Source organism: Maylandia zebra, linkage group LG15 (genome assembly GCF_041146795.1).
Source record: "Maylandia zebra isolate NMK-2024a linkage group LG15, Mzebra_GT3a, whole genome shotgun sequence".
NCBI lineage: Eukaryota > Metazoa > Chordata > Actinopteri > Cichliformes > Cichlidae > Maylandia > Maylandia zebra.
The window spans coordinates 24191288-24263376 of NC_135181.1; the positions used below are offsets into that span (position 1 = coordinate 24191288).

A 72089-nucleotide genomic window follows, 5' to 3' on the forward strand; every position below is an offset into this window, starting at 1 on the left:
TATGATAATTAAAAGAGCAGATCAATCAAAACAGGAGAAGTAGCTGACAGTTACTTTTTTTAAATGGAGATAAATGAATCCGTGCTGTGAGTAAGATCACTGAGGGGCCCCAGCTGCCCCCACCCCCCCACTGCACCTGCCAGCTTCATAATCTAATTACGCATCCATAAAACAAGCAGGATGCTAAAGCATTAATGATTACTGGATTAATCACTTAGTAGACTGACACTAAAAAAGTAATCGCTTTTGTGGAATTCATTCACTAAACCAAAATCTTTGTATTTGACTTTCAGCGTGCTAAAAATGGAATTTCATTACTTTTCAACATTTTCTGACCTTGAACAAACTCTTATTTAAAAAAGCTCGTTAACGTCCTTTAGAGAACCACAAACCTCCCTGTACTCTAAAAACGACAGAAAATAAAGGATTAAACCACATTCGTGACATAACTGTGGAGTGATTATAAATCAGGAGCTTAGACAGAGATGGTTCTCTGTGATGACATCGCAGGAGTTTAAAGAAAGAAAAGGGAAACTTCTTCTAAAAGAACACAAACCTCATGGAAATCCTCTCTAAAAACAAAACAAAAGAAAACATGAAATACATACAACACAGTGTGGAAGAATTTGTTGTATTTTACATTTCTACTTTTTTTGTCAAAGATATTTTTAATTTACATTAAAAAATGTTCATTAATATTCAGCAGGATCTCACATTTCAAACATTACTTTATGGTAATAGGTGACATTTTTTACACAGTAAAACCCAACACATTGTTCTGAAAAAGGCATCTGACTGGGGCCTGTCGTCGCCGATGAGAGATTTCCCCCTGAAAACCTCGACTGTGGTTTTATTTAAATGACTGTAATTATCCCACATTTCACAACAAAATGAAGCAAAATTTGTGAAGCACTTTTTTTTTTTACAGCATTAATCATCTGACGACCGCTCAGATTCATCTGTGTCCTTTCAAAACGCTGTGCATAATAAATCAAACTCACTTCTTACGTTTTATATTTTACCTTCACAGACTTACATTTATTTAATGCAGGATTTCATCTGTTTTCAAAGTCTGGTATTTTTTTATTCCAAGCATGAATGTGAGAAAACAATGAACATTTAGTTTTAACTACACAGATAATAAATCATGTGGATTATTACAGATAAATTGCTGTTTTAAAAGCCAAAAGAAATATTATAGGATCGTTGTTTAAAACATTATTTAGCAGAATAAAGAAGTGAACACCCAATTAATTAGTTACGTGTAACAAACACCTTACAGTTTAATTAACTCACCATAAAAATCACTTAACAGCAGCAAAGATACAATAGATCTCTGCACAGCACTGCAGGGATTTCAATGTTAGAGTGCCACACGGGGACCCTTTTATTGGTAATAAACTGATCTGCATCACTGGTAATATATACATCATTTAAGTCCCTGTAGGAATTTCATTTAAAGGAATAAACCTACATTAGCTGGAATCTAAATAATAGAGCAGAGAACATGAGTACTGTGACACTAGATGACCTCTCAGTGCATTTAAATGCTTTATATTGATGCATTCAAAGTCCCCGTGGGAATATTATCATATAACATTTTCAAAAGGCCTTTTTGGGTGAAGATTACATCAATAAACAATAAAATAGATCCACTGTACATACAAAGAGCACCGGAGGCCTGTTGTATAATAATTATATCACACTTCCCATCTTATGCTAAAGAGTTAAAGAAACGCTGCTTTTAAAATTTGCTATGTCACTGAGATAGCATAGAATCACTAAACAAGTAAATAATGGTCCCTATTATTTGGAAATGACCCCATCAGTATAATTACTTGTAACACTCACTATAAAAGGAATTCAGTTTAAAGACTAAAAACACTTTTGAGCCATAATGAATTAAAAATAAACTCATTGTAAATCTTACATTAGAGAACATGAGTATGGCGATGTTAGAGGCTGACCTTTCTGGGAATTTGCATGAAATGTTTTCACCTTAAACATATCACAAATATCCTTGGACACATTAAAAGTCCCTCTGGGAATATACTTATACAAAGCCTCTTAGGAAATATTAAAGCCAAGAAACACCAAATTGGACACATTATGAGAAACCTCAGTACCAGAGGCTCGTAATTTTACTACAACATCACGGGGTATGTAGACTCATAGGGCGTAAACTATTACTATTAATTTAATTTTGTATTTAAAAGAAAAGGTTTTCATATAAAGTAATTAAAGTAGACTCACCAAGAGTCTGCACATACTGCAATGATTATATATCTAACAACAAGTAATTGGAGGATTTTAAAATATCTAACAGACATACACGTATCACATGCTTAAACACATCATAAGCAGCCACAGACACAATTAAAGTCCATGCGGGAGTAATGAAAGTGTCTCTGAAGAGACCATAAAGTCAATGCCCACAAAATCAGGCGGGATACACTATGAGTAGAATAAGTAGAGCTCAGAGGCCCGAATGCTTTGGTGAAATCCCAGGAAATACATGTTAGGTCATGTAAAATTAAGTAAATAGCGAGACAAAAAAGTCAGACACCTGCAATGATATAAACATTTTAAAATATTAGCATGTAATATTTTAAAGCCTTTTATTTTTTCTCTTTTTTCACTTGAAGATCATTAAAGTGGCTCAGAGTCACTAAAACTACAACACTGCAGTGATTATATCGGACAGGAAAGGAGCCTGGACCATAAGAATCTGATTGTACCAAGTTGACCTTAAACGCATCATAAAAGGTCTCAGACATATTCAGAGCTTCAGCGATGAGAAAAACAACCAAAGATTAAAAACCAAAAAACCAAAACTGTTTTAGGAAATAATAAAGTGAGTAAAACCTAAAACAGATTAATTATATGTGACCAGCCAAAGCACTCAAGGTCTGTATGTGACAAGTTTTAACTATTATTAAGATGGTGTGATAGTTTCCCCCCCCCCTAAAGTCATTAAAGGGGCATTAGATCACTAAGTGCCTGCAATTGTATCAATGCATAAATACATTAACACATAACTTTACTGTAGTGATGTCATATTAGAGCACTATAACTCATCAATAATAGTTATAGCGATAACGTCTCTCGTTATAAAACGTTACAGGGGCTGGAAACATCTGTAGAAACCATCAGGCCACTGCAGAGCTCCAACTCCTCAAAGTAGAACCTTGTTTCAGGTGGTTCCGGTGCTTCTGCACCCGCCGGGTTACCTCACTTACCGCCAGCAGTAGTTCTGAGCCCGGAGGAAGCTCCGGATCCCGGCCTCGGTCCTGGCCCGGCTGTTTCCCGATCCCTCCTGCAACGGGGAAGCCTCGATCTGTGAAAACTCCAAAGAGGACGTGGCGTGACGTAGTGCTGCAGGTCAGCAGGTGATTGGCTCCTCGGACTGTTTACAGGATGGCCGAAGGTGCACGTTTAAAGGTGGATTGTTTTCGGTCAGTGAGAACATTAAAGAGGTTTAAGATCAGGAGAAAAGTCTGGATATCCTCGCAGCTCTGACGAGAAAAAGTAGAATTAAAATGAAGGTCAGAGCTTCAGCTTCAGTCTCACTTCTACTGGAAAAAGAATTGAAAATCATCCAAAGCATTAATCTGGATATATATATATATATATATATATATATATATTTATATATATATTTATATATATATATTTATATATATATATATATATATATATATATTTTTTTTTTTTTTTTTTTTGGGTCATTTCTTCTTCTTCGGCTCACACGCATGTAGCTCCATTTCATGTTCGTGTTTTTCCTAATTACAAAAAGCGGCAAAAGCTTCTCTGTAGTCTCATTTCTCTCATTGATATTTCTAATCTTAAATATTTAATCTTAAACTCTTTGAAACTTTCATTGGGATGTATTATGCCATAAAAAAGGGTAAACAAGTAAACCTGCAAATTGAGCAAATAAAACAATAATTGGATAAATTATTTACATGCAAAGACTATTTGATTAAAGACAGTGAAACAAAGATTTTTACAACATAAACACTTGACAATAAATACAGTCTGAATAATTATGATTTTGGTTGATTTAATAGCTTCTTAATATTCGTTTATAGGAGAAGTTACACATAAAAAAAATAATCCAGAAACAAAAGTTTAGCTCGGTTTATTTTTGTGAACTTTTGTAACGCGCAGAGTGAGCAAAGGGAGCAGATTAGCTCGTGCGCAAAATTCATGTAGAGAGCGGGAAATACACGGGATTAAAATACGCGCAGATTAAACTCGCAGTCAGATTAAAGCTGTGGTTTGAACACGAAGCCGTAACCACGCGTGGAAGTGTCACAGACTCTCAGATCCACTCGCGCGTAACTGGAAGATGAAACTGAGATAATAGACCTGCGCACTGTTGCTCGCGCGCAATAACAGAAGAAAACCGCGAAAGAACTGCAGGTGTCACACGTTGAGGGGTGGGGTGTGGGGTGTGGGGGATGGGGCACATTTATGGTCACTTTAAATGAAAAAACATCAAATTCAGTTCCAATAAAGAGCGATCTGAAGGAAAGCCGCTGTGAGAACTCTGACAGGTGGCCGCTCTTTTTCTTCTTCTTCTCCGGGTAAATATGTGCCGTGGTAAATCAGGTGATGATTTTGATGTTTGGAGGAATTTGGGCTTTGACTCTATCCAGCCTCGGAAACAGAATCCGCAGCAGCAGCAGGTCTGAACCATTTTCTCTGCTTACCTCTAATGTCAATTACCATTGTTGGCTGCTGTGTCCGCGTCGCTCCGCCCCTCCATGTGGGTCCAGCGGGATAAGGGCAACTGGTCTCCTCCTGCTGCCGATCAGCTGGACTTTTTCCCAGCGACACAGAAGAAGCAAGAAGCCGGTGGGAGGGAGGGGGACGCAGGCAGAGAGCCGCCAGAGAGAACCGAGCACATCCAGCCGCACACAGCAGGAGGGCACGGGGTGGCCGCACCATGTCCTTGAGCCCAAAGCACTCCACTCCCTTCTCAGTCACAGACATCTTGAGCCCGATGGAGGACAGCTACCGCAGGTTCGGAGTGATGGACCCCGCAGCGGGGAGCCTCGGATCCCCGCTGGGAGCCTACCGGCAGCCGCAGGTCTCGCAGCCCGGTATGCAGCATCAGCAGCAGGCGCACCATCAGCAGCAGCCGCCTCACCTCCACCACCATCACCATCATCACCACCACCACCACCTGTCCTCGTCCTCTTCTTCATCCTCCTCCTCCTCCTCTTCATCAGGCTCGGCCAGCGCAGCAGCAGCAGCCGCTCTGGCTCCCGGCGGGCCCTACCACGTGCCCCACGGGGTACCGCAGTTCTCCGGAGCCGTCGGAGGGTTCTGCAACGGCGGCATCGGGAACGTCGGAGACCTGCCGTCCTACCAGGAGACGGTGAGAGGCGGAGGGGCGGCAGCGGCGGCGTGGTACAGCAACCCGGAGCCCCGATACCCGACAAGTAAGAGCGTCCCCGGCCCGGAGAGACGAGCCTGAGTTAGACTGAAGCGATTGTTAGAGTTAAGTCACTTTATTATGATTATTAGACATGTTACAATAATCCGGCTTCCTCTTCCAAACGATATGAAGGATTTAAAAAGATTTATGTTTTATGAAACGTTTGTTTGTTGCTCCTAAACAAATTGAATCCGGATTAACTGCATTTTAATGTCTTTAAATTAACGTCAACATGTTTGATCTTTTAAAGTTAACTCACTGATTTATCCCATTAGACTCTCGCACCTGTCGGTCTGGTTTAAAAGATTAAAATCTTACAATATGATTCATTATTGAAGAAGAAAAACAACAACAAACTTTTCCTATTTTTACAGAAGACTTTGGGGTAATTTAACATTTTAAATTTTTTCTACCGTTTTCACTTTTCCTCTCTAAACTAGTTTAGTTAATTATTATTATTCTTTGTTTTTAAAGCCAAACTCTGATTGTGATTTCTCAAAGTTTCCAGATTCATGGGCCCCTCCGCGGGGATGAATATGCCCGGGATGGTGGGCAGTCTGGCCGGGATGGACTCCACCGCCAAGTCTATGGTGACGCTGCACGCGGCACCGCGCAGGAAGCGACGCGTGCTCTTCTCGCAGGCGCAGGTGTACGAGCTGGAGCGACGCTTTAAGCAGCAGAAGTACCTGTCTGCCCCGGAGAGAGAGCACCTGGCCGGACTCATCCACCTCACCCCGAACCAGGTGAAGATCTGGTTTCAGAACCACCGCTATAAGCTGAAGCGGCAGGCCAAGGACAAGGCCGCGCAACAGCTCCAGCAGGAAGGCGGTGGAGGAGGCGGTGGCGGCGGCTTGTGCGGAGCAACACGCAGGGCTTCGTCTGTGTCCCCGGTCCTCTCCAAGAACTCTAAGGGCTGCCGGACCGACTCGAGTGGGTCGAACCACAGCGGGAACAGGCAGAGCAGCGTGGGGGATGCCATGGCGGAGAGCGCGCAGCAGCCGCAGGTGAACCAGCTGTCCTCCACTGAGGAGCTGGAGGATTTGTCCCCCAGCCCGCCGCTGGGACTGCACGGGCAGATCAACATGACGCAGACGGACGCGGCGCTTATTGAGTACACCAACAGCATGATCGGCTCCAACTTACTGTACGGCAGAACTTGGTAGTGATGCCGAGAGGAGGGCATCATTCCGAGTGGAGTTTTCTGCAGGACACGCGCCAATCTTTTTGTTTTCCTTCCGTGCGTAAAGGTTCGGCTCCTTCTGCACACGCAGTGACTCAAAGGCGGCTTTGAGCAATAAAAAGTGCACAACTCAAACTGTAAATTCGAGCCTCGGGCTCGCGCTGACTCTTGATGATGGCGCGTTTTCTTTTCCCGTTTCTAAACGAAACATTTAAGTCTTTTCTCTCTCTTCTTTTTGTATTTGCCAGACGTGACTGAGACTGAACACAGAGAAACTTTAATTTAAGGAGCTTCAGGATGAGGCACAGCTTCCGGCGCCTCTCACGTTTTTTTTTTTTCATTTCCAGAACAAATTAAATTATTGCAGGTTCAACAAAGTGGAGCAATAGAAGCAGCTCATAAAGACAAAAACCGAACTGAGGCAAGTCATCAGAGATCCTTTGTTAAAGCTGATTTTCGTTTGTTTACAGTATTGAATAAATCATATTTTCATTTTGGACCTTTTTATTTTTCTAACGCATTTCCATCAATACAGCTCTAATTACCAACAGGACAGCATTTACTTGGACATGGAACGGATTTCTATCAAATGTCCACCTTTAAATATCCCAAAATATTCACCAAAAATCTACCATAGGTCAGTTATGTTTTTTTTTTTTTTTAAATAAGTGACTTCAATATTCAAACTAAATTTAAATGGGTTTATTTATTATTTTTAACTCGTGAAAAAAGGGATTTCTGCTCAGACAAATATACCAACATCACTGAGAAGAATTTATTTTCACTTTTGAAATACATGAGCCAAGTTGGAGAGGTTCCTCTCAAAAATAATCACAGCGGGACACTTTGTCCTTCACTCACTTGTATTTTACAAGTTTAAGAGGCTTCATCATAAAAATCAGAGATTACATAACACACTTTTTTCCCCCAAAGAATTACAATAAAGGAAAAAAAATCCTTGTACAAGACAATAATATGAAATGTGGACAAAAAAAAAAAAAAGCTAGATGTTGACATTGTTCCCCTAAAAACAGTTCCCCATTCCATAAAATCCCAACATCATTAAGAGTTTAGTTCCAGTTGTATCTTCTGGATGGAGGAGGGAGAGGGTAACCTCTGCCGGAGCTGTAGCCCTGAAATAGAGACAGAGGTTTAAAATAAGATTACAGCTTTACAACAATAAATATGCATCAAGTCAAAGGAATAACTTTAACAAGCACAACACTATTAAAACAGTATTAAAAGATTTAAGTAAGTAAAATGTATTCACAGAACACTTTTCACTGGTAAATATCCCAAAGTGCTTCACAATAAAAGTATAGCATATAATAGAACAACATAAAAACTGGTTAATACAAAGATTTTCTCTGTAAAAATTTAATTGTTTTTTGTTTGTATTAAAACAGTCTACATGGTGGATGGTCAGATTTTTTTTTAAGTTATATTGATATAAAGACAAGATGACACTGAGGGTTTTATTCTTAATTAGTCCACCCATTTAGCACGAGCAGTGCAAGTCTTGGCCACAAGCTTAAGAATTTAAACAATCTGTCACATTTTTTCTTGTTTTACTAAACGCTAAAATCAAATGAAATCTCACTGAAATAATTTTTAACTGAGGAAATAATTTAGATTAACACATAAATAAAGTAAATAAAATAAATAAAGTCTTCCTGTTTAAAAAAAATAACAAAAATAAATCCATAACTTTCAGTAAAACGAAGCACACTTGTTGGAATGTGTGTGATCTGATATTTTAACACATCAGACCCACAGATAAACTGAGCCAAAAAAATTCTGTTTACTTTTCCAAATTTTACACACTGAACTTTCTCTGGCTCTAGTTTTAAAAGAACACCAGAAAACTCTGCAGTCTCCATGCTTTCCTTTCAGAATAAAAGCGTGCTGACATGTATAAAACTATTATACTGTAAAAACAACTCTTTACTGAAACTATTTAAAGTTTCCGGTTAGAATTTCTATCAAACTCTGTTGGCCAATCAGAGAAGAGTTGCTTAAGTGTTCACTTAAAATGCTTCAGAAAGAAACTTTTATTGTCTGATAAGAATCAAAAGTTACCAAAACAGAAATTCTGAAATTTCTGATTTGGTTAAATTCTGATCAGTTAATCCGAATGATTAATATTTCTAGAAAAAAATAATTTCACTCGATAAAATTAAGCATTTTGATAATTTCTTAATTCTTTAAGTTTCAGCTTCTCATAAATTCGTATTGAGTTTTTATGTTTTGTCTGCTGATATTTGAGTGTTTCTGGGTTTTACAGTTCACACAGTACTTTCTTTCAAAACACTGAATCAGGCACAAAAACACCTCCAACAGTAATATGAAGTATTTCAAAATTCAAAAATATATAATTAAAATTAAAATACTTAAAAGTGTTATACAAATTATAATTAAATATTTTACAAAAAAACCCTTAAAAAATAAACAAAAACAAACAAAAAAAAAAAAAAAAAAAACAGACCCAAAGAGCAAAAAGATTCCTGATTTCAATCTGAAGCAACTGAGCAACAACCAATCAGACTCTTTCTTCTGCATCTGCTTCACAGATCTGCCCAGAAACAGTTTAAGCCTCACTTTAACATTACCAAATAAAAACAAGCCAAAATCAAGTGAAGATGGAAGTTTTAGCCCTGCCCTCCACTTGTCGTAAACAAATTGGTGTGCGTGGAAACGTCGCATTTACCTGATGGTGCTGCCCCCGGTTATCTCCGCGATCGTGCCAGTCGTCTCTACGGCGATCGTAGTGCTGCTGCTGCTGCTGCTGCTGCTGCTGCTGGTAGCTGCCCGGCCCCGAGCCTCCGCCACGGTTCCAGTTTTGCTGATACGCCGACTGCTGCGTCTGCATGGCCCGATCCCAGCCGTGACCCCCGCCCCTGTACTGCTGCTGCTGCTGCCTGGAGACACGTCAAATCTGCACGTCAAACTTTAAAAACTCCAACACAATGAGTAAGAGACACCTGAGGTTAGAAATGTAGAAATACTTTCCCACAGGTAACAATAAGGACTCCTTTAAAAACACAGATGCACCGATAAACCAAATATCTGCCTCTAGCCAGTGTTGGAAGGCAGAAATATTCACCTGACGGTTTAATTACATTCGGAATTTTAAAAGTTTAAAAAGTTTTGAAAATGACGTGAAAGAGATGGAAAACTTTCAATTGTTCAGTTTTTTGTTATAATGAAGAGTCAAACTAAAATAAACAGAATGTTTGGCATGAGAAGATGACATTTAATCACAATTTAAAAATCACCAATATCATGATCAGTGTATCCCTATTAACACATTTTATATCATTTTTGTTTAATAAGACAGTTTTTTTTCCCTAATTTGGACAAAAAGGAAAGAATATAATAATAACAACAATAATAATGACAATAATAATAATAATGAGTTTTTCTTAAAACTTTTTGAATACAGTGAACAAACACTCCACTTCCTTATTTGTAAGATCTTCATTAATCAAGTTTCATAGCAGAAATTGTTCTTTTTCGGCACCTTCAGCGGAACATTTGTAACATTTTCCTGTATATTAAATAGCCCAAACTTCAATATTATAGTAACGTCACACAAAAGAATTTGAACTCATTAACTAGACAAGAATAAGCAATCATAACGAATTAAACACTCATTTTCATTGTTTTCTTTCCTTTCTTGGGGCTTTTAAACACATTATGTTTTTTGTTTTTACATAACAAAAAAGCAGTAAACGTAATATTTAAATACCCTTTAATACCACATTAAATTAAATTTACGACCAAAGTTGTGTGATAGACATAAACGAAAATATACTATTTTATTATAGTATTTACACTCAAGATGTGCTGTGTTTAAAGTACTTTTAAGAATTTTTTATTTTTATTTTTTTACATGAGCTTCAACCACTGGGTTTTATATCATATTAACAAAACAGCCTAAAATCACGAGTTAAATTAAAAAAGAATCCACAGAATTATTACGACTTATTTTCAGTTGTTCGGCTGATAGCCGTCCACTTACGCTCACTAATTACAGCAGTCTAAAATCAGTCACCGCTGTATGTGCACTGGGTTAACACGGACTCTAATTTCCTGCTGGTTTGGCCTCCTGAATCAGAGCGCCGAGCCGTCCTGTTCCATAAATAGCTGAATGATGCAGTGGCTTTACAATTTACAAAAGTGTGGAGGGAGTAAAAGCAGCATCGCTGTGGGCTTCAAATTCTGACAAAACCTTCTGAACAGTTTAAAACCTTTTATTAGCAAACGTGTATTTGTGTGAACCTGCAGACAAAAAGACGAGAAGCAGGACATTTAAGTCCATTTTTCACTTACTGATCGAGAACCTGTTTTATCTGCACATTGTTTGATTAAAGCAATAAATGAAAACCACAAAAGGACAACCTGTTTATTCTTTGCAGCAGTCTGAATCTTTTATTCATTAAAATAAGGAGAAAAAAATAATTTGGCTTTGAACAACTTCATAAACTTAAGAAGTTAAGATTAATTCATGTTTGGAGAATTTCCACCCGACTGATCCAAAAAGTCAGTTTTCAATTCTGCTTTGAAGTGGCCTCCTTAAAATCCCCATCGACTCGAGTTTACCGAGGGATCGAGCTGTCAAAGAGTCAAAACGGCCTCTCCTCAGAGACGACTTAGCATCGATGCACATGAAATGAACCATATTCCCATATGGCCCGAGTCGCCCTCACTCCTGAATTGAGGCGGCCGCGCTGCGTCTGCGGGACCGAGTGCAGAGCCAGTACGCTGCGGCCCTCCAAATGACCACCGGACAATGTGCCGATCCAGCGGCGATATTAAAGTCTCTTCTGACGAACAATGAAGAGAGCAGAAACAGAGCGGCAGCCCCATCCCTCATTACTGAACCATGTCACACTCTGGCCAGCGGCGGACTTAACCGAGCGCTGGAATCCATAATCCCCTCTCTCCAAGTTCCTCCTGCATTTCATTTGGTCCTGTCCTGAGTAGTTAAAGAAACTGTTTTCAGTCGCCGCTAATAACTACTGACCTGAGGTGACACGGAGCCACAATAGGCCTGAAAAGTTGAACGAGAGAACCTGATTAGGACTTTGGAGAGGTCTGGAGCCAGAATCAATAGCCAGTCTGTGCGGGCCAGGCCGAGGCGCAGGGAAACGCCGCGGTCGCCAACAGCATTAGTGATGCCTCATTAAGTTGCACAAACCTCCTCGAGAGAAATTTGTTTTAGAGCGACAAGAAAAAATCTTAATTCGGACGGAGCCCCCCAACGGAGGGAAGGCAGAGCGGAAAGGCTGGAAATGTGGAGACCACACAGGCCTGGACATGTTTAATTCACACATGACTCACACCAATAAAACACACAAATCTGAGGAGCATTAGAGACGAGTGGAGGACAAAGTCCAGGACAAACCACCACAAAAAGCTGCTCGTATCCATCGACACAGGTAAAGTTAGCATGTTAAGTGTGAACTTTACTTCCCACGAAAACCAGTTAATGCAGGTTCACAAAGAGCACACTCACCTTGGAAACTGGGGCTGGTGGAAGGAGGGAGGCGCTCCCATCAGACTGTTCTGCCTGGAATCTGCAGGGAACAAAAGACGTGCTTGTGAGTGGTTCTGCTCAAATCTTTTTAAGAAGCACGGAGCTTCAGTGAGCTGCATCTGAAGGCCTTTAACTCAACGTACAACTAAGCAGCGAGGAGGTGGTGTTTGGTGTGCTTTTGTGATTCAGTTTAAATGATAAAATGTGTCAGATTCACATCAACGGGCGACTTTCACTGAGTTAAACTCTTATGAAACCTGAGAGAATCCTTCAGTTTGACTGTTTAAAAGCCAAACGCAGAAGGCTTTGACATTAAACGTGGATACTAATTAACCCGCCTGATGCCTGCTTAATCCCCAGAGATTAAAAAAACAAAATAAAGAAACAGAATTTAACCAAAAAAAGAAAAAAAAAAAAAACACCAACTCCTTCATTTCTGCCCTGCACACAGAACGAATCAGTTGCCATGATAAAATTAGGATTTTACAAACGTCGAATCACACTGGGCTCTGGAAGAGTGGAGCGGGGAGACGCATGCGAGGAGGGAGTGGGAGCACCACATTTGCATTTTTTGTTCAGAAAATGAAATAAGCATTCAGCCGGCAGCATTGTCGACGCCTCAAGTACCCTGGTTCCATCGCTGCAAGCCCTTCACAAAGACACACTTTAAAAAAAAATTTTAAAAAAAGGGAACGGCTTCTTCCAGATTCACTGTTGCCAAGGCGATGGCCAGCTGCGAGCCGTGGGGCTGTTTGTTTATAGGGGCAGGCCTGCTGAGTGGCTCAGCCCCGGGGTGGGTGAAGGGTGCTGTGAAAAAGGACCCAGAGGCTCACGTTTACAAACCTGGAAGCTTTAAAGTCGGAGTAAAGAAAAAAATTATGGACTGGGATGAGTTCGCAGGAGTGTCTGGGTGGAAGAGTGTGGGTATTAGATGAGAGTGGGGGCATTAATATTTGTTCATAAACAGGCTCAGTGATGAGACCGAACACCTGCATTAATAATTTGACATGCTCAGTCTCCATCGTAAAGACGGCGAACCTGTGTTAACCTTGTTTGAAAGAAGCCTTCCTGTTTTTCTGAGCATGCAATCAGCACAAAATACCTACTGCATTTGAATAAATGATGCTAAAACTTAAAATCGTATGGGTTTGATACAACGTTGTTGATATGAATTTGGCTAAAACCTCATTGGTGGGTGACAAAAACCTGAGCTACTGGTAATACTTCACACATCCCAGGAGCAAAGTGAGGATCTGTTGGAGGAGGATGTTGGTGGACCCTGACATTTTTGGTGCATGTTTTCTCTGTAGAACCCCTGAAACACTCCGAGCTATGAAAGTGATGCAGTTTATCCCCTAACAGCAGTACATTTCATTTTTGGGCTTTATTGAGGCTAATTTAAAAGGAAATAAAATGTGTGATGGCAACTATGTCTTAAACTGTTTTCCTTTAGTCCTCTTTACACTTCTTGGTACAAGTTACATATAACAAACTAGACAGTAATAGGTTTCTCTGGTTTACGACATAACAGTGATAACAATAGCAATAATAATATTCATAACAACAACAACAACTTGTAAACACATTTACAAAGGGCTTCACAGTTAGATTCAAACCACACATTAAGTAGACATGTTCCAGCATACAGACGCAGAGTCACACCATCCAACAAACACACTTTTATACACATATAAGATGTAAACAAAGACAACCGAAAAAGATGAAGGAAAAGTGAACCTATTAAAATTAGTTTTCAGCAATACAAACCACATGACAAGTCGACCTCAATTTTCAGATGACCTGAAAGACCAAGTCCAGTCATAAGGTCTCATAAGCAGAAGGCATTCTCTCCAATATCTTCTATAGGTTTAGTTTTAATGCTAATTAGCCAATGTCAGCATTCAATAGTGCCGTCACTGTGACCACACTAACATGCTGACATCAGCATGTAGTTTAAAACACCGCCGAGTCAATCACAGTGTGATGGAGAGATTAACTTAAAATCTTACGTGGACATTAGCATCAGTTTCTGTAGCTCTTTGGCTAAACAGAGTGAGGAATTATGGGAATAAGGCCAATGGAGAGGCTTCAAAAAGCCAAGAGAATGTAGCCTCAAAGTATTGACACGGTCATTGGTTCAAAGGTTGGCTTGAAAAATACAGGAGAAGTGAATCAGCGGAGATAAAGACAAAGAGGAAAACACTCAAAAATCAAACATTGCAAAAAAGATTATGACACTGCACTGGGGCAAAGCTACATGCGAGTAGCTGGCGTTACCATCTTCTGCACATATTTTTCCAACATATAGATGTGGGTCTGCAAAGCTCTGAGCAGCACCAAACCAGACTCTTTTTGCTAGTTTTAATTATTGTGTTTAAATTTTAACTTCAAAGCACCTCAAATGTTTAAAATGACACTAATTTGAACTCCAGACATGTTAGTACCCACTTTAGGATCACAACAGGACAATAATCGGCCACTGAAAACTTCCTGTTGGATTAGTAGAATAAATAAAACCTGCCTGACAATACTGGGGGACGTCTGGCAATCAGATAGAAATCCTGAGTTTGGGATGCTGATAAGATCTCCAGCCAACTGATGCAGATAAAAAACAAACAAATTAATCAGAATCACCTGATCAACTAAAGGCAAGTGGGAAATCCTGCAGCCGTTCTCTGCTGACCACAGCAAAAAGCAGTAAAACACACAATTAGCAGCAAGCAGGCAGACTGCTGCTGACACATTCTTATTTTGTTTTTGTCATTCAGTTTTCATGTTTGATTATCTCCTCCACCAACAAACTTTAAGTGGACCACCCAGTTGGGCTCCAATTATAACTCCACAACCCTCTGGCCTCCCCCCCCATCACCAGCGATGATTCAAAAGAGAGAATTACAAGTGGACACCTGTCAATCTCCTTAATTAACAATGATCTGAAAGTGTATAGACTTCCAGTCTGCGCCGGACAAAAGCCAACAAAGGATTACGCTTTAAATCCTTAAAACGCGCTGCGTCCACTGTATTAATGCAGGGATTACAAGCGCGCTAAACAACCAAACGTCTCTCTCCACACCGCTTCAATTAGTTCAGCGACTAGTTGACTCAGATCCCAGAAGGAGGACAGTAACTTTTCTATTAGTTGGACAAAACTTTAGCGACCTGCTCCTGCTGCTGCTCCACAAACCGAGAGGTAATTTCAGAAGAAAAAAAGACAAATGACTGCGACATGGCTGGAATCAGAATAAGAGCATTTTACTGGGACAGACATACATGCAGAATCACGAGGACCTGGTAATTTATACATTCACCAATACGTCAAGGAAAGATGCCACAAAATGTTATATTTAAATATGTAAATCATACATTATCCACCAAAATCTGCACTAATTTGTCAAGCCCAAAATAACTGGTAGAAAAATTTGAGTAAAACTTGTTACTGACAGTTTCAAGCAGATTTGTGACGCTCTGGTTAAAATCCAGCCAGAACTGCAATCATACCATTAGCTTACTACTACATGAGTAGATGAACTTCAAATGATCTGTTTTTTTATTTTGTCTGTTTAGGATATGTGATTTTCACTAGTTTGTTTTAAGTCCTTCTTTTTGTGTCACGATTGTACCACCGGTTGCTCTGGCTATGTCACACAGCCTCTGCAACCTCAGTGGGTTCTTTTTTATTATAGTTCGTGCTTACAAGGAATAGCTTACTCAATAAGGAGTAAATGTATTTTTGAGAAAAACAGCCGTTTCCATCACGGGGGGCAGGTTCTGACTCTGGACGGCTGAGCAGTCATTCTTGTTATATGTCTTTAAAGTCTGCTTGAAGTCAGAAGCCTGGGAGCTTCATGTGGTCACAAAAAACAGGCAAGAACATGAACGTCATGATGAACTCTCATGCTAACCACCAGATGGCAAATTACGTCACTGGGACCCAAGCAGACCATAGTGGATTTGCAGACATCGAAAGTGTAATGGTGATTTAAAAAAGCCTGGGGCTATTTTCCCAATAGACTACCTTGAGTCTTTTCCCAGCCACAGGAGTCGCCCCAGCTGGCCATTAGAAACAATGCAAGTTCAGAGAGTTCTTCATTACCATCAGGTCTCAAACCATCAGTGTGAAGTTGCCATCTATCACATGTACCACAGAATTCACCTGACAATAACCTTAATGACAATTTAGCATCTGGGCCATTTCTGAGGTTACAGAGTTTACTTTAAAGTGGACATAAAGCTAATCTTCATTAATAATAATAATAATAATAATAATAATAATAATAATAATAATAATTTTGTTTACATAAAAATGTTCTCCACCACAACTCGAAAACCTTTAGAGAAACATAAAGAACAAAAATACTCAAGGCCACATAAAATCCAATGACTTTATGTTATTGAAGTCGATCCACCAGCCTGTGTGAGCAGCCATTATGTGTAGCTGCTACTCTGAAGTGGACTTTGGGAGGCTTATCGGCCACTGTGGCTGCTGGATCAAACAGTTACTTTGCTGCTCTGGTTAAAATTTGGTGTCACTGCATGTCAAGACAATAATGGCCACCAGCAGAGACTCCCCTGGCTGGTTATTAAACACCAGCTGGTTTGGCTGTGGCACACAAAGCCCAGCAGCATGTTTCAGAGGCTGTGTGTTGACACATCACCACAGGAGGTAGCCACGTCGTCAAAGGGGCAAGTTAACTTTGGTTTCAACCCTCTTCAGAGCGCATCACACACCCAATGGCACTGGAGCCTCCCGGATGCTTTTATCAGAGGGGGCCAGTGTCCAGCGGAGCCACTCGACAGTCTCATTATCGGCCCCCGGTCTCCCACAACACTAATCAGCAACCAAGCAAAGCCACCACACAAAAGCCCAGCAAAGCCTGCAGTGATTACTGGGCGAGCAGAGGATTGGTCCTGAGAAAGCGTTACCAGGACAAAAGCAAGCCTCTGGCCTCCTGCTGCAGAATAAGGCCTACTTGTGTGGATAATCACATTCCACGAGTCGCTGATATTAGAACTGGACCATGTTCAGTTTTTACCATAAAAGTTAAAAAGAATCAGAAGAGATGAACAAATAATTTAATCACCTCTTATGAAAGAAAAAAAATCCACGCTTTATATACAAATCTTATTTTGAGATGAAACTCAGAGCACATTTTATGCTGGAATCACTTCAGGCGCTCAATAAACGTTGCAGGTCTAGATATAAGCAAGCCAGTCAACACAGAATAGCACAAAAGGTGAGCTAACACTGAAGGCAGCCAATTTCACCTGAGGCAAGGGACTGAAAACATCTAAATGGAACATAACCAGAAGTTCCCTTTCAGTCGATTCACTCGGTACAACACATAAGTATGGGATATCACGCCCTCGCGTGTCCTGGCTGAAGAAACCTTTATTCACGCCTTTACGGCAGATGACGTGTGATGACACGCGCAAGGCCCCGCCCGCACATATAGCCGCTGCCATCACCGTCATCCCTCAGTTCTTACGCTCTTCACCTCGCTGAGAACACCTCTGCTGAGTTGGGCTAGCTAGCTACTGCTAGTTAGCTCCGTTGTCTGCCAACTTGAACCTAGCTTAACTGCCCCTGTTGGTGTTAGCCTCCACCGCCCAGCTGGTGCGTAGGCTGCCCGCGGAGCGCTATTTTCAAGTTTTTCTTGTGCAGCGTTTCGCTTTGCGTTTTGGGAATGGACTCCAAACCGAAGCGAGCAAAGCAGAAATCTTCTGTTCGCCCCTGTCCTCAGGGATGTGGTTTCTCTTTGCACGACAGCGACCAGCACGATGCCTGCCCTGTCTGCCTGGGGATCGTCCACGCTAGGAGAGCGTTGACGGAGCCCGAAGCTTGTGCGTTTTGTCGCCAGCTCCGACGCTCGACCCTGGAAAGACGGGTGACGTTTGTGGAAAGAGTGCTGGGACGCTCGGCTGTCGCACGGCATGACCCTCTTCTTTCCGAGTCTGGAGCCCCGGCTTCGTCCGAGTCCGAAGACGAAAATTTTCAGGTCGATGTCCCCGCGATTAGCTGGGCTGACCACATGGAATACGTTGACGGGTTAGCCGATGACGGACCGGAACCATGCAGGAGCGCTGACGGGCTTCAGCCTGGGTTGAAGCCCGCCAGCGCTCCCCAGGAAGACGATGACGTGCTGGACATCGGCCTGGACATCCATGGTTTGTCGGAGGATGAGCAGGAGAGCTCATTGTCGACCCAATATGCCGCCGCTGCTGCGCCGGTCGGCCACGATGACACCTCTCTTTTCTCCCTGTTTCGCCGTGCCGCTGAGAAGCTGCAGGTGGACTGGCCCTCTCCTCCACCAGCTCGGAAGCCGTCGCGGTTTGCGGGTTTTTTCCTTCCACCGGAGCCCGCAACGGCCAAAAACTGCCTCCCCATGTTCCCAGACTTTCTCTGCGAGCTAACAGCGTCATGGGACAAACCTCTGTCTACCCGCGTCACTGTGCCCGGCTATGGACAGTACATGGAATTGGACGGCGCCGAGGGAGCTGGTTTAGCTAACCCACCCCCTATGGAGCCGTCTCTGGCTGCTTATCTGGCCCCGTCCCATAACCATGGTGTCGGTGGCCCCGCAACTCTGCCGTCCAAGCACTGCAGATTCTCGGCCTCGCAGCTGGAGAAGATTTATCGGGCTCAGGCCGGCACCGCTCGAGCCATGAGCTCCGTCACCATGCTCCAGACGTACCAAGCAATGTGCCTGGCGGAGCTTGGATCGCTGGTTCCGGAGGACAGCCCGCTGTCACCTCTTCTTAACGAGGTTAGAGTCACCACGGATTACATCCTCCGTGCGTCTCGCTGTGCAGCGCTCTCCCTGGGCAGAGGGATGGCTTCGACAGTGGTGGCGCAGAGGCACCTGTGGCTGACCCTCTCCGACGTCCCTGATAGAGACAGAGCTGTGTATCTGGACGCACCAGCGTCTGCGGCTGGGTTATTCGGACATTCACTTGAAGCCATTCAGGCTAGATTCGATCTGAGGAAGAAGCAGACGGAAGCTCTGCGCGACATCATCCCCAGACGCCAGCCCAAGCCCACTGCTAGCTCTCACAGGCCCGCCGCTCCTCTGACAGCTGGCAAGAGACCGGCGCCCACTGCTGGAGTGGGAGGGCCGCCGGCGAGAGCACGTACTCCGGCCCGAGCTCCACGCCAGTCGGCCTGGGGCAAAGGCCGGGAGACGCAGGGAGACGCTGCTCTTACCCCTCTGTTGCCGCACAAGAGGTGCCGCTTAAGTTCTGTTCAGGTTGTCAGCCCCAGAAGGCGCTGCACTTCCCTATCGCGGTCTCCCAAGCACATAACCCCTGCACACGGTTCAGATGTGTTGAATGTTCAAGCGACCACATCGAGTGTTCCCGCTGTTTTTCATTGTTATGCCCCGGAAAAGGTGCACCCAACAAAATGTATAAATGTACATGTTCCCATGTTGCAATCAATAAAGAGTGTTGTTTACTCTCAAACAATCTCAAATGCTCAACCTGCAGGCGAAACGAGCCAGGTCAGGCAGGGGATGCAGTCCCCTGCAGACACACTGGGGGGCGACGGCGCCCCGCCGTCAGTGCTGCAGGCCAGCCGGCTGGCTGCTCACTTCCCTCAGTGGCGCGCTTGCGCCCCCTCTCCGTGGGTGCTGCAAACCGTTGCCATGGGTTACCGGTTGCAGTTCCGGGTCAAGCCGCCTCGTTTCCAAAGAGTCGTGAACACGATTGTCAACCCCGAGGCAGCCTTGGTACTCAGAGAGGAAATACAGGCGCTATTACAGAAGAGAGCAATACGGGTGGTCCCCGCTTCGGAGACGGACAAAGGTTGGTACAGCCGTTATTTTGTCATTCCGAAGAAAGGGGGAGGGCTTCGTCCCATCCTCGACCTGCGAGTCTTGAACACGTACCTGCGAACGTACAGGTTCAGGATGCTAACACTCAGACAGCTCCTGAGTGCAGTCGGCCCGGGAGATTGGTTTGCGACAATCGATCTAACAGATGCTTATTTTCATGTCGCTATACACCCGAAACACAGGCAGTTTCTGAGGTTTGCGTTCGAGGGCGTAGCCTACGAATACCTAGTGCTGCCGTTCGGGCTGTCGCTCGCTCCCCGCACCTTTACGAAATGTGCCGAGGCAGCGCTAGCGCCCCTCAGGAAGAGGGGCATCCGCATCTTGGCCTACCTGGACGACTGGGCTCTCGTGGCTTGCTCCAGAGAACAGGCGGAGACGCAGCTGTCGCGGGTTCTGTCACACATTCAGACACTGGGGTTCTCTGTGAACTTTCAGAAGAGCTCGCTAATCCCAGGTCAACAGATCGCTTTTCTCGGTCTGGAAATATGCTCTCTTTCCAGCCGCGCACGGTTGTCAGAGCACAGAGTGGCCGCGTTTCATCGCTGCCTCGCTCAATTTCAGCTGGGACGCAGACTGCGTTTCCAGACGATATTGCGCTTGTTGGGCATGATGGCATCTATGATCGCCGTAGTGCCGCTTGGGCTGTTGAAAATGAGAGCGTTTCAACGCTGGACTCTCTCTCACCGTTTGTGTGCTTCGCGTCACCTCCGGAGGAGGCTGCCGGTAACTGCGTCTTGCATGCTAGCTCTCCGTCCTTGGAGGGAGCCCGGGCTACTGCACCAGGGCTCTCGGATTGGGAGGGTGTTGTTTCGCAAGGTGGTGTCCACAGATGCTTCCCTAAGTGGGTGGGGAGCGCTGTGCGAGGGTGCGTCAGTGAGAGGGATCTGGTCCGCGGCTCAGCGCCAGCTGCACATCAACCACTTAGAGCTGTTGGCAGTGTTCTTAGCTCTAAAGCGTTTCCGTCCAGTCCTGCAGGGCCAGCATGTCTTAGTCAGGACGGACAATTCAACAGTGGTGTCTTATATAAACAGGCAGGGAGGAACACGCTCTCTTCCCCTGTTGCAGCTGTCTCGCTCTCTGCTGTTATGGTGCAGTGTTCATTTTCTGACTCTAAGAGCCACCCATGTCCCGGGCCACCTGAACCTGGGGCCGGACCTTCTCTCCAGGGGGGGTCCTCTGGTGAGAGAATGGAGGTTACACCCTTCAATAGTGGCTCAGATTTGGGATCTATTTGGCGAGGCGCAAATAGATCTTTTTGCTTCCAGGGTGAATGCTCACTGCCCCCTGTACTTCTCCATAATCGACCACGATGCACCCTTGGGCTTGGACGCGCTAGCGCACCAATGGCCAGACGTGCTCCTGTATGCATTTCCCCCAGTGGAAATGATATCTCCAATTCTGGAGAGGGTGCGTCGGCATTCCCTCTCTCTGATCCTGGTGGCCCCTTGGTGGCCCGCGAAGTCGTGGTATGCAGAAATAATCAGCCTGCTTGCAGCAAGTCCTTGGCAGCTTCCTCTCCGCAGGGATCTCCTCTCTCAGGCGGGGGGGGAAGTGTTTCATCCGCGCCCGGATCTGTGGCACCTTCATGCTTACCTGCTGAGAGGTTAAACTTGGTTGCTAAGGGTCTGCCACCTAGTGTGGTAGCGACGATTCAGAGCGCCAGGGCCTCGTCTACTAGAGGCTTGTACGCTTACAAATGGCGAGCCTTCGAGCGATGGTGCCAGGACCGCCACACTCTCCCATTTCAGTGCTCTATTGTGGATGTTTTGACATTCCTGCAGGAGCTGTTGGATAAAGGCCTTTCGTTTTCAACGATCAAGGTTTATTTAGCGGCTATATCTGCTTGTCATATCGGTTTTGACGGGGTGACACCAGGTGCGCATCCCCTCGCCGTGCGTTTTCTGAAAGGGGTTCGCCGGCTGAGGCCCGTGCTTAAGTCCAGTGTCCCGGCTTGGGACTTGTCTTTGGTGCTGGAGGCCCTTTGTGGCCCTCCGTTTGAACCCGTTGAGTCGGTAGATATGAAACTTCTTTCGTATAAGACCGCATTACTTCTCGCTTTGGCCTCGGCGAAGCGAGTGGGGGACCTTCATGCGCTGTCTGTGCATCCTGCCTGCACACAGTTTTCTCCTGATGGCCGCAAGGTCGTATTGCGTCCGAATGCCGCCTATCTTCCCAAGGTCATGCCTGCATCTTATAGTTCAATGGAGTTTGAGTTGCTGAGCTTTTGCTCCCCTCCTTTTGAATCTGAGGAGCAGAGGAGGGTGCATTCTCTTTGTCCGGTGCGTGCGCTACGCACCTACATTGAGCGCACTCGGGATGTGCGTTTGTGTGACCAGTTGTTTGTCTGCTTCGCTAATCCGAATAGAGGTAGAGCTCTGTCCAGACAGAGGCTGTCCCACTGGATTGTGGAAGCTATCTCGCTGGCATACAGCACCGGAGGTTTTGCGTTGCCCCACGGGGTGGGAGCTCATTCCACCAGGGGGATGGCGACCTCATGGGCTCTTTTTAGAGGGGTGCCTGTGGCTGATATTTGTGCAGCGGCTAATTGGGCGTCGCCGCACACTTTTGTGCGGTTTTATCGGTTGGACGTTACAGCCCCTTCGGTGGCTCATGCTGTCCTTTCTGCTGGGTCTACCACTCACTAAGGATGTGGTGGTCCTGTTCCGGTTCGGTGGCTGCTCTGCGGGGCGTGTATATAGGTCCCATACTTATGTGTTGTACCGAGTGAATCGACTGAAAGGGAACGATTAGTTATGTCTATAACTTCTGTTCCCTGAAGGAGAGGAACGAGGTACAACACAGGGTGGCCCCACTGAGCAGTTGGCTCGGTGAAGAGCGGCTATCGAACTGAGGGATGACGGTGATGGCAGCGGCTATATGTGCGGGCGGGGCCTTGCGCGTGTCATCACACGTCATCTGCCGTAAAGGCGTGAATAAAGGTTTCTTCAGCCAGGACACGCGAGGGCGTGATATCCCATACTTATGTGTTGTACCTCGTTCCTCTCCTTCAGGGAACAGAAGTTATAGACATAACTAATCGATCGTCTATCCACTCACAGTCAGTCAACCTCTGTTTTCAAAGAATATCAGCTACACATTGGCACACATATGAAATCGTGTCAAAGTCCTTCAAGAATGAACTCTGGCAATTCGGTGTTGCAACTTAGATCTCTGCGGTCAGGGACGGGGTCAATCTGACGCATTACCACAGATATCAAAACGTCTGCAGACAGTGTGGCATTTGTGACATGTGCTCGGTGTGAACCGGCTCTAGGCGCCATCGGTGAATCTGCCCTTTTCTGGTGTTCTTGAGCAAATGCCAATTGAGCTCCACGGTGCTGGGCTCCGGGTGTCGGTCCCACTAAAGGATGTGAGGCCCTGGTGCCTCACTCAAGGAGTCTGACTCTGACAGTTTTGTCAGAAACATGCTGGAAGTCATTTTGTAGAGCTCTGACAGTGTTCCTCTGCTCCTCCTTCCACAAAGGAGCAGATATTGGTCCTCCTGCTGGGTTGATGCTCTCCTACAGCCCTGTCCAGCTCTCATCATGTAATGCCCACTTTCCTAGTATCTCCTCATATTCTTGAGGCTGTGCTGACAGACACAGCAAACCTTCACAAATAGCATTTAAGGATGCACCCCCATCCTGGAGAAGCTGGAGTCCCTGTGCAACCTGCTTGGGCTGCAGATACCGTGTCACACCACCAGCAGTGAGCAGGACACAGAATTTCACTGCAATGGGGCCAAAGAAGGTGAAATAAATTCACAATGGTTTGTGTTTCATAACGTGACATATCGATACCCCCCTGAAGTTTAGCTGACTCTGTGTGATACCATGATTGAGTGTGCCATTAACTTTTTTCCACCCTTTTTTTTTTTTTTTAAATGAGCAGTACATTTGCAGATTGGTCTTTAGTGAAACCGAGATTAACACACCCGCATTAAATCAAAACTGAGCACAGAAAAGCTTTAAAACTTCAGGAGGAAAAAGAAAATCGAATAAAATATAAATGCTACCTTTGTCAATGACATATTTCTATTTCAGGTACTTCAAGCTGATACAATAAAAATCATCCTGTGTCACCAGAACCGGACGAGCAGGATTTAAAATGATTCCCTTTTATTAAAATAATTTCTCTGTGAATGATAGGACAAATATAGAGCTGGGGGTGGTGAACATCCCGGGCTGCTAATTGGCAAGTTTAACACTAAGAACGAGCAGCAGAGGCCAAGGGAGGTGCTGCCGCAATCCGGAGGAGCCAAAAGCCCCCCATTTGCATCAAGTGCCACCAGAATAGCCGAGACTCCCCCGCACGCCATCAGTGGGCAGATGAGATTATTCATCTACTTGCAAATTGGCACATCAAAGTCAAACTGGAGGAGAGCTGGCAGAGGACCGTGGGGCCAGGGCCGAGGCCGAGCACAGACCGTGATTAGGAGCTGGGAGACGGATTCTGCCTCCATATGTGACGAGCTGTTCAACTGCATGTGATGAACATAATCATATAACACAATTATTTGTGTCTCCGTTTGGCAGCTGCAGCGCCCAATTTCCTCAGAGTGAAATGGCAACGGTGTCCGTTCCAGATGTGACCTGATTAGTCAGTAACTACATCAGTCCATCGGTGGAAAATTAAGACGTCATTTTTAAGATCAATTACTTTTTTTATTCACAGCTGATTCGCTCAAAAACAACCTAGAAAAGATGCATCTTCCTCCTTTTTGTGCCATTTGGTACAAATAACCAATAAATTGCTTAAATAATCGTGACATGAATGGTTCACTGCAGCAGTCGCCGCCTTCTTCTGCCAGTTGAAAAAAGAAATTCAAAATGGCTTCATACACACATTTAATCCACTTTGAGGGACAACCATTTATAATGATGGCGATCAAAGATAGTCAGAGACGTTACTTGAAGAAGAAAAAGTTACTTAAAGAAGGCTCAAAACCAAAGAAAGAACCAACCACCAGCTGACCTAGAAAATATCACAGCCAATCGTGCCTGGCATAAAATGGATAATAATGGGAAAAAGAAAGTACAACTTCTTCCACTTCTATGGTTTAATGTATCAAAATTCATAACAAAGATCATCAATACATCATCAGATTAACACTGTTTTTCACTTAACAACTAAACCAAAATGCAGACGCAGTCTGTGAAAGACGAATTCCACCCCATGATTAAGCAGCTTGTAGAAACACTTAGTGCTCGACCTAGTTCTGACCAAGCTTCAGCTGTCAGGCAGATGGCCTCACATTTGACTCTAAAATACTTTGGTATACAGAGGAGTTCAAAGTCGCCTCAATGACTGCAAGGTGCCCGAATCAACACCTCTGTGCTGACAGCTGCTGTGAGGTATTTGCAGGCCAAAGGACAGACCATAAGTCTTGTTTTTTGTTCAGATCACTCTGCTAAGATTCAAACACACTGCTTCTGTCATGTGCTGTTGTTCATCTAAGGTCTACAGATGAGACGTATGATATATTTAACAGACTGGATATGTAAAATCTTACAACTTAAAGAGGTCACACTTCCTTTTTAACATGACTACAGTTCTTTGAGATCCACCTGAAGAGGCATTTTACCTTTTGCTGAATATTTTAGCTTTTCTTCGTCTCTGCTAAAGGGATAAAAATGTTTAGAATAACAGGTGAATGTCAAAGCCTCGTGATGAAAGCTTTACGCTCTGTCATGAAAAGCAAGGCCGTCGGAATGTGCAAAGAAAAAGAGCATTCCAGAGAGGAACGCCAAAAGAAAGTTTACTGAATTTAATGGAGCAGGTACTGTTGGTGGGGGGTGCATTAAAGCAAAACATCTCAATCGATTTTTTGAGCTCAAGGTTACAGCAGCAAACTCAACAATTCACCCAATTTCAAACGCTCATCAGTGACCTTACAGCAGCAGTTTGATGAGGTCCACTTACTTTTGACCAAACTTTGATCTGAGTGTGTTGTCAGATTTACTCTCAGTGTGGTAAACTCAGATGTACATACTTTTAATTTTTAGATTAGAAAACTGTTGTTTATTTGTGTAGAGAAGGGATAAAGAAACGTTTTTAAAAAACTACATTTGAAAAATATTTGCACTTTCTTAATCAGAATGAATCCAAAATCTAAAATTAATCTAAAAAATGAAAATAAAGACTGAAATTTTTTAAATGCTCAAAGGTCACTTTTAAATTACTAAAATCACTTTATTCCTTTGGTAAAGTCACATTTGACCAAACTTTCCAGGATGCTTTGGATTTTTCGAGAATTTTAATAAAGAAAAAAAGTGCCATGAAGATTTTTGTCTTTATTTCTAAGTCTAAAATATTGTAATTATTATTTTTTTAAGAAGATCAAATTAATGGTAACAGGATAGGACAGGACGAAGCAGAAGTGCTGGACTATGAAACAGCATGTCCCCAATCCATGAACACGTTAAGAGTCTTGAGTGTAATGCATCTCACACTGTGTTTTACTTAAAAGAGGACTCTTACTGCAGGACTGGCTCTTTCGTCTGCCTACACAGTTGCTTTTTTGAGGCCTTGGATTGTTAAATTATAAAATGAGAGTCTATTTGGCTCCCCGGTATGGAATAAATTTTAATTAAACGTTCATCTATAATTTTATTTGCTTTTATATTGATGCAAACAGCCTTAAATACATCATTCTGAATCAAACTGAATTTTGTGAACTATTTATGAACCAGAAATGTTCCATCTTCATATTGAGGATATTTTTTTTTTAAGATAGTGGCCATTCGAGGGGGCTTTAAAGATGATTCAGGGGGCTTAAGGTTAGGGCTGCGGTTTTCAAACTTGTGAGGCTTTGACAAAAACTGTGAGACAAAGTTAAATGGATGTTTGCTGGTGGGGTTGCTAATGCGCCAACCCTTGTTTCTGTAAAATTCATTGTGGATTCTTTTTTTATGTTCGGTTAAACACTGAGTAGGGCAAAAATAAGGCCTTGCATTACATCAGTGTGTGTTTGTGTGTGTGTCTTACGTTGAAAAGACTGGTGGCCACCGCTGTGTGAAGGTCGGTAGCCTCCTTGGTTGTAGCTGCTTGGCGGTGGAGTGCTGCTGTATTGTCCTCCACCTTGTTGGCTTCTGTTCAGATTGTGGCTGAAGAGAGAAGAAGAAGCTATGATGTTAAAAACTAATTTAGAAATAAAGAAAGTTCCATTGTAACCTTTACACACACCCGGTATTAACCCTAATGTCTGGGCAGTGTCTGGAGACTGAAGTGGGTATAAATGGTCTGAATATGCTGAATATAAAACAAAGGAAGAAGATTGCTGGTTTCAGCTTTTTAGTCTTAGCATTACTCATCAATTATGTTTGATAACACTGTTTTTTTATTTAAATGCAGGATAGAAGATAGAAGAGAAGAGCAAATGCCAGAGTAACATTGAATTACTTTTAAACTTTCCACCCTACCTGGGCACACTTTTCATAGTACCAGGTTGGATCCCCTTTTGCTGTCAGAACCATCTTAGTTCTTTGTGGCACAGATTCAACAAGGTGCCGAAAACGTTGCTCAGAGGTTTTGGTCCATATTAAAATGACAGCATCGAACAGTTACTGAACATCTGTCGGCTGCACATCCATGATATCAATCTGCTGTTCCAACGCATCCCAAAGGTGCTCTATCGACCTGAGATCTGGTGACCGATTCATTCATCTGGTCATAAAGGGATGAACATGCTGAGCAACAACACAGATTCAGGCTGGGCATTTAAATGCTTTTGTACTAAGGGGCCCGGCTTTGCTGTACCAATAAATTCCTCATACCATTACACCAGCAGCAGTCTGCCCTGTTGATACCAGGCAGGATGGACCCATGCTTTCATGCTGTTTATGCCAAATTCTGATGTCCCTATCTGAATGTGGCAGGAGAAATCGAGACTCATCAGACCAGGCAACTTTTTCCCCCCCCCCAGTTTTCTGTTGTCCAGTTTTGATGAGTCAGTGTGACAGTTGTGGCATTTGGTGAGGTTGTTGTTGTATTTTGCAAACCTACTGTTCCTTTAACTGTTTAAAAAAGAAAATGAGTTGACTGATCAATTAATCAATAAGGCAATGTAGAATCAGGCACATGCCATCACTTCATACTGTAATAAGCTGATACCTTAAAACCCTGAAAATGATTCAGGAATCATCCCCAATGTTGGAGGGGGAACAATTTCAGGATCACAGGAAAAAGGAAAACACAAGGAAGCATGAAAGGCATTAAAAGCAGGATTGACTGATTGATTGACTGGTTGATAGCTGGATGGACAATGTCGTCTCATGGTGGTAAAATTATCTTTACTCCCTGCATATCCACAAAAAGGCAAAAAACAAACCAAACCAAAGCACTTAACACATAAGGGTTAAATGATTCAGTGAACTATTCTGCCCGGCCTTTTTCCACACAAGAGCCTGTGTCCTACCAGAAATGTCATATGACCTCTGACCTCTTCCTAAACTGAACACACACCCATAACTGCACAATTTAAAAATCAAAGCAATAAAAAAAATTCATTTCCTTCAGGTTTTCCTGCTCGCCATCCTGTGAGCACCTGCCCGTGTGGTGCCATCAAGGCACATAACGGCCTGAATCACTGAATTAATGACTTACTTTAGCAGGGGGAAAAAAAGGGGGGGGGGGAAAAAGGAATATATTATGTTTCTTCAAATCTGTGCATAATTAATTCCCACAGTCGGGCCGTGCCAGATGTTCAATTATTCACATTTCCTTAATGATAATATCAATGTGTGGAGAAGAGAGCTTAGATCATAATCAAGGATGGCTGGTTAATGGGGGCCACTGTGGGGGGGAGGCAGTAAACATTTAAATACATCTTTGTTTTTAAAAATACTTAAAACTACTGTACTGAGTCACGGCAGACAGACTTGGATGCTTTAAAATGATCTCATCACACAGAGCGAGGAGCTTCAGAGACAGGTGTATTTACCGAAGTTGATCAAACCACCGATGACCCATGAAAAAAGTTTCAGGATGCAAAGTTCTATTAAAAAGGCATCACTGTTTGCTGTTCAAAATAAAAGCATGGAAAAATACTCTGTAACAGAGATATGGTTATGCACTGCTTGTAAAAAAACAAAACAAAAACCCTGTCATCACAGTATAATACAAAACCTGTAACTCCAGCTAAACCATTGCTCTCTCCTCATCTCTCCTGACCCATTTTTCTCCAATTTGCTTTTTGCTAATGTCCTCATCAGTGCTGGGAGAATTCAGGCTCATTCAGGTCGCACAGACAGTCCAGCTCCAGGTTTGCTGTGTCTCTCAGCACAGTCTCAAAAGTGGGAAGGAAATATCAGGAGAGCAGGACTATATCTTGCTCGTCTCTGTACGGAGGAACAGGAAGAGCCCTGCAACATGGCGGCCAGGAACAGACTCCCTGAGGGTAGCATAACGGACAGGTCCACCACTACTGCCCCATTCTCTTTGTAAATGAGAGCAAGTTCACAATGAACACACGTAACACGTGTGAAAAAGCCGGGAGATGCCATTGTGAACATTATACCAGCCGCAACATCCCCCAGAATGACCAGTTTGGCAGTGGGTCTGTGGTCTGGGGAGATGTATCCTTGGAGTGTAGAGGGCCTCCATTATCCTGACTGAGATTCTCATCATATATGAATAAGGAATGCAGCACTGTACAACTGTTGTCCTCACACCTACCGATTTCTGGACTAACCGGGGCCTGTTAGGAAGTGTGAACAAACGACCCAACAGCAGTCCTGATTTGCCTGACTGAGGTGAATGCGAGAATGGAAAGAGTCTGAACCATTTTCACTCGAAATTCAGGAAAACAGGAATGTTCTACTTTTTTTTTTTTTTTTTTTACTGGTTTTAACATTGATTATATTAAAAATGTAAATATGAACATACCCCAGAGCCCTGAAGCCAGACTGGTCCAGGTGAGCCTGCTGCCTGTTTGGGTTGAAACCCAGCTGAGGCCTCCAAGATTGCCCATTGCCTCTCACCCAGTCCTCGGGTTTCAGAACCTTACTGGGAATCCTGAAAGACAGTATTATGATGTGAAAAAGGTTTCCTTTTATTGACATATATGAGAGGGGGAAGGGTGCCATCGTGTTTACCTGAAACCCTCAAATCTATCAGTGACGCCTTCTTAGAAAAAAAATAATAATCCAGGTCTCAACACCACTGAAATACTGCCAGTGAATTGTAGGAGGACTCGTATTTGATGAAGGTCTTGTATTTTTACCCACAAACTTTGTGATTGTGATCTTAGTGCAGTTCTGTATTTTCCAGAAACAAAAAAAAACATTTTTTTTCTCCTTTACTCCACCTGAGTTTACCGCCTCTGTCACAGCTGAAAATACACTTTTTTACTGCTCTTGTTGACAAAAGTGGATGAATCTGTGTCTGTGACACAGTGTTGCTCTCTCATTTTCACAGTTTCAAGTCATGCCGGAGAACTTCAGAAGTGGAGGATTTAGTCTGCAAAGGTTTTTTTTTTTTTTTACTTTTTAAAACAGCCTCTGTGTTCTTCCTGACTCTGACTTCCTGCATCACTCTGGTATACGCTGATTGAGCAAGATCAGCTCCGGTGCCCAGTGTCAAAGGTCTCAAAGCACTTGCACAGTCGAGTCCTGCAACATCATTGTGTCTTTTCTCCATCGTTTTCTGCAGTGTTAACATCTGCCCGCTTTCTTCCAGGAGCTTCCTTTAATATGAAGACACTGACTAGGCCAATTCTGTACTGAATAAGCCTTGAAACTGGGGATTCACATCATAAACCCAACTTGGAAGTTTTTTTTTACGGTTATATATTAACGGTGCTCTGAAATCTTTTTTCCATAGACTCCAATAGAACTAACTGCCTTTCTGCAAACAGAGCCACAACATGTTGTAACGATTTATATAATTTCTAGGAACAAACGGACCTAAAGGATGCTGAGAGCCTGAGACAAATCAGACATTCACAACCTATTGAGAAATGAATCAACGCGTACTTGGTCTTTTCATGGAATTGTTACAATAAGAAAAATATATGAATGCTGTATTCTTTAGGAATTACAAGGGCAAATGAAAAAACTATTTCTGCACCTGAAATGAATAAAGCCTTTAATGTTCAACCAGGAATTCATGAGATAAATGCAGAAAAATCCTCACTTTGCTTCAGGCAGGAGGACCGCCTTGAACACAAAGCCATCTGGATACTGGGGATCCTTGAACTTCACTCTGGAAAGAAAATGAAAATCATTTGCAACTGACCACAACAAGAGTTCCATTAGCTCATACTTTAAAGCAAGAATTTCAGAGAAGCAAAATAAATCTGCGCCTCAACACAGAGATCCTGAGACCATGATGGTTCAAATGTTGTCATTTTCTTCTTAACCTCCTTCGCTCAGTCATTTTCAACACGTGCCCAAATGTCTTTTCATCCTTGAAGAATGGCTCATATTACAGTAATGAAAGGGGGGATGGTGCGTACACAGCTCAAAACTATGTGCTGTCAAACAGCTTTGAGCACCAATGGAAACATGACGACGTCAGTGAAGCTTGTAATAAAAGCGATAAGAAAAAAAAAAAAGACTAATCTGGGATGGTCTGTCATAACGTCCATCAGAATCAGCTTTTTTAGCTTATTTTTGGAAGTGGATGCAACAGTTTGTCATGTTTTTTTGTGCGACATCTGTGTTAAAGTTGGGATTCAACTCAAAACTGAGATTTTTAAAAAATAAAATATTTTCTCATCTAAATTTTTCAGGTCATCCAATTTGGGCTACTTGTAGACAACAGATATCAACTCTTGTTTCCAAAAGATTTCACCACTGCTGATGAGAATCTGGCCTCCAACTTTGACTCCAAATGGCAGTTTTCAGTGGACGAGTCAGTGGTGTTGAAGCCCAAAGGAAATGCATAAGGTCAGAAAGTCAGCAGTGAGACCAGGACCTTCCTTTTTACGTATCAGATTATCAGGGATGCCCAATTCCAATGCATTGTAATAGACAAATATTTGCTCTATTCCTATGCTGCACATGTTTACTCCATTTGTCTCAATATGACTTCCCTTTTTTCAGTAAAACTTAATTAAAGGGTTGTGGCTTTGATACCATAAAGATCGGCATGCACTGCAGATGCAGAATTGGACTTTCAGAGAGGGAAGTGGAGAAAAGAAAGAAAAATAAAAACAGCAGGAATGTCTGATACAGTCCAGAAGGGCACAAGCAGACAAGCCTGAAGCGGACATCAGCCAAATTCAAATCAGGGAAGGTTTTTGCTTTTTATAAGTATAGTTGTGGAATTTTTATACAAAGGGATTAAACAGGAAAAAAAACGACATGACCATGAATAATTAAAGACACCTCATGTGTGAACTTTCACCAAGAAATATGTAAAAAAAAAAATTACACAAATCTGAACATTTTACTGCAATTGTAAAGGCGTTTCCTGTTCTTTGTTCGCCTCCAGCCATACTTGACATCATCGTCATTGTTGGTGGAATTTTAAGTTAAATCCAATGAGTCTTCCCAACATGTACAGTAAATATCAATGCTACAAAAAATGTTTGTGTTGACTTACCCGATTGCAGTGTTCTGTGAAATATCTCGCAGCATTGGAACAGGCGACCTCACCGTACTGCAGGATAACCACAAACAAATACATGAGGCAGATGTCACATTTACCCAGCTCGTCTTCCGTTGGCTTAGAGCGGTGGCAACATGGCACAAGAGGCAGAGAAATGAAAATAAAGTCGGTGTTCCTTACTTATCTGGTAGAATAGGGTCGTCATCGAGATTTAGTCTACCTTGGATTCCATGGCACAGCTCTGCAGGGATCTCAGTGTCCTGATGGAGATAAAGCTGCAGTTTGTATCCACAAACAAATGATGGTTTAATGCAGCAACACTCTATTATTATGCTTCCTCTGATCTTCTTAGGTCATGGACATAAAAGAAGAAAAAAAAAAACTAAACCATCTAAAGCGCAGACAATTACTTCAAGTTGTGTTTGTCCTGCTAGCAAAAATTCTATAGCATCTTTTTAAAGAAGTTGTTTTAAAATACCATCATCTAGAAAATATTTGAGCTCCAAATAAATTCTTGAGGGTAAATATCTGGTACTATGACTCTGTGAATACATTACACATATTCTAAACTAGTGTCACCTGCCTTGTATATGAGCAGCAGCAAATAAAACGTCAGTCCTCTGCCTGAAAAACTGCTTTCTACGGGTCTCCAAATCTGCCGTTAGAGATCACACATCCAAATATCCACATTCTATGTTGACTTGAGTCCACACTCAAAGCCATAGTACCAGAAATTTACCCTAAAAATGTGAAGGACCTACTTCAAGTAGTTTTATAGATAATGGAATTTTAAAATGGACCCTCAAAAAAAAAAAAAAAAAAAGAAAAAAAAAAGAAAAAGAAAAAGAAAAAGAAAAAAAAAAGGAATTTTTGTGGCCAAAACTGCGATGGTCAGGTGGGAAGATTTTTCCTTATAAACTGCATGTCTGCACAGGAGGTTTTTGTCAAATGTTTTTCAGTAGTTCATCTCATCCTCATCTGACAGTTTTATTTATTTATCAAATCTGTACCTGTCGTCTAGACGGGCTACGTAAAAGTTCAAGTTCATGTAACTGCAGGAGAAGAGGGTCCTCTGAGGTGAAGGCTTTTCTCTCGTGGAACGCAGCGATAAATAAAACCTGCATTATTCTTTCAGTCAGACTGCGAGGCCTCTGAAACTCTGAATCCTCTAGATGAACTAATTTTCCTTCGCATCAAATTCATTTCATCGCTGAAAGCAAAGCACACAGAAGCTTGCTTGACTGTTCAGATGCACTCATTAAGAAGTATTTACCCAGCAAGTCTACGCATCGATTGCTTCGGTTTGCAAATGCATAATCAGTGAGACTAAACTCAAAGCGGGCGACACCTGCACAGCTTCAACGCACATCTGCAGCACAGTGACGCGGCAGCATATCAAAGTTTGAGTCGCAGAAGAAGAAGACTGTTATTACAGACGCAAACCAGCTGACTCTGTGTGTGTTCCTGTCTAGCTATCTTTGTGAGGACCGAAATCTGCAAAAAAAAGTTTCATTTAGTTGACTTTCATAGAAGTTTTTATTGCACGGTCCTAGGGGCCGTGAAATTGCTGTTGAACTTATCTGCTCCTCTTCCTCCATGGTCCTCTTCGCATATACTGTATCTGATCCCTGTGACTGACACACTCACCCGTCCTCACAAGTTTAAAGGCCTCTTTGAGGCTCAAAATGTGGTTTTAGTGTCAGAGTTACAATTGGGTTATGGTTAGGTTTAGGGTTAGGCATTCATTTTCATTTTTAATGGTTAGGGTAAGGGGCTAGGAAAACCATTATGTCAATGAAGGTCCTCACTAAGATAGCTGAACAGGGTTGTGTGTGTGTGTGTCACGATAACACTGAGCTAAGAGTTTCCTTTGAATTGAAGTTAAAGTTAAGGTTTTTTATTAATTTATTTTATTTAACTTTTCATTTATTTACTGACACATTTTCACTGCATTATTTGTTCACGTTTCCTCTTTTATTATAATTATGTCTCTATTCTTTCACATTACCTGCCTTTATGTTTAGCTTTCATTTATTTATTTTTTTTAGCTCCAGTGTTTCTGTATGATGTCTGGGTGTCTATATCCATGTATAGGTCATGCTGCAGGGATGGAGGGGTGATGAGAGGGTGTAGTCAAGGAGATGCATGTGTGTATTTTTGTTTATTTTCCGTTTTTAATGTGTACAGCACTTTGAGTTGAATCTTTATTGTATGAAAAGAGGTAAATAAATAAAGTTTTGATTGATTGATTTGACTGAAGTGAATGCTTACTGACGGCGTCGGGTTTCTTACCTCGTTAGATTCTGTGCGATACAGTTCATGGATGAAGTCAAAGAGTGGGTGAGACTTCCCCAGAAACAACACGTCACTTCCCAGGCTGTTTCTCCTCTCTGAAACAGAGCACAGAAAGCAGGTGTGGTCAGAAAGGAGAGAAAAAACAAGTGTTCACAAACTGCTACCCTGCTCACACAGGTCTGAGTGTAAACGGGAGAGAAGCCCATGATTAGAAAACAGAAAAATAAAGAGATAAATGACCACATTTATGTCAGAACAATGATAAGAAAGGTGAATATGGGTTCTACTGCAAACTGTACGTTGTGGGGATGATGACTGAAAAAAATAATATCTGCATATATATGCAAATACATAAAACGCACCTGTCTGACTATAACACAGTTCTTTAGACCCTTTAACCCTTTATCCAAACATGGAGAGGAGCAGAGATGGCAGCACTGCAACCCTTTAACATTTTGACACTACAGCCAACCCCAGCTATTGGAGTGCTTTGTTACTGCATTATGGTGATAATGTCAGAATTACAAACATAAAGTGAGTTTTACATCAAACACCTTTATCACAGAAGGTAAAGTTCACCGAAAGAGAAATCCAGATGTTACATTTGATACAATGGGCTTTTACTCACTTTCCTCAGGAGTGAGGTCGGGGTAAACATCAGCCAAAGCCGCCCTCAGCCGACGTTCATCCACAAAAGGCAACAAGGCAACACCTATGAAAGTAGCACCATGATATAAAACAAGTGCACTTACAGTAATAAATAGTGTAATCATGTAATAGTACAGTATTACATTCTCTAAATCAGTTTTTAATGTGTACTCAGGTTATATCTTCTCCTTTTTAAAACTTTTATTCTGAAGTCAAAGCCTCTATATTCCCGCACTGAAACATTTTTTAGGGAATTTGAGCCCTTCATACCAAAATGAGCCGCATAGTTAATATCAAATAAAAAAGTGTGTCGAATGAAACGTTGGCTTAAAAATATATTTCCATTTATTAACAATAAAGATTAAACAAAAACAGCTGTAATAAATCTCTCTGTCCACATTATTTAAATGTCACAGACTCACCCTGCCAGGCGTATTTCTTGCCGTTTAGATCAATGGCAAAGTCATCGGGGTAAAAGTCGATGATCGAGGAATCCTGCATCAAAGGAAGCGATTTAGTAAAACTCAAAAAGACACTGGCACAACTACCACAACTAAAAAGATCAGAGAGCAGCAATACTGCTGAGCCGTTTCATGCCTGAAACTTACCGGACTGCTCATGAGGTTCCTCCATGTTGGTGGCAGGAAGTTACCGCTGGCGGCAGGAAACACTCCCATCAGCTGCTCCAGTGGCTTGAACTGCACAAAACACCCACCAAACAGTCATGTCTGTTGATTAAACCCTGAAGATCGGACGCTGTAGTGTGCGATGCTGCCGTATGATTCACAGTTGTGCGCTGGTGTGTCTTGCATTGCTTTGACATGATCAGTTGATCAAGTTGGATTTAAGTTTGTTTGTTTTTGCCTTGTCTGTTCCACACAAAGTTCCCGCCAGAGTGAACGTTATATTACATTCAGCAGATGATGAGATAATTGAATTATTCCAGCACTTTCTTAATACGACTTCCTTTTTTTCCACCCTTTTGTTACATCTCCCAACTTTTTTAAGACCTATCAAATTCAAAAGGAACTGGTATTGGTTGTATAATTATAGATTTTCTCAGTTTAAACCTTTGATGTGTTTTCCTTGTTCTACTGTTGTTCATTGTGTTATGTTTTAACTTTCATTTCATAACGCCAGCTTAATACTTAGGGAAGACCAACAGGTCAACTGAGGTGAACTTTTACGGTGTTTTAGTGAATTTCTTTAATAACTTGAGCTGCTATCAGTGGCTTTACAAGCAACAAGCTATAGCAGCCTTTAGTTTAAAGGAACATGACTGATTCAACACACTTTCAGATTTCACTGCAGGAAAAACAACATTTCTCACTGAAAAGTCACAGAGAGAAAGATTGAGAATGAGGAGGAGAGAAATAAATCCATTCTTACTGGTTTGGTGTCCTTCTCAAAGTCTGAGAACATGTCTTTGATGCCTTTGAAGTCAGAGGCGAACGGTGCGTAGTGGAACGGGAAGTACCACTTCCAAGAAGCACAGCCCTGCAAATCAACGAGTAAACAATTCCAATCAACAACTTAGCTCTGAGCTTAAGATCAGTTAATGGGGCCAATGTTTGACTGAAAAAAGAAGCTTGTTGCATATAAAGTAATTAAATGTATGTAATTACATATAAAGTAATTAAGTGTGATGCTGGTGCACACATGGAAGTTATTCACAAATATGAAGAAGGATCCACATCTCACCAGTGGAGTTCTTAGTGGCTTTATCCCTTACCTGGATAATAAATTAGCTTTATGTTCACTTTACAATAATAAAAATACAGGAAAAAATCCAAAAATCAACACATTTCAGTCACTCACATTAGGCATAACTCTCATAAAATCTGGTGACTCATTTTCTGCTCAGTTTAATCATTGGTGTTAGTTTATTGTTGTTCATTCAGCATTAGCTCGTTTGGCACGATATCAACTCAAGCACCCAGATGAGGGGGAAAAGAAATTAAAAGCAACTTCGAAATGGAAGCAGAAAGCTTTTCTCTGCCCTTTTTCTTTAGCAGCACTAAGCTTAAAATCCAATCTGACCAGTCTAAGGTGGCAGTGCTGACATTTTAAACCTTTCACTGAATCCTCAGGCAGCTTTTGCTTTTTATTCAAACTTTCTACACTTTCAGACATGCCAGATTATTTTTTTTTTAGTTTTTTTTTTTTTTTTTTGGCTTGATGGTTAAACAACAATAATGAGGGGAAAAAAAACTAAAACTAGACTGTAGTTCAAACCATGATGCCTCTGAGGGAAAGAAAATAAATAAATCTCTCCCACACCTGCTGAGAGGCTCTTGCATCTAAAATGTAATCACCTTCCTCTGTTCTGTGTTTCAGAAATGTTTGCTGACAAAGAAGAAAAAAAAGCTCTGGGGAAAGGAAAAAAAAAAGTCGTCACCATGCAGTTGGACCACTTATCCTTCCTGAGCAAACATGCCTCGCACCAAAGAACAACCTTCACTTCCCACAATCCACCTTTGAGAAAACGAGGTCCTCCGGTAAATCCACCAATCCTCGCATCTCAGCCAATCTCAGCTTTAAAGCCCAGCACTCTATTATTAAAGGTGGTCATTCAAATGATAATACGGTCCTTTTACCATGATAAAAGGCAGAGGAGGCTCTGATCGCCACATTCGGACGATCGCACAGATCATTTATGGTAATATGGCAAAATGTTTTGTCTCAAGGACTCGGTTCATTTGTGGCAGAGGCTGGCAGGGTCAAAGATCACGAACTGCAGCAACAAGGGGGGGGGGGGATATGAAAATATATATATATATATATATATATATACACACACACATATATATACACATACACGCTTACTGTCCTGACTCAGAACAGCTGACAACAGGAAGTGAAAGTTGTTACCTCAATATGTTATTAAGTACATGAAGGAGCCACAGATTCAACATACACAGACCTTTCAGTTTAAATATATAAATGGGTGATTTATTCACACTGTGTTCACATTAGTGAGTCAAATAATCAAAAATGCATTAACAGATCTTTTTTTTTTTTTTAAATAAACTGAATTTACTGATTTAAAATCCACATGTTGAAAAGAAAACTATTTTATGACATTTCACTAAAATTATTTGGGAGGCACTGAAATATCCACAAAATATCATTTGTTCACTGGTTATTAACATCCACATTGAGCGATGTATGATTTGTTTCTGAAACTGGAAAGCAGACGTCTGTAAAAATGTGGGACATTTATTCATGTAACCATTTTAAAATTTGATATTTCATTGGTTCATAATCTGTGCATGTTTAACGACTGCGAGTATGAAAGTACGTCTGAATTGGTTGACTTAGGATCCAGTTACTATCCAGCTGCTCAAGTTTTTTGCTATTTCTTAAACAAAACCCAATAAAAATACTGAAGAAAAATGACAGATGACTTAAGATTACAGTAATATTACCCCAGTGATTGCCAAAGTTTTTAAACAAACATTTTAAATTGATCATCTCCATTTAAAGTTATAAGAACAACAAAACTCGCCCTGTATAATTATCACCACTGATGAGCAACATTAAATCCTTAAAGAGATTTGAAATGTGTCAGGGCTCACCACAAACATTCTGCTTATATTTATTTTTCAATATGCGCTCATTAGATAACTTTCATATGGTTTGTTTTTTGTCACAATGCTGGGAACACTCGGGTCCATCAGCCATGAAATGTAGAGAAATCAGGAAACAGCTCAACCTTCTTTAAACTGAAGAAATAAAGCTCAGTTTCCATTCAGCCTGAAATAAAATAACATTTTTGGACACAGGTTTCTCCCTTCGTTGACTTTTACCCCGACAACTTTGCCCTTCAAAATTGCCTGTCAGTCCTGTAATGCTATAGAGCCCATTAACATCTGCATGCACCGCCGCAAATTACAATAAAAATACTAAAAAGGCAAATCACCAGTGTCAACAAAGCATGAACATTCAAACTGCCATTAGAGAACAGCCTGCTAGTTGGAAAACTGTCATTTGCGGCCATTCGGTTGTAAAGAAATGAATTATTGGCAGAGGAGACCTTTTCTGTACATCCAACAGATTACTGGAGGAAAAAAAAAATTAGTTTTTTGCCCTTATGATGAAAAGCAGAGACAGAACGGGGATAAACTGAGCTCTGTCTTCCCCGATCACTTGGTGAGGTGTGCGTGATCTTAACTCAGTCAGTGGCGAGGAGAAACGTGAATGTGTGGCAGCGAAGAGCAGACACGTCTCCGTCCGTCGAGGGCCCGCTAATGAATTCACTCAGAGCGGCCCCCTGAGACGGGCTTTGGATTGGCGAGCGTGTGGAGTCGACAGAGTGTGCATACGAGGAGAGCACAATCAGCCAGGACAAATCCCCCCCGGCTCAGCGCCCTGGCTCTCCTGGAGAGGGACCCCAGCTGATTATTTCATTTCAACATAAAGATCAATATTTTACAACACTACAATGATTCGTGTATAATCACACTGCAAACAACAGCAGCAGATCTCAGTGTTAGATGAGCACGAGTTTATTTCGTGTAAATAAGTAAAACTAAAATAAAAACATAGTAAATAATAATAAAAGTGAGAGTCATTCATGTCGGAAGGCTTCATCTAAATGCAACGAAACACATATCAGTCCCTGGGTTAATTCACTTGTGAGGAGGATTTATCAGAGGACCTTGTTACCTCAGAGGTGAGTTGTGGGAAGTAAAGTTCGCATTTCTGTGTCAGACATGTTTGTTCAGCAACAGTAAGTGTACCGACTCCTCATTAAGGTTTTGGTTTACTTCCTATCAGGTGTGTGGTCAGGCAGGATTAAAGATCAAGCTGTAGCGATCTTTTATTTTCATGTTTTCAATCATCACACAACATTTTTCCTCCGAGTCCTATTCAAATGCAAATCATCTTCAAAAACAACAAGCAAGTGGTTCTGATCTGATTCTACTCATTTCCATATTTTGATTCTTGGACTCTACTAGAGTAGCTTTGCATAATTCACAGTTCAGAATAGTCCTTATTCTTATTGTTCCAATCAGTTTAGCCTCTGACATTTTAGCTCCCCTCCCTTAAACTAACTTCTTCTCACTGGCTGCTCCGTATAAACAAAAGGTTTGAACCACATTAAGGATATCCTCTCTCTGACTTCACACAAGACCACAAGTAGTTAAAGAAATGAAACAGAGCAGTCAGACCAGTCTGAAGACTGAGCTTTAGGCTCTCCAACACACTATTAAAACTTTGGAAGGACAAATGCTCTTCCTTGAGGAAGAAACATGGTTAGAAAAGAAATTGTTATCAGAGATCACTTAACAGTTTGGTGAAATCAAATAGACTAAAAATAAATCAGAAGCACTCACGGCTGTATTACTAAAAGTAAGAGCATTTCCACATATGAATAGGCCTCACGGTGTTGGGACTAAACACGTGTACCCTTAAGAAAACCAGCTATCAGTGAAGCTAATTGTTAAACAGGTTCAAATCTTTTAGGAAGCATAAAGACTGAACCCAGGTCATGTGGTCTAATAAGCCCAGATACACCAGGATTTAGAGTGACAGGAACATCACAGTGAGAAGAACATCAAATTAAGTTAAGCACATGCCTAGCAGCAACAATACAAGCAAGTGAAGGCAGTTTTATCAGTTGCTTACATCAAGGCTCAGCAATGTTAGTTTCCTAAATAATTATGTCATGTGAACACCTGAATATACTGAACAACCAGGTTTTACCATCAATGGACGTTTCACAGGGCATGAAGCTCGTTTCCACATAGACCTAGAGAAGACTTCACACAACTAGGCTGCCTCTCCCACTACCTCTACAAGCTTGTGGTGAAAAATGAAAGCAACTTATCTTTAATGTCCAGCAGGGGGCAACTCCTTTCACTGCATGAACAACTCCTGTTGTATCCAGATCTACAGGAAAGTGTCCCTCCTGCACACTTTGTTTATGACTTCAGCAAAGTCCCTTCTGGTTAGCTGATGCTCTCAGCTGCTAGTTTAAAGTATACGTGAATTCATTTTGTGTATTTAAAGTAAAATCGAGGATACAGCAGAGGAAAAGCAAGTATCAACATGTAGTGCTCTTCTCAGTCAGATCCACCCATTTCCCGTAACTCAGGTTTCAGCAAGCAGCAACAAAATCCAGAATGATCAAATGCTTCAGAAACTAATGAGCGATACTTAACCCTGATGCATCGAGCAGGACAGAGACTCTCACTGTATGCTGAACACAATGACAAAGCTTTATATTCTATTCTATAAATGGCTTTATCCATGTTACTCAGTCGATGTACCTTACAGGTTCACCTTTACAGAGAATGTGAGGTTTCTGTGTCAAACACAGGTTCTGGTCGCGAAATGACAAGAAAAAGAAAAAAAAGCATCCTTATCCTTTAGCTTCCCCTCAAAAACTTTAGTGATTTTCTCAGTCTTTGTTTGCACTGTTAGCACAAAGTTCTACTCTGTGCATCATTCACCTTAAATTTTTCCCCTCAGTGTCTACATGAAAGCTAAAATATCCAAAAGTTAGAATTCACCTTGTGGCAGCCACACTCTTGATTTAATTTTACGAAAGCTATCGTTAACTTTTGTTAGCAAGAACTTCATGTGATTAATCTTTTTACACATGTATAAATAAGACCTTAACTAAAAAAATGTTACAAAAAAAGAGAAAAAGAACTGCTGAAAGACGAGTATGTGGAAGTTCAAGGAGAGAAGCACTGCTCTGAAAAATAAACTCTTAACCTTACCAGCAATATTTGGGAACTTAACATAATTTGATTCTGTAACTCAGGAACAGGATCAGAAAGGTTGACGTTGTGCATAAATTCATCAAAAAAACGACTAAATACACCTGCCTCTCCATTTGTAAAGGTGGAAAGCTCGGGGTTCAAAGTTCAAAGAAAACTATTAAACGGTTTCTAAAGCTAGCATCTGGGTGAAGTAAAGGCTTTATAAACCAGTGAGAATATGTTTCTCAGCAGGAAAAGAAAAACACGGGAAAAAAAAAAGAACACATCGCTGCTGAAGACATGCTCGTTTGTACACAGTACTAAACCCACCGTGTGACTTCAGTTACCTGGTAATAGTAGCGCAGTACCCAGCAGAGACCCTCCACGTACGACTGGACCACCTTCCGCCTGAAATCCTCATCTGTCGCGTCCACGTCAAACTTGTTCTTGTAGTACCTCTGCTTCCAGCCTTCCTCCCACAACCTGCAGGACACAAAGGGGTGGTCACACTCACTCAGAAGATTGAACTAACTTCTTAACCAACAGCACTAACCAAGAAAGACATTACACACAGGTCCAAACACTGAGATTTAAGTCATCTTACTGGAAACCACACTGTGGGGTTATTATTAAGTAATTTAGTCATCAGTCTCCTTAAGAATTCAAATGAATAATAATTAACAAGTATCTCTGTCAGCGTGCGTGCACAAATCAGTCTTAGCTAGTAGTAGTACAGCCAGAAAATGTGGCACGGGGAAGTTGATGGTAAGTGCTCTGCATTTTGTTTTGCTTGTTTTTCTTCCATCTTCCATCCATCAGAACAGTGTCAACTACCACAGCCAGTCAAATTTCATATTTACCAGTGGACTGTCCAAAAGGCCAGGAGATGACCTTTGGAGAAGTTAATTAGGCATCAACACCCACCTTCCCAACACTGACCTTTAAATAAAATCTCATTTGAGGGAATTCTGCCCAATGCAACATTTTGGGGGTTAAAATGTGGATTAATTTGCGCACAGCTCCAGACTTCCACTAACATGCTTTCATTCAACATCAGTAACATCTGTCTGAACCCCACCACCTCCAACAACTTCACAATGTCTAATTTTTTTTAGACTGCCCCCACCTGTACTGATGACCACACAAAAGCTTGATATCTCAGTTAGTAATAAAGATGGGAATATGGGAAATCAACTCCACTGGTACAAATACTGCCAATGGCCAAGAATTGCAAATCCATTGTTGATTATTGGCTGACATGACCAAATCTTTACAGTTTAGGTAAATCTGAACAACATATTCAAATAAATGGCTCATCTATAGGCTGAAAAACCAGCTGGAACAGTTCAACGGCTATGACTTCGCGGTAGATTTAGGGCGGCGATGCCGTTCTGCACACATAATCAGGGTCGCCCGGCATCTGCGCGGCGGCTCCTCGGAGCGGCCTGCGGGAAGCTGCCGACTCCTGAGAGAAAAGCCTCCATGAATACCAATTTAGCCCGATGGATTTAGCAGCTCTGACGAGTGCGTCACAGAGGAATTTACTCGAACGCTCCTGCTTTCCATATTAATCACGTGCAGAGGGGAAGTGGGAGCTGTTCAGCAGAGCAGGGAGTGTGTGTACAAATGTGCGTACTAATATGTGTGTGTGTGCGCGCAGCGGAGATGGCAGAGAGTTAAAGAGCTTGTGGTGCAGCTCGGTGGCATTAATGAGCACGTCTCTCCTCTTCTGTTTGTTAAAGCGACCTTTGCTGACTGAAGTTCATCTGCACAGATTTATTTTTAAGGTGTTTTATTAACTGCACGCACGCGGTTCCCTGGGCATTCAAATTACAGGTTATTTGTGGTTATGAAGGAGCTTCCAGTTATAAACAGCTTCAAGAAAACTCGACAGACAGCAGCCGATTTACAATAATGATGAAATAAATGACTGACCTCATAAACAAATAATTTTGTTTTGCCTATTTTCTGGTCACCGTGTGAGCCCAGCAGAGACGCTAAATGTGCTGAGAAAGGAGCCAATGAGCAGCTTGTCTGACACGCCAGCTTTGTTACTTGCAGAGTATTATTCGGGTCGTGGCGGTTTGTAAAAGCAGGTTTAATTCAAGCATAGCTCTTTGGTGTGGGCACTTTGAGAGTTTGTACCTGAGAAGTCAGTGAAAGTTGTGTTATGAAACCTTGTTTTCACACCAAAATTAATTTATTGTGATTAACTTTACTTATAATTAACTTAAACTAAAAAATGTCTTGCTTACAAAGTTGTATGAGTTATTAAAATGACATTTCTATGTGCTGTTGGGTTTCTTTAATCATAAAAAAAGAATAAACCCAGTAAGACAGGGAGTCTTGACAGGCCTACAGCTGAAGTTTAAATTATGCCAAGCTTTAAATAAATATCTTTATTAATTCCACTGACAACCACTTTGGCTTTAAAGCCAAACATTCACTGACCTGTGTGCACATTCCTAATTGTAAATAAATACAGGGGGGAAAAAGTGTGTTGAGTCAAAAGAGGGGTGCCCAAATACACCATAAGTGTTCATCACGAGTGTTCAGGCTTACTGGAGCTGTATCCTCGGTTCTTTTTAATCTATATGTTGATGACTTATCAAAGAAGCTGAAAGTGGGTGGATGAATAGCAGCTTTCTAGTGAACCACATTATGTATGCAGATGATTTTGTGGTCTTTAGTCCTCTTTGCAGTGGTCTCCAGCAGCTCCTTCATATATGCTTTGCTTATGATGTGGAAAATGAGCAGAGCATAAGAGCGCTGTCATGATTAATAGAGCCAAAGAGGAGAAACGGGGGAAAAGATATCCTGAAATTAAACCGTCAGTCTGGAATCTAACTGTCTGCACTAAGATTTAAGACTAAATAAGACTTCGGATCAAATGATGGATGACGAAGATATTTATAGGAAGATAATGTATGCACAAGCTAACATCCTGCTGTAAATGTTTATTGCATATACAGGTAGGATGAAGAAGTCTATCTAGAAGATAGTGTACACCTCTGCATGTTGCATACCTGTGATGAACAAACTACAGGAACATGAGTTTATGGATATAATGAAAACATGAAGTAGTTACAGAAGAGAACAAGATGATATGGTGCACGTGAGAAGTTTGTTTGCTTGAATCGTTTAAAGGGGAACAATTTATTTGTAGGCTTATTAATTCTAAAAATGAAATTAATGCGGGTTAGCAAATATAAGAAATTGGGGGAGATTCTGTATTCACTTTAGATTAAAACACAGTAATCCCACCCTTTGCTGTGAGCCCGCCCACCTAGTTTGTAAGGATTTACCTGACGTTGTCTTCAGGCTCCGGCTCGCTATCGCTGTCATCAGCTTTCCTCTTCACTCCCCTGCTGTCTGCACTGTCACTGGGACCTGCAGACGACTACCGAGGGTGATTAAACCCCAAAACAAACACACACACACACACACACACACACACACACACACAATTAAAACCCTGACTGGACTACTTGAGCATGAGCAGAAGCACTTTCAAACACAACAGGTTAGCGGTCTTTCCTTTCACACAGCAGCAGTGTTGTAGTGTTTGCATTGAGCTTTAACAGTTCTGCCTGTGCAGACGGAAATCTTTAAATTCTCCCCAAAGAAACAGTTTCATTAAACCGGTGTGTCGCTGGAAATAGCAGAATATTTTAAAATTTCCTGAACAAGCTTTATGGTCACTGAGCTGTGCTCCACCGCAGTCGGCGTTCATTCTCGTTATCTGATACAATCTAAAGCGATTGCTTTGCATTTTAATATAACTCAAAACAAAAATAATTCCTGGACCATGTCTGTTTTAGTTACACAGGTCTAAGTTGGTAATATTACTCTTTCATTTGAAGAGAACAGATTCTCAGGTCACTAATGTAATACTTTTAAAAATCTCTTATCCAAGTACTAGTATAGTAGTACATTTGCATCAGTTTTAAAATGTATTATTCGACCAAGAGAAGCAACAAAATCTTTAAAAAGGAGAAGATTGAACTGATCAATATTTCCTGTAGTTCAAATGAAACGTGATTATTGGTTAATCGTTTTAAAAAAAGGGTATATAAAAACTGCCTATCTATATATATATATATATATATATAGTAAATGCTGAGCATTATAACACCTTTCTGCTCACAATGAGTCGACTATATGCATTCACGTCAGGTAAAGCTGCTCCTGCATATACATGTGTATTGTCTGTGTTTGAAGGACACTGAATCCGCTGCCTTAGCTACAAGCTTTCCTTTTTTTTGCCCCCTTGAAGCCTTTGTACTCTTTTCATTCATGTGCTAATTGACAGCCGATAAAATTTAACGCTGCACGACGGCAGGAAATTTACCAACTTGGGAGACACTTTAGAATACAGACGCTGGCGTTTTGTTCAGTTCTGTTTTTTTTTTTTGTTTGTTTTGTTTTTAAACAGGCTGCCATTTTCTCCAAATATAAATGATGGCAGAGAAGAAACGCACAAACTGACTGATAGAGCAGCATTTAAATCAAATTAATTTTTATATTTTGCTGATAGAAGAATCTCTACAGGGAAAAAAAAAAAAAAAAAAAAAAAAAAAGCCTTTTTCCCAATAACCTAAACAGCAGAATTAAAATCCCCCGAGTCCTTAACTGGGTGTTTTCCAGCCCCTGGAGGTGTAAACAGACACACACTTGAGAAGAAGAGGAGGAGAGAAGATTGTGAAGAGACTAAGAGATTATTCAGGGGATCGAAATGGTGAGGACACAAACTCTCCCGCGTGTCAGTGGTTTGGTTTCCTGTTGGTTATTTATGACTTGACACACTTTAAAACGATGCTGAACACAAAAACCAGCACCAAAAAAAAAAAAAAAAAAAAAAAATCACAACTCATATTGTGGTCAACTTAGGCACACAACTCTCAGTGTGACCTCCCACTTATATTCCACTTAAGAGGGGCAACCAATCAGAAGAAAGTTGGGCGTGGAGAAGAGCAAAGACGATTGTTTCAAAAGAGGATGAACAGAGGGGGCTCCACTGAGGCTCAGTATAAAGGAAATAATGATTATTTGGAAGCATAAATCCTGCACAGCTCGAGTCCAAGAACAAAAGGCATTGTGCTGAAAACTAACGCAGCGAGTCAATGTTAACACAGTGATATACAACTGCCAACTTACATTGCCTCCATTCTTCATCATGGCCTTCAAGGATTGAGCAGCACTCTGAGGGGAGAAAGGAAAAGGACTCCATGGCTCATTGCAATAAAATGTCAGGTTTCAAACAAAACAGTACAGGATACAATAATCACATGACTTATGGGTCCGTTATTCCTGCAATTCTCGACCTCGCAAATGGTGCCACACAGCAGGAGTGACGTCATATTTACTGGCTGCATTTTTGGTGTTATTTTGGCCTATTGCGCGCCTCTCACTCGTTGTAGCCTTGCACGGGTTGAAGAAACTTCCGTCTTGACTTCTTCTCCTGCTACACGAGCACACATGTGGTGGTTTGGTCTGAGTGGCGACACCCATCACTCAGAGTAATGCAAAGAGTACTCGCGCCCTCAGTGTTGGTATAAATGGCACAGACCTGAGGTCTGATTGTGCCCAACAAAACCAATACTGAGTGTAACGGACCTCTATGAAAAACACAATGCTGGATATGACCACACCAAGTATGGATTGCTGGTCCAGCTCGGTGGTAACTCATATTTCTGAGAAAAATCTCAGAATGACAGATCACGACAACATTACGCAAGAATCAGTAAGAGTTTTGACAAACTGACCATCAGTACTTAAAGATTTTACACAAAACAAAACCAATCTGATAGAAACACCCAGCTTTACCATGTTTGACTGCATCCTCATGTCACAGGCCTGGTGCCGAGCATTCTGGACAGCCTCGGGTCGGTCTCTTCTCCCCAGGGCATGAGGGGCAAACTGACCCGTGGTCAGGTAGGCCGGGCCCTGCTGCTCCGCCTGCAGAAACATGGACAGAATATCTCAACTCAAGCCCATAACTGTAAGAATGCAACTATGAGAACTCAAAAATAAAACAGCATGTGTAGTTTCAAATAGTTTTAGGGAACATCAGGATGAGTGGAAATGCTAAGAGCAGCAGGCTCTCGATGACTGATCAGAAACGTGGCATGCCATAAGTAAAACAGAAACACTGTCACACTTTGACTTCTACTCTAGGCTTTGTTTTTGGGTGAAGTCGAATCACACCGATTAAATCAGCTTCATTTTAATTGCATGCTGTGTTTATAGCTTTATAGTGTCTTTAGTAACCATGAAAATGAGACTGATATAAACTTCTCCATCTGAGTTCAACTCGAACTAGAAAAGTATTTTTAAGTGATATCTGCTGATTAGGCAGAAAATGACACATTAGGTTTTCTGCCCCTTCGGAGGTGACTCTGCATTGAAAATAAAGGCTAAACTTTAGCAGCAGAAACACCTGAAAAGTTTACTTTATGGCACAACAAAGATCCTATATAGTAAATTTAAACTATAAAGCCAAAATATCAGCATCATTTTCATCATACTCACTTTCATTCTTTTTCTTTTCTCTTTGTTTCTTCTCTTAAAGTTTTCCTAAAGAAAGAAGATGACATCGTGAACGATAAAATAGATTCATAAAGAGCAGAAATACTCGAACATTTCCTCGTCTTCATCTCAGGTCTAAAAGACTAAATCTGAGGAGAGAAAGTTGTGAAAATCACCTCATCCTCTTTGCGTTTCTTGAAGATGTTGTCCTCAGCAACGCCCACAGCCTGCATGATCATCTCAACTCGCTCCAGGTTGACGTATCCGTTCTGTGTCAGGTAGCCCTGCAGAAGCACATATGCACAGGGTGACTCTACACATTAAGTGCAATTGTTCAAAAACAATGATACCTATATCTATATATAACAATGATATCATTTTTCTTCCAGCGTTGGTTAAAACATTTGAAAAAAAACAAAAAAAACACCAAACAAATAGAAAAACCCTGGACACTGCTGCCTGCAGAGCTCAGATAAATGATGACACTCACTCCAGTTTTGTGAACAACATCTTTGTAGATCCTGACCAGTCGATCTATCGCTCCCTCTCTGGGGGAAACAAACAAAACCATGAACAACAGATGCAAACAAACTCCTCAACTTTTATTTCATTAATAGGGATGGAAGACTGAACATACAAATCTCAAATCTTTTTTTATACAACAGAAAAAAACAAACACCTTCTGTATATTGCACAAACAAATAACAGCACAAAAAGCTTGAAAACTATACGAGTATGAAAAACACAATAAAGAAAATAATAATAGCGTTACAGTGGATACAGCACTTAATATAACATTTCTGACAGTTGATTAGCTATGAGATGAACTTGTGGCTTTGTAATTAGAGCCAATAATAAAAAAATAAATACATAAATACTCTCTCCAGGACATTTGTTAAATTTAATTATATTCATTTTAATTGTTTACATTTATATATTTAAATTTATTAAATAATTATTATTAAATGTAATTATTATTACATTTTTATTTATTTCACCAAATCTATTATTTAAATCACTTGATTTTTTATATTTATTTGAAATGTTTTATTTATTTATTTATTTATTAAGTGAAAAAACATGGATGGATTCTAATAAGCTCAGGAATAAATACATAAAAATCTATTCACCCGAGTAAAGTCTGGGAGGAGACAGAAATGCCTTTTTGGGGTAGAGTCAGAAAGGACAGATTTAAAAAATAAATAAATAAATAAATAAATAGAAAAGCTACCTGCTGTGGCCTTGGCCCATGAATAACAAATGAAAAGTAGTTTTACTCCTCAAACATGTGCATTTTACTTTGTTTTCTTTCATTTTCTTCATTTTGGGGTCTTTTTATATTTATGTGTTTTGTTTCATTTGAGTTTTGTTCATTATGTTTCTTTTTTGGACATTTTTTTGTTGTTGGTGTTTTTTCCCCCATTTTTCTGTGAATTTGTGGCTTATTTGTAACCCAATCATTAAATATTACCCTACTGTTTTCTCTGATTCCCCTTTTTACATCATGGTGAGTAACTGTATGTACATTCTGGGTATTATTAAAGTAAACTTATGACAGCGCTTCATAATAAGTTCTTGAATAACCTTTCACTGCAGACACCCCTGTTACCACTTCCTGAATTGACACCACATTTAAACAGCGTGTTTCAGATTGATAGTCCCTGATGAAAGAACTGTATAAAGCAGTTTTAGGACGATGAACTGATGCTCACCTGATTTCTAAGGACGGAAGATGTGGTAGGAAGTCATTTCCAACAAAGAAACACATAAAGACCCAGTCATCTACACTCCTCTCAAAGTCGAAGGGAAAAGGCAGACTGGCCATGGTCAGCTCTCTAGCCAGGTACTAAAGAAAACATGAGAATTAATGGAGATGATTGAGAAGGTCATTTTATCATTGAAGCAACACTTCAGCTCCTGCTTTCATGTTCAAATGCTGTCCATAACAGATAGAGGCAGAACATTCCTCTGCAGTCTGTCTTTGATTACTTCTGAGAAAAAAAGAAAAGCTGATGATTCAAAGGAAATGTTCAAGGTAAGGCTGAAATCTTACAGCGAAGCTGACCTGAACACTGAACAGAATATATTAAACACATGTAACGAACTCTCAAAACATTATTTCATATTCTTACTCTTCCTCAAAATAGTTTCAGAGGTGCCCGAGGTTAGGAACCATCATTTTAAGCACCACAAAGGCAACCCACTGCGTTTTATTTCTGTAAAACTCATTGAACCCTTCCAGTTGGATTGCACAAATTTGATCGTTCTAGATCGATTTCATGTTTGTGAACAAAAGGTGAGATTTTGACCCTAAAATAAACAACTAAAAAGAAAGAAAGCTGATCGAAGTGAGTTTGAGTGACTGACCTCCCGCAGAACACACAGTCTGATGAATATGAACTCCTGCTCAGCCGACGGCATCGTGTTTGCAAACTCATCATGCTGTAAAACAGACATAGGTTCAGTCCGCTGACAGAGTGTATACTGCGCACTTTAAATGGCAAATGTCAGCAATGGGACATCAAACATCAATTATTTTTCAGCAGTATTTTTTGAGCCAGAATTGACCATATTTAGACAAGAGGTGGAGTCCTAAGTTATTATGTAACACTAGCTGGCTTGGTTAGAAAGCTCCACCTGTAAACTGTGCAGGCGTAACAAAGATACAGAAACATGCTAATTGCATAATAACAGATTGATAAAATGTTAAAACTTCATTCAGCAAAACCAAACCACAAACTTCTAGGTCAGCGCGATAGTACAACTATCAGGTAATTTTCCTAAAATGCTCCAAAAAGCACCACAAACATGGTTGAGAGGTGGTTCCAGTTAAAATTCCTGTAGGACAACAAACATGGCCCATTTAAACAGCTCCTACACTGAAAAAAAATTCACAGCTCATTTTGCAATGTGCACAAACAAATGTTCCAGTCAAAGACTTTCACTCAAATCGTGGATCTTCAAACTACGCTTTAAAGCTTTGTTTTTTCAGACAGCAGTGCTAACAGGGACGTAAACTTCAGAGTCGTGTTCCTCACCTGCCCCTGCTTCTCTCTGGGCATCCCCTGACAGTCCTTGATCTCGTGGCCAGTCTGTCCGCAGAGACCGCAAGGTCGCGGTTTGTTGGGTTTAAACTCCTCTCTGATGATCGTGAAGTTTGGCTCGTGAGTGGCCAGGCCCAGCATGATCAGGTCAGCTGACATGCAACGAAAACACATGGTCAAACTACTTGGTTAAAATATAAATTAGTCATTCAGACAGCAACACAAGATCTCTTGAATATGCTGGGTCAGAGGAGGTAAATGGCTTCTATTAAGAGCACTTATCCTGACTTTAAGAGGGCGGATCTGAAGGCTTACCGTCAGCTCCACACAGGCAGTGATGCGTGTTGGGGTCATGGTTGGGCTGAGCTGCAAGAGTCGACCATAAACATCGAGTCAACAGAAGATCAGACAGAGTGTGTGTGTGTGTGTGGGGGGGGGTGTGTGTGTGAAGGCTTGTACTTGATGTTTGGTCATCAAAGGTCACCTATCAAATTTGACTTCAAGGTAGAAGAGTCAACCTGATAATCAACAGCACTTTAACTTTGAACTGTGAATCTGTCACTACAGTTCAGAGTACTTCACATCAGAAGCCTCCCATATTTTCGTTTTTTCCATTTACCATTCTGCAGTGCAGCTGCATTCAAGGGGAATTACTGTGCTTTTTTCATTTCTTCTATCACAAACACGGTCTTACATAAAAAATGGCTTCAAGGATTCAAACAATGAGGTCAACATATGTCAAAGCTCAGCTTCAGACTGCTCCAATCTATCCTGCTGCTGACGAGATGAGACATACTTAATATGGTCATCTCAGGCACAAACCTTCAGTTTGGGAGCGACAGCCAATCAGAACAAAGTTGGCTTAAGGACCTAAAACACTGAGGCACTACACCAAGACCCAGTGAAAGACGAAGATTATTTTGAACATTAAGTATTGCAAAGCTTCTTCATTAAAGCCAACCATAAAAATATGGAGGTGAAATAATCATAAAAGGTCCCTTTAATTAAATCATTGGAATTGCTCTGAGTGTTAATGCATGTACCTCTCTGTCTCCTGATGAAGTCCATAATCTTGTGTTCACCTTCACCTGGGACGCTGGCATCAGACAGGAAGACCTGGATAACAGAGAAACTGAAGATTAGTGCCTGAAAATGCAAAATACCAAGAGCTGAAAACTACAAAAAAAGAGGAACGTAAGGATGATTAAACTGAGTCATTTTATTTTATAAAAGAAATAGTTGTGGGCAGGTAACATCTGGCCATAAATTAGACTCACAACAATATTCTTCCATCCTGGATCGTTAGTGAGTCTTTCGGCCACATAATATCGCAGACAGTGTGCCAGGTTGTCCATGAACTCTGTTCCCTGCAGAGAAAAGTCACTGAATCATCCATTCAAGTACAAATCCTGTAACTACGTTGTTACAAGTAAATAAAAGTTAGGCAAGATTTCACTGGATGGAGTAAACTTACTGGGGTGATACAGTTGCTGTCAAACCTTTCTTTAATCTCCTCCGGAGGAAGATAACCTCCTGTAGACGGAAAAAAAAAAAAAATCTCAATATTATACTGAGAAGAAACTAGAGGGCGGAGTTACCCCCATGTGGCTGCATTCCCTATCCAAGCTGGACAGAGAAAGAATCAGAGGGGAAAAAAAAAAAAAAAAAAAAAATCAGCAGATTTTTTTACACTGAGCTGAAATTGATCCAATCGGGTTTAAAAACAAACAAAAAACCAGGATGTTGTTTTTTTTCCAGATGTAATGCTTCAAACTCTTTTTGAGAGTTTCAATCTTCCTCCAAGAGAAAATCACCAGGAATATATTAAATACACATTTGTTTTATAAATGTCCAAAAATATTTTTCAACTGGAGTGTTTAATAAATCATTTCATACTTTAAAAAAAAAAAATCAATCAATTTGCATATGCAAGTTTAATTTTTATCATATTTGGTACATCTGCCATTTTTTTTTGCAATTTATTGTTTAAAAATCTGTTAATTTAGGTTTTTTTGGGAAAAAAATACACACAGATGATGCACAGCCCTCAAAAACTCCATGCATCAAATTTGACGCAGTTAACATTACAGTGTTTTGAATATCACATTAAAATATATTGCCCGTATTTTCAGTCCAGCAGTCAAAGAGGCAAATAAAACACCTTTCTGGATGACCTCCTCTCTCACGCGACTCTTCTCCTCCACCAACTCGACCCCTTCTTTGGAGGCACGAAACCGCCGAGAGCGCTGCTGATTCATTTTGGCACGTGGAGCCTGGGCAGAGTTAACTTTAGTTTACATCAAAGCTACTGTCAGATCGGCGTAACACTGAAAACAAGTTTACTTCACACACAGTAACACTTGTGAATGCTCATCAGTGAAAAAAACTGCACGTTTCTGTTAACGGCAGCAGCTTACCACTCCGTCGATGGCCATGTAGAGAACTCTCCTCGGCCGCACGATGTTAAACAGGCGGTCAATGTACTCGAAGATCGCGACCATCATTTCATCCTCGTTTTTGGGAGCCGGTCTGTGGAGGAAGAGACAAAGTGAAGACTTGGTATGGCTTCATTTATGAACTTTTATATATGTATAAATTTGTATAAATATTTCAAATTTAGAAAAAGACTGTTTCAATGAAATTATTGACTTCCAAATAAATTACACTGGAAACAAAAACCTCACAGGGAGTAGGTTTCTGTTATATCAGAAATGAACTGAGCTGTAAATACAGAAGATCGGTCTTTTATGTCCAGATTAAACTGAGAACGGTTCCTACTTGTCTTCTGGATGCGTGCAGGGGTGAATGATCCCATTCATGTCCAAGTACAAATTGTCAAATTCCACCTCATTGGGGTTTGGCTTCGTTGTATCAACAGGAATACGAACTCCATTACACTCCTTCCCCTGTTAACATGAAAGGAAACAAAAAAATAACCTTTTTTGCATCAGAGCTGCAACTCCGGACAAAAATACATCTTCAGCTGTTGTGAGCTGCACTCACACAGAACCTAGTGACATTTCTACAGACATGTATGTCAGGTTACAGCACAGATTTCAGAAAGCTTTGTGATTACGCAGGATATGTATGCTGTAGACAGTTTTTTACTTTTGTATGCAATGTTTATGGCAAATAGCTCTTGTGAATCATAAAGAAACGAGGAGTGGCTCAAAACATTTGCACAGTACTGTTTAACAGCAGACCAGTAAAGTAATTATAGCTATTGTTAATTTTAACAATACAAAAACAACGAATCCAAACACTTTCTGTGTTTGCTGTCAGGTTAAAGTTCCGCGTGGGTTTCAAACATTCACACAGCAGCAATGTTATTTACAGTGTCACGTGTAAGTAAACAGACTGCACGAGCTTTGATTTATCGTCCCCACTCTCGCCAAAACATTTCGCATTGCCGTAGTAACTTCACCCGCTGTGTGCAGCGATTAAAACGCAGTCAAATGCGCGAGAAGAGTGTTAAAAAGCTTCCCGATAATGTTCCTCGGACAGGCTGCTAGCTTTCAAAGCTAACCACTCACCTTTTCCTCCACACAGTGCACAATAATTGATGGATGTTTTCGGCTGAGCCAACGGAAAAACGCCGGAACTCCCATCTCCGGTAAACAGTCGTTTCTATTTCAACGGTTAAAATACGAACAAGTAGGCAATGATTAAAACAGCTTAATTAAAACAAGATCTTAACTGTCGATGCGTTGGCTACATGCTGCTGGCCGTAGCCATTGTGTACCTTTTCCGGTTTATGTCGAATATTTCCGGAGCATCCTGAAGTGTCTCGCAACTCCACAGCGACCCCATAGGTCGGAGACGGTACTGCAGGCATCCAACGGTCCTGATAATGGAAACAACTGATCCACCAGGATTGTAAATTAATGAATTAATAAAATAAATATTTATTTCTGGACTATAGTCACCACTTATGTAAGCGGAATATAATGTTGAAAACTGACTGGGATCTATATTTCCTCCTTAATACTTTATTTTTGTTATTAGGGATATTAATATGCAGGTATTGTTAAATTAACATGAGTATAAATGAGTATAAATCAACTGCTGAACGATCTTTGCTTCCTGAGAAAGTCTCTGAACTTGTCAGCGTTCATATTTTCTTTTTTTTTTTTCTTTTTTTTTTTTGCCTGTCCCGTTTGGCTCTTTTGCCATCAGAATTATTGTCTAAAGGCAAAGAAAGATGCCCAACGGATTTACTTTACCAAATTGACCATCCCAGCCTTGCCGTAATGGTCCATTTGATTCACCTTTTATTGTTTATTTTATTTTCACTTACTGAATACGGGACAGACTTGACTGGGGGAAAGAAGGGGAGAAAGAAAGAGGGAAAGAGAAACAGCTGAGAAGAGGGACGGGGCGTTCATATTTTCTAAAGTTGTCTAATGCAGTCAATGAATTAATAATTTACTTTAAAACTTTTTTAGCACACAGAAAATGACAAATAAACAACACATATTATGAATTTTAATTTTAATATTGTTATAAACATGTACTACAGGGGTATGTGCTCTGTCACTCAGTGTTTTTGTTTAAATAAAATATTACATAATAATAATAATAATGATAATAATAATAAGCATCATCATCATCATAATCATCATCATAATAATAATAATCACTTCTATAGTTGAGTTTTCATGTTAAAAGTGGGGACTGAAATGAAAACAGTGCTTTGAAGAAACCACCGAAAGCCAACAGGTGTGTGAGAGGTGTGATCCTCGCAGACTCTCACTCGTGTCCATATTCCCTAATTGCGTTGTGGTTGATCTTACATGATGTTCCTTTAATGGGGACTCTCTGAACAGATGCCCTCTCGCTTCCCAGCTCTGCAGCAGCACATTTAAGGTGAATTAGATTTTTTTCCCTCCCTCCTCTCTTCGCTGGTTCATGCAGCGGGGGAAAGGGGCCATTAGCCTCCCCTCTTCAGGCAAGGCGGGTCTGACATCAACACTGCAGTATTATTACTGCAAAGAGCCGCTGATGGAAAACACTTGGCCTGCTCCGACGAGCCATTTCCATAAACATTTACGCTGGAGCTGCAGGTAATAGGACAGAGGTGTCGTTTTAGTGTTTGTGGAGAGAAATGGAGAAGATAAAGTGAAATCTGATGCAAATGGCAGATGTGAAAGCGCACGGAGGTGCAGCTCGGGAGTATGACACAAGAATACATTCCGGCACCTGCACACGATGAGTTGCTGAATTCATGGAAAAATGGTCGCTCATTCTGGGCTTTGACTGATTTCCATAAAGTTTTTCTGTTGAGATAAAGTGGGAATTTTGGTTTATCAAAACAATCTCACAGCAGAAGTTTTAGTTTAAGCATTTCAGAAGTTAAAAAAACATGTTTCATTCGAAGAGCTGGAAAAAATGGAAACGTGAAGGTTCAGTCTTTATCTCATCTCTCTGTGAGCTGATTGTTCAGGGGGTTCTCTGGATTGGTATTCCACACGCATGCAGGCGACTGAAAGAGGGAGAGCGCCCTCACCTGGTGGATCATTACCATCATCACCAGCCCGGGTTATCTGGATATCACATCTAGACGAAATTCGACTTGATTTAAAAACCTGTATGTGTCCATGGACAGTAAATTTAATCAAGGTGTTTATACTACAGGTTCAGCAGTACCGATTCTATATCCTAATGCATGTTTTTTTTAAAAAGGGCATATATAATTATTTTTTCCAGTCTTTTCTTTTGGAGCTTCACAGTAGGGTTCAGCTTTACTTTGTCTTATTCCAGCTGTTCTAGAGGAACAGCTGCTGCTAAATCTCAGAGAGTCTGACAGAGGAGGTCTGGGACACGAAAACGTCTGATCCAATCTGGACTAATTTAAACTTTTGAGACACAGGGAGGAGATCCAGGGTGAGCGACCAGGCTGGAGAGATCACATGTTAGGTAGAAAGGTAAAAAGTCCACATATAATTATTTACCTTTGTTCAACATCTTTTTTTTCTTTTCTACATCATATTAAAATAAAAAATTCTACTGTATAACTTATTCTACATCTCCAAATGCAGTCATTAAGAGCTATAAAACTGTACAGTCAAAACAGTTTTATGGATGCCAGTGAAGGAAATTAGCTTATTATAAGCCAAGAGTGCAGTGGGAAAAACTCCACTGAATATTCACAACTGTACTTCCACCTAATCAAAATGGTAAATAAGAGAGTAAACAACAAGGCAGTGGGAAATTATGTTATGAACCACTTCTAAAAATCTCAGCTGCAACTAATTTAAGCAACAGAAACGAAGCAAAAACAATCCTGCATCCGTTTTAGTTGTAGCTGTAAATAGCAGGTGTGTTCTGTAACCTGAGGCCAGATGGGCTTTTATGCATTGCTGTCACAGGAAGAGTGTAAGCTAGATTGCAGATGTCCCCTAAACGCGTCACGTGAAGGCACTCATCAAGATACTGTTTTAAAGAGAGGGCAGCTATAAGTATCACTCTGTTTTAATATTCTCCATCCAACTGCTTTGGAAATGCTAGAACCGAGGACAGGATAAACTCGAGCAAAGCCCCACAGATCTCACTATCTGCTGTTTATGAGCAGGAGGAGGTGCAAAAGACAGGCGCTGATGTGATGAACCAGACCGAACCCCTGCACAGAGAACTTGAACTGTTTGCTTCAGGCTGCAGATACTGAACACGAAGAGTAAAATGTGGCAGGACAAAAAACTCCTTTATTTTCTATGCAATAGTGTTTTATTTTGTTTTTTTTAATCAATTTGTGATAGCTGTGCCTTTTTTTAAAATTTTACTGAGGATTATATCTTATGAGTTTTTTGGATGTGGATTTAATTTTCTGTATTTGTTATGTAATGTTTTTCTTCTTTTTATATTGTTGATGGATTTCATGAGAGCATATCTGCAAATTAAATTTCCCAGTACAGCTATTAAACTGACTGAACTGAAATGAGTGAAGTTCATCAGTGGGAACAGAAAATGTGTGAAATTAAATAAAACTTTGTGAGAACAAGTTTATGGCAGATTAATGAAAGTTGGAAAAATACCTGTTTGGCAGTTCTCATCTGAGACAGTTTGAGCCTCATTCAGACAAGTGTGTTTCTATTTAATTCAATTTTATTTTATTTGTATAGCACCAAATCACAACAACAGTGAACAAGTTATTGTTATTTGGTGCAGGTTATTGTAAGGTGAACATCATACAGTAATGCAAACAGTTGATCCCCTATGAGTAAGCACTTGGTGACAGTGAGAAGGAAAAACTCCCTTTTAACAGGAAGAAATCCCCAGGAGAACCAGGCTCAGCGAGGGGCCGCGACTGGCTGGGGGTGAGGGGAGAAAGTCAGGTCAAGAGACGCACTTTAACATTTGCAAGGAACGCGAGTACAAATCAAAGAGATGTTTGTGACAGAGACACAAACTTTTAACAAAAAATATGAGAGAAAATCACAGTTGTCGGTTAATTTTGCACAAAAACAGCTGATGATTAAAAGTAAAATGTCCTTCAAAGAGCTACGTCTTACTTCTATAAGCTGAATACATTTCAGAGCCTGTACTTTTGTTTTATTTAGGTAAAGTTGGAACAGTATTTCAGTGCTTCAGAGCTTTTCCAACACAAGTATCTGCAGCTGCACTCGAGTGAAGAATGTGTGTCCTTTTGCCAAACAAACGCATGTTTGTATATGTTTGTGTATGTTTCAATTTCATTCTTTAACTTTTGACTATGACATTACATTATTATAATGCTACATGGTACATATATAAACTGGGCTAGAGGCAGCTAACACAAAAAACTTGAAGGATGAATTCAAACCAACTTCGAGACTAATTTCATTCATATGTTTAGACAAGCCCTATTGATGTATTTGGTGTAAAATACTGTTCTCACCAGAGCTCCCCAGGTCCAGAGCTCCTGTCAGATGTGGTGGTTTAAATTTTTTGCTAAAAAATGAAGTAAATTATCAAAAAGAGGAAAGATAAACTACTGAAATATACCACAAACAGTTTCAAAGAGACAGAAAAAGAAAACACAGGTAGCAAAGCAACTAAAAAGAGATGAATAGAGGAATAAAGATGTAAAATCACTGCAAACAGAGGATGTAAAAGGATGTCTACTTACAAAATTACCAAAACACAAGAGACTTTAAAGGGGCCCTGAGCTACACAAGACTTCAGAGAGATGCAAAGTAACTAAAAAGAGACACAAAAAGAGCAAAGAGATGCAAACAGATCACAAAATCATTTCCACACCAGCACTGGAGTTGTGGACTTCTGATGGAGGTGTACATATGAATCCAAATATCCAATAGTTCATGTTTAAAAATAGACAAATACGAAGAAATCACCAATAAAGGCAAAAAATATCACTCAAGGAGATGGAGAATGAAAGGAAAATGCAAAATGATTAAAATAAAATCAAAGAAAACAGAGATTGGAACACAAAGGGCTATTACAAGATCTCAAAAAGACACAAGGAGGTTAAAAAGAGGTATAAAAGTAATTTTTAAGACAGAATAATTACAGAATGATAGAAGAACCACTTTTAGGTTGAAAATGGATAAAGAAGATTCAGAAAACCAGACGAACACACAAAAACAAAGACACTAAAAACTGTTCACAGTACTTTGTGTGGTTTTCAGACCAGGTGTCGGTGTTTTTTCCACAACTCCCTGCTGGCACCTCGGTTCATTACCAAAGCCTAAAATGATTTCTGAAGCTGTGTTAACACCTTAAGCACAGACTTTATTTTAGAACAATCACTTCAAAGACAAAATACAAACAGCTAAAGATCACACCACACAAGACCTCTGCTCGTTTAGACTGGAACTATCCACACTCAGAGTCTGAGGCACACGTCACAATCAGCAGTGTCTGAGCATGAACTTCACACCAGGTCGCTGTAGGTCCTACGTACGTATTCAAATGTCATTTTATCTCCTTCAGCCTCTGCTTTCAGAGTCTGATCCAGAAGCTGATTTGTGTTTTCATGTGTTAAATTCACACTTTCACACTCAAGCACAGGGAGCACTGCACACATGAGATATGATCTGATAAACAGAAGCTTAATAAAGGCGCGATAAAAAAAAGAAGGTCTATTTGTACTGTAGCTTTGGTCTAACAAAGACACTGGCTAAACATGTTAGTGCGCCTTTGATTAGCTGATCCTTTAGCCTACTCATGAAAAGCTCAGCAGGAATTCACATCGTACAACGGAGCAATTTGTGTCTCCAAGGTTGTGATGTGTCCTCCGTGGCTCGCACACTTCTTCATATCGGAGCCTCTTTGAGTCTGTTTCTGCCCATTGTGCTGCAGGAATAAAGACCTGCCGGGTTTCCGTTGTTCCTCTCCTCTGAAGCGCTCACAGGCAGCTTTCTGCATCTTATTTCCTCCTCTTTTAGCGGAATTTTTACTTATTTTTTTGCCTGTTACGCTCATTGGTGGGAAGAACGTGTGAGTTCTTGTACCGCATGGAAAGGTTTCATTATTTTTATAGTGAAGATTGTCATAAACAGCCAAAAGTCCGTCTCCAGTTATTTAAAAATACATCCACCAGAATTTTAAAGGAATCAAAGAGGCTAGACTACATCATTCCCATCCCTGCTACCTTTGAGATATACAAATCTGAACTTCTGTTAAAGCCTGCTTCCTCTTGGCTCCGCCCCACAAATAGATTTAGAACTCACAACACATCAACAAAGGCACAGCCTGCTTTCCTCAGGTTAGACCCTGCTCGTAACCGTTCCATTAGGGGCCATCGTACACTGTAAAACAAACAACACAAATGAAGTTGACATGAAGAGTTGCTTTTCTCAAAATTTTGAGTTAATAAGTCGAAATTTTGAGAAAATAATTCGAAATTTCGAGTTATGTATCCTTCTTCTGTTTTCTAAGTGGCAGAAACAGGCTTCCATAGAAAGCAGTCTTCTATGACCTCGGTAAAAATTTCCTGAGTTTATGGGTCAAATTACAAGTTTCAGATCACAGAGAGTAAAACATGATGCTCACTGGACTCAGAGAGGAGGATAATTACTGTATATTCATTGGCTACCAACCCATGATTGATGTGCGTGGCGTCCCTCGGTTTGCCAGTCAGATTCACCCCACACTCGTGACTTCAGATTTTAGAAAGGTAAGAACTTCATCTTCACAGCAGGACTTCACAAACCAATCGGTGACCCTCCAGCGTCGTGAATGTTGACATCTTTAGTGTCTATCTCCTTCTGTGGCCAGCTTATTATCCCATCTATGGGTGGACTGGATCTCACGCCTACCATTGAGCTGGTTTCTCAGCACCTATCTTATCCTCTGGAGGCATTTGACTGTGACTGACTTTCCCTGGCCTGTGGGATACCCAGCTGTGTGTATCCCCTGTAATCCGTTTCTCTGTCACAGTTTGGTCACACTTGTCCACGTCGTAAAACGCCCTGATGTCCTTACTGTTTTTTTGTTTTGTTTTGCCTGTCCCGTTTGGCTCTTTTGCCATCAGAATTATTGTCTAAAGGCGAAGAAAGGTGCCCAACGGATTTACTTTACCAAATGGACCATCCCAGCCTTGCCGTAATGGTTTATTTGATTCACCTTTTATTGTTTATTTTATTTTATTTTCACTTGCTAAATACGGGACAGATTTGACTGGGGAAAAGAAAGGGGAGAAAGAAAGAGGGAAAGAAAAACAGCAGGGAAGAGGGACGGGGATAAAGGGCAAAAAACAAAAAACTACAAAATAAGCAGACAAAAAATACATATATCAATCACCTGGATCACCTGTTGAGAAAGAAAAAAGAGACAACAAGCAGAAGAGAAAAAAAAGAGCAATACAATAAACAACATCACGATGATATATGGGAATATAACATTAAATACTAAATATTAAACATTATTGTGCAGCACGTAAGATCGACAGTGCACAGTGTGCAGACCACCCTGACTTGGCAGCAGCAGGGAGGCCCCACATTCCAGACGCCAATCGGACGGCCAACTCCTCCTCCTAGCCCCCCCGCTCCAGCAGGCTGCAGAGAACAGTGGTGTGTGAAGACTCCAAACCTCCCTCCGCCCACTCATATGTAGTGTTGATGCATGTGTGTTCTAAGGTGTATTTAAAACCCAGGAGGACATGGAGCTACCTGCCAGAGAGCAGCAGGTAAGTGCATAGCCCCTCCTGATAGCCCTCAGTGTCTACATGTATTTAAAATTGAGAGGTGGGCAACGACGCCAGGGGTGAGGTTGTACACCCTGATGGTCTATTGGATTCCGTGTAGTGTGCCCACCCCCAAGGTCCTATGTGTATGTATGTGTTATGAGAGTGTGAGTAATGTGAATGTCTAAGTTGTGGGATAAAATTCAGGCACAGGCAGCCAGAAGGGGACAGAGGGGGGAGGGCCCCTACTCCAAGGCCCTGCATGTGTGGGTGATTGTGGTGGAGCGGGAAGAGGGAGGCAGCTGGAGATGGGGAGGGAAGGAATGGAGGGGCAAGTGACCCCTCCCTCCCCCGCTGACCCCAGTAGGCACCCCCACACTCTGCAACCCGCCAGGTAAAGGGGCCCAGGCCCATCCGGACTGGGGCCCAGTTCGGCAGCGCCGCCTGGCCCCACAGAACCTGGGACAGCCCACCCGACCCCACCACAGAGAAAACTGCACCCACCCCGTCATCCACTCATCTTCCAGACTATACACAAGACAATAGACGCCCAGGCTGAGAGATCTTCCTCCACCTCTCCTATATCTCCCCCTCCTGCAGAGTGATGTCCTTACTGTAAGAAAGACAAAACAAGGTCACAGGGAAAGATCAAGAGTCAGTCGTGTGACACTTGCTGCTGAAAGTTTCTTACATCATCCTGATTTTGACTTTGGGTGCAGGTGGTCTGCGTGGTTTAACGGTTTGCCCCATAATCTTTCCACTGAGTGTCTGATTATACCACTTAATACACTGATAAGTGTTTATTATAAAGGAATATGTGAGTGCATTTCATCCTTTGGGAACCATTAATATCTGTTAAGAAATTAATGCCAGTCGAGATGTTTCAGTCAGCAGAGCAGCAGTGCCGCGTGAGCGCCAGCCCACTAACATGGTTTAAAACCCACATGTTAATGAGGGGTTCCGAATGCCTGCCAGCACAACCCCACTCTGAAAATTTTGGGTCATTTATCTGCTAATGTATTTGTTTATTTATTCCTTTGTATATCTGTTTGTTTACTCGTGTTATTAAATGAGTTAAAATGTCCTTGAGCTCCATTATGGCCATCCCAGGTCGTGTTGATGGAGCAGCAGCAGCGGGTCTGTGACTCTGGCGGGCTCCAGCGCTCTCACAGTCCGCACACCCAAACAGTCACAGGATCAGTGGTGAATTTACTCACGGCAGCTAATTGAAAAGGCTGCTCCGCCGCTCTGAAACGCTCTTGGCAGAGGTAAAGCGGTTTAATTGAGCTAAATTTGTCTCAATTAAGGCGCTCACTTAAAAGCAAGAGACGGCCCTGGCAGCAAGCCTGGTGAGATGCAACGGTGAGGGGTCCTTACCTGCACATTAGAGAGGTAGGCATTTTAATAACAACACACACACACACACACACACACACACACACACACACACACACACACACACACACACACACGTGCACTCTCCCTCCTCCTCCCCCTCCTCCCTCTGTTAGTGACTCAGTGGAGTGGGACTCAATTATTGTTAATGGAAGTTCACTGCACATTTTCAAAAGGGAACCCTTGTCTGCTGCAGATGGGCTGATCTGTTCACTGAGTTTCAGTTACACAAACAAGTTCAACTTCAGCTGGAGGATCCAAACAAAAAGGCTCTGATGTTGCCTTCAGGGCTCATTTTCTTGTTGTCTTTTCACCTGAGGTGGAAAGAATGTTCACACTTTTTATTTTTCACGGCAGATCTAATTTTATTACTTTTATTTTAGGAGAGTGACAACAAAGGAATTCTATTACTTTTAGTTACACCAGTTTTTAAAGAACAAATGCATCCACAGCAAATGACATAAAGCCCAGAAATAAATTCAGTTATTTGAGAATCTCCCATCTCTTTTAGAGGCCCAAATCCTAATCTGATAACGTGGGAAACATGTAAAATATGGTCCGCAGAAGACCAGATAAAGGCTGTGTTGGTACCAGGATTAACGTCTTAGATGTGTCCACGTGATACCTATACAAACACACGTGGGATTTAATAATGCAGCACTCTGTTTTTGCCCTAGTTTGGGAAGAGCTGTCCTCTGTTTTGAAAACTAGTTGCAAATGCATGCAGGGTTGGCTTTGTGATCATTCCCAACATGTATGATTTGTTCACACCTGACTGATTGTTGTTTTAAAGCATGGTGGAAGAATACACAAAGCCTTTATCCAGCTAACCCTAAATGACTCTTCCTGAGGTACTAGCCCCCAGTTTGGATACTTTTAAATTAAGCTACAAACATCCCTTTTTAGCAAAGTTTATCATCAACATTGGATCAAGTGACCCTGATCTGAACACAGCAAGCCATGCTGTCATGCTCTTTATAAAAAGAAGAAGCTTTCTCCTGACACACCACACTAGGTCAGTCTTTTTCTAGCTGTGCTGTCATGAGCGTTAACCTTTCAGCCTACAGTGTCTGAGACGGGGCTCACCTGGTTTGTGCGATTGCACGGGAATTAACCCTTTTGAGTGGGACCCTTTGTTTGGGGCTGCTCACAGGATCTAAAACAGCTGACAGTTTTCATATTTCATATTTCTGGGATTTTTTTCCTAGCATTGTAAAATCAAATTTATTTCAGGGACATTTAAACTTTCACCACATTGGCCTTGAAAACAGCACAGTCAGCCACTATGGATGTCCTTTTCTCCTCTTTATCTGTTAGTATTGTTAGAAATAACAGGCATAAAATGACAATTTCGAGCTAGCAGCAATTCAACCAACATCCCATTAGACAGAGCTACACAGGTCTGAGGAAGGGCACTTGAGCTGCAGTGCTCCCATAAACTGCATCAAATGATTTGATTATTTGTTTATACCAGCGTTTGGGCCCATTCTGCTCACGCTGATTGTGCCCGTTTATCTTATTAAAGCTGTGGAAGAGCCCATGTTTCCTGAAAAGGACAAAGAACCAACCTTTATTTTTAGTTTGATTTGTAATAAACGAATGATTTTCTTTCTTTCTTTTGTGAAGAAAAAATTACCAGTAGTACGTTGTAAAGGCTCTGGTTCTTTTGTTTGCCTGGTCAGCTGTGGAAAAACCTTCATACATGCTCACAGATGGATAGTAGGTGATAGTAACAAAGCCAGAGACAGTTTGTTACTCCTACAAAAACAGCATTTAACGCAACACTGAGTAAAGTATCACAAAAACGGTAAAGGACACTTAGGCCAAAATGTCATTTACCTAACTTACTTTTCTAGTTATTCTAAATATTCTTAACTATTAAAACATTTTTCAGTATCCTGCTCTGTTTGCACACTATGACCTGGGTTTGCCACTTATCTGTACTTCAGTTATAATAACTGTACAGTACTGTTTTGGTAACTTGTCCATGATGTAAGTATGTAAAAAGTTTGTGTGTTTCTGTTCTTTGTCCTGTGTTCTGTTCTGTTTGTATTTGTATTTTTTTGCTGCTGTTACAACTACATTTCCCAGTTGGACAATTAAAGGATTATTCTATTCTATTCTACTTTTCCTGCATTGTGGATCAGTTTGTTGAGCCTGTTGGCCTCTCTGTCACTGATGCTGCCCACCACCCAGTGGACAACAGGAAAGCAAATGGCACAAATAGAAGATCTCCACACACTGAAGGATCTGAGCTTTATGTTCTGCCCTAACAAATGTCTTGTCATGTCTTCTAACCTTTAAGCAGCCGATTTGTGTCATTTCATTTGTTTTGTACCAAATAGGTTGGTAGGATTTAGCCCTAAAGCCGTATATCTGGAGAGCAGGCTAGACTGCAGTTCCTCTAATGGAAACATTAAATGTGTTTAAATATCACCGAACTGGACTTTTCAGTTGTGTTTGTGCTGTTGGAGCCTTTCGGAGTATTTTAAAGGAGTGTTCTGACAAATAATATGGCTTCTTTTGCAGGTCATTAAAAGAACAAACAACAACAATTAAAAAAAGCTGGGACCAAAATGCTAGCAATGACACCAACAATATCAGTGGGTGACATCACAGGCATTTTTTTATATTGTTTTTTTCAACTGTCTGGTTTTCCACAGGAGTGCCACCAAACAAACAAAAACACAAGAACAGTTTCACTGGGTTGTCCACAATGTTTCGTGCACTACATTATCAGTACAGAAAAAATAACTTTATGACATTATTTATTATTATTAACCTTTATTTTACCAGGAAAAGTCCCATTGAGATTAAAAACCTCTTTTTCAAGGGAGTCCTGGTCAAGAGGCGACAACATGTTAAAATTACAAAGTTACATACATGTTATAAGTAACAATTACATTTTAAAAAACATTTTACTCTGGCTCTCTCAATTAAAGTCTTGGTCACAAATATTAAATGAACATATATGTCAGTGATGAGCTTGTTTCTTCACCAGCTAAGAGTGGCTAAGCCATAGAAAGTGGGTCCTGTTACATACATGCCATCCATGAATTACGTACATGCTATGCTTCAATTTAACCCAAGAGCAGGTAAAAAACACTCAAACTGAAAGAATGTGATACAATATACGCCCCTGACTTGAGATGATCACTCTCAAGAGTCAAAGCCTTGCGGACTCTGGCTCCATAACTGCGTCTGCTCAGCTTTGTGGACTTCTCAGTGTTTTGTTGAAAAGCAGACTTTATAACAGTGAAGCTGGAAAACTGAAGCCACTTCCCAGAGTGAGGCGTCTGACAGTAGGTCTTACTTGGTTCATGCTGTAAATGGTTCTGACTGAAGATTCTCTTGAAGAGCGCACCTACTGCAACCTGCGTCTCATCTTGACTCGTGCTGCCTCCTGGTGGTGAAAGTCTGCAACAGCACCGTTTTATGCCCCAAAACTCTAGGGCCTAAGAGCTCTCAGGTTCAAATCCTGAGGAGGATTTGGCGTTATTGATTTGGTTTTTCATTAATAAGCTGCCTGGATGTGACTGAAGCCTGTCTGATCAAGTTTAAAGACCGCAGAGAGAAAAGGGCATGAACTGCAGTTATCATCATCAAAGAGTCCTCAGAGCCTACCACTCACTCACATGGGCTTATTTTGCTGTGTGAACAGTTTTAGTGTCAGGATGGGGAATTGAACAAAAGAAACTTACACTGAAACTAATGAAAACTTAAGTAAAATTGAACATTTTAAAACAGGAAAAACTCAACTGAAATGAAAACACAAATGATTCAGAGAGTTTGTTGCATGTTTAATAATGTCCAAGTACATCCATCCAAAGTCATCCTGTGAGCTTTGATAAGGCTGAACAGCGTCCAGGTTGAAAACAACAGCTATGTCTGTACTTTAGCATTGGAAGAGCTAAACACTCAGATATTAGATCCAAATTCTTTTAATATTTTCTTAAAAAATGTATCAGTCTGAACTAGTCCTCCATCCTTGCTTTTTTCCTCTTTCCATTTTTATTTCTGTTTTGCTTTTATCAGACTTCATCCAGCAAAAGGTCTGAACTGCATCTCTCCATCTCGAGAACACTTCAGTACTGATTGTATTGTTACGTGCAGGACTGTAATTGAGTTTTCCTTGTACTGTTTTCTTGACACTTAGTTTTGTGCTCTTCTTTTACCTCTTCAGAAAACCTTTCTCATTTGGATACACTGTTTTTGACTTTCTGAGCCACAAAAATATGAAAAACAGCAAAACATTTGTACATTGGAAACACACTAGCAACTTGTGTCAGCTTCCCTTAGCGGTGACAGCAGCAGCTCGGATGTTTTGATCTGTGTGTGGGATTTGTCCAGCCCTCCGCCTCATGCTGTGACATTCAAACAGAGCTGCGTGTCATTAGCCTGGAAGATCTTTGACTGCCACATAAAAGCCGAAAGCCGGCTGATCAGCACCAGCTTCCCGGGGAGGGGGATGTCTGCTTGTGCCATAGGCCTGCGACCGCCACCACGGCTTCTCTTGTTTCCTCAAACAGGAGTCTGTTTTGCAGCCGACTTACAAATGACCAGGGTTGGTCTCGTTAGAAGTGAGGCGAAGAGGGGGCGGCTTAACAACACCAGAGTCCCCTGTTTTTATTGGGCTCATTACTGATGGATAACACAAGTAGAGGGACAAAAGGCAACAGGGAGGATAATCCTCTAATGAGAAAAAGAGAGCAGATACTATCATCTGCATTGCTTTTCATCTGTACAAGGAGATTCACCTGAGTAGAGCGGGGTGTGTGTGTGTGACTAGTTACCTGAGGTAGTTTTACTATCAGTCTATTCTTTCCACCAGCTACCAAACATGTTTGCTTTTACAAAAGGATTGTGAATCATGTTAAGCCAGGCGGTCTTTAAAACTGAAATTCTAAACAGCAATCATCTGAACACATTCTGTAAACTTTAGGAGAATACTGCCCAGACACAAGGTCTAAAGACAAAAGCCATCAAAAAACAAATCAGTAGATTAAAATCTGGCAGCATTCCCCAAATTCCCTGAAAGGAAGGACCAAAAAGCTCTCCAGAGAGTGATCCGTACAGCAGAACGCTGCTGCAGGATTGCTCTCCCCCCACTTCAGGACACCTACACCAGGAGATGCCGGACTAGAGCAGCGCAGATACTGAAGGACCCGTCCCATCCAGGCAACAAACTGTTCCAACTTCTGCAATCTGGTAGAAGGTTCTGCATCATCCGGGCAAGGACAGAGAGACTCAAGAGGAGCTTCTATCCCCAAGCCATCCGTGCCCTAAACACACACACCCGCCCTCTTACATCATCTATAATTGACTGAGACAGGACTCTCTTCCAAACACTCTAAACCAAGGCACAATGTACATTTCAAATTCCTTTAATTTTAAATATGTTTATATTGTCTATCCTGTAAAATAGTCAGATGTCTATTCATATTAATGTACAGAATTCACCTGCTTGCTGCTACTACTTCACATTCACCCAATGAATATGTGTGTGTGTGTGTGTGTGTGTGTATATATATATATATATATATATATATATATATATATATATATATAAAATGTTCTTCCTCTACACCCCCCCTCCCCAATTTTTTTGCACATGTCGAGGAGCGTGTCAGGCTACATTTCACTGTGTGTTATACTTGTATAACTATGCATGTGACAAATAAAGAACCTTGAACCTTGAAGCCTGAAGTGGGATTTATATTCCCATGCTGATGTCAATTTCTGTATCAAAAAGAGAGATTTGTGTGGGAATTCTGCCAATGCAGACACTATAGAAACAAACTGCATGCTGACAGTGAAGCAACAGTTTACCACAGAGTTCAGGAAGCACAGACAGAGGCCACAGTGGACAGTTTGGACTGTGTTTAACACTTGACTTCCCTTCAGTTGATGAACTTCTTCCAATAATCAAACTTCTGTCTTCTCCACAGCTGGAGCTCAGATAAGGAACCAACCACAGTTCAAACAGAGTAGCCTATCCTGCTGGCTGTTCCATGCATCTTCAACACCCCCTCCTAATGAATAGTTATATATGTATAGGGATTGTTGCACCTTTATCTTTTACATTGACTTCACTCAAGCTCTACAGGTGCAACCCATTCAATACTATGAATTCATAAAATAACAGTGTTGAAATGCTCGTGTTTGTGTGTTTTTAAAAGGTCAGCATGGGGACACATCGAGCCGCAGTGTGGGCACAAACACAGCAACCTGAACTCTGAAGCTGCGCACAGATTAAAGCCATCTCTCGGTCAAGCAAGAGACTCACAGTAGAAAGTAATTGGTGCCTCACAGCAGGATGCCAGACACAAACATTAATAAACAACAACTCTTACTTCTAAACTTGTTAGTCGGCGACATTTTAAAGAAGAACAGCAACATATCTCTGTGTGGACGCACAGCGAGGGTACGTGAGAGCGAATAAAACAACGCTGGTGATGTTTAATCACCTCTGCCACATTAAGATGTGATTTCAAGCAACGAAAGAACGGATGGAGATCAAAAAGTGATATTTTAAATCCAGAACATCTGCTTTGCACGCCTGCATCGCCTTCTCATTTGTCAGGAAGGAAAACAAAGCTGCTTTAGTTGGATGTGTTAAACGGCCCCCTGCCCCCCTTGGGGGCGGGGGCACAGGGGCAGACCACCAACGCTTTTTTGGCCACCATGCTGCGCTGACGCGGACAAACAAAAGCACAAAGCTGCAGCGGGGACCCTTTGTAGCTCGACTTTAATGTGCCCCGCCTCTTTCTCCTGGAAGCGGAGCAGCTACTGTAAAGACTGCAGAGCACAAGCGTGCAGGAGAAATGATCGCTCCTCTGTCCCGACGCTAACCAAACTGCTAGGGTTTGCATTTTTTTAAATTATTTGAGCACAAAACAAACATTTTGAAATGCCTGCTGAGTATTTTACAAATGATCCCTTCAGCCATCTCTGTGCAGAACAACAACTTTAAACTCGTTTAACTTACATCAACTTTTAACCTTGTTTATATGTGCACCATCAACTCCAGTAAACTGAGATGAAAACCTGCAAAAATACCTTAAATGATATATACAATGCAAAAATTCCTTTCAAGCATTGTTCAGGATTTAAGCCTTTAATGGTGCTCTTTCAACAAAGTCATCTCATTGCATCTTTGCAGTAATTTAACAGTCAGTATTTATTGAGACTATTTCTGCTAGATTTGGAAGAAAGTTTAGTTAATGTCACATTCTTCTAGTTCAACATGAAGCTTTGACTGAGTTTCTCAGCACAGTGTTAATCTCAGAGTTAGCTTCAAGGATAGCTCATGATGAAGCTTCACCAGTCCCACAGTTTTGCTTTGTGGACAATGAAAAGCCTACGTAAGACCTGTCTTGATGTATGCTCAATCATCCAGGTAAGTAAATTATCTGGACATCCGGATGAATAGAATCAACTTTTGGGATTTACATAAAAGCACATGATGTAAGTCCGATGTGTCATGTGTTGGGTACAGACAGATTCTTGAGGGACGATTGTTGTGTGGAGCTGATCGATGTTCTGTTAGCTGCCCTGCAGGTGTAAATGCTGCGGCTCAAATATTGCTGATAAGTTTTTAATTAATCTCTCAGCTTCACAGACTAGATATTAAATGTAAAGATGAACGATTCCTGTAATTTTCATTCAGGCTGACTGGTTGGTCTGTGGTCGTGGTTGAACCACGAGCTCGGGGAAACCCGTTTGCTCATCCATCTCTCTGGTGAACTCCAGGTCTACCGCTTCACCAATGACCACCTCAGCTGTGGTGAACACCTCC

General features: G+C 41.3%; 3 protein-coding genes across 4 annotated transcripts in view; 1 reads left to right on the forward strand and 2 right to left on the reverse strand.

The window, feature by feature from the left end:
* Positions 1-4679: 4679 nt before the first annotated feature.
* Positions 4680-7086, forward strand: nkx2.4b (NK2 homeobox 4b). 2 transcript variants are annotated; one of them, XM_076874173.1, is made up of 3 exons: positions 4680-5108; positions 5238-5450; positions 5948-7086. In XM_076874173.1, the coding sequence occupies exons 1-3, from the start codon at positions 4952-4954 to the stop codon at positions 6607-6609; spliced, it is 1032 nt and encodes a 343-aa protein (XP_076730288.1). In that variant the 5' UTR covers positions 4680-4951; the 3' UTR covers positions 6610-7086. The 2 variants fall into 2 exon arrangements, with proteins under 2 accessions (XP_076730288.1, XP_023008477.3); XM_023152709.3 differs by having other exon boundaries at positions 4680-5450.
* A 293-nt stretch (positions 7087-7379) lies between these two features.
* xrn2 (5'-3' exoribonuclease 2) lies at positions 7380-55608 on the reverse strand. Its single transcript, XM_014408471.3, has 32 exons — positions 55517-55608; positions 55308-55401; positions 54553-54680; positions 54192-54303; positions 53936-54047; positions 53249-53307; positions 53052-53141; positions 52818-52890; positions 52090-52140; positions 51769-51926; positions 51098-51172; positions 50443-50576; positions 49221-49278; positions 48907-49014; positions 48734-48778; positions 48029-48160; positions 47360-47404; positions 45508-45602; positions 42550-42685; positions 36879-36986; positions 36098-36187; positions 35912-35984; positions 35470-35553; positions 34839-34936; positions 32727-32806; positions 32541-32597; positions 31128-31196; positions 29880-30008; positions 26982-27100; positions 12145-12205; positions 9334-9544; positions 7380-7759 (listed from the first exon to the last, which is right to left on the reverse strand). Exons 1-32 carry the CDS (start codon positions 55582-55584, stop codon positions 7697-7699), a joined length of 3015 nt encoding a protein of 1004 aa, XP_014263957.3. The 5' UTR covers positions 55585-55608; the 3' UTR covers positions 7380-7696.
* A 15781-nt stretch (positions 55609-71389) lies between these two features.
* The window catches only part of LOC106674933 (bifunctional protein GlmU), a 5141-nt gene continuing 4441 nt past the window's right edge, over positions 71390-72089 (reverse strand). Inside the window, exon 3 of the mRNA XM_014408465.2 lies at positions 71390-72089. This exon is cut by the window's right edge and continues 128 nt beyond it. Within this exon, the coding sequence (XP_014263951.2) occupies positions 71957-72089 (133 nt within the window). The 3' untranslated portion in view covers positions 71390-71956.

Bases quoted from the DNA above. Each gene is read 5' to 3' on its own strand.
- nkx2.4b (XM_023152709.3), top strand. From the start codon at position 4,952: ATGTCCTTGAGCCCAAAGCACTCCACTCCCTTCTCAGTCACAGACATC. The intron at 5,451-5,947 runs GTAAGAGCGTCC...GATTTCTCAAAG, and splicing joins GGAGCCCCGATACCCGACAA to TTTCCAGATTCATGGGCCCC.
- xrn2 (XM_014408471.3), bottom strand. From the start codon at position 55,584: ATGGGGTCGCTGTGGAGTTGCGAGACACTTCAGGATGCTCCGGAAATA. The intron at 50,577-51,097 runs GTCAGTCACTCA...TGTTTTCTTTAG, and splicing joins GACTGTGTGTTCTGCGGGAG to TACCTGGCTAGAGAGCTGAC. The intron at 34,937-35,469 runs GTGAGTAAAAGC...GCTCTGTTTCAG, and splicing joins CGACCTCACTCCTGAGGAAA to AGAGGAGAAACAGCCTGGGA.